General features: G+C 36.7%; 2 protein-coding genes across 2 annotated transcripts; both read left to right on the top strand.

The window, feature by feature from the left end:
• Positions 1–690: 690 nt before the first annotated feature.
• Positions 691–5,899, top strand: LOC117322122 (peptidyl-prolyl cis-trans isomerase pin1-like). Its single transcript, XM_033876883.1, has 3 exons — positions 691–790; positions 1,564–1,755; positions 4,591–5,899. The coding sequence occupies exons 1-3, from the start codon at positions 739–741 to the stop codon at positions 4,809–4,811; spliced, it is 465 nt and encodes a 154-aa protein (XP_033732774.1). The 5' UTR covers positions 691–738; the 3' UTR covers positions 4,812–5,899.
• A 14,897-nt stretch (positions 5,900–20,796) lies between these two features.
• LOC117322121 (NMDA receptor synaptonuclear signaling and neuronal migration factor-like) lies at positions 20,797–47,182 on the top strand. The gene is made up of 10 exons (XM_033876882.1): positions 20,797–21,574; positions 36,809–37,056; positions 39,200–39,318; positions 39,752–39,832; positions 40,359–40,392; positions 42,557–42,627; positions 43,570–43,655; positions 45,570–45,672; positions 46,000–46,075; positions 46,965–47,182. The coding sequence occupies exons 1-10, from the start codon at positions 21,234–21,236 to the stop codon at positions 47,144–47,146; spliced, it is 1,341 nt and encodes a 446-aa protein (XP_033732773.1). The 5' UTR covers positions 20,797–21,233; the 3' UTR covers positions 47,147–47,182.
• The last annotated feature ends 13,766 nt before the right edge of the window (positions 47,183–60,948 follow it).

Raw genomic sequence — 60,948 nt, 5'->3', positions numbered from 1 at the left:
GTACCATTATTAGGCATAACTTAATTAATCTGAATTGTTTTTAAATGGCACCAACTAAAAAACAATTCTTAACAATCAAGAATCACTCTGCATTTAACATTTTAAGTAGTTTGAAATCTTCCTATATCTCTATATTTCCTTTTTACTGTTTATTCACGGCAAGATTTTGGATTATGCCGCATGATGTCTGTTAGACTGAGCTAAAGCCGTCCATTATCGCAATTATCAAATAACAAAAAGTTACAAATAAAAGATAATTATGGTGGCTCGTTAGGGCCAATTATCAAATCTCGCATTCTCGCACTCTCGACCTTAGGTCGCCGTCGCAATTTCGCTCCCTCGCCGTCGCGTTTTCGCATTCTCGCGTTTTCGACCTAAGGTCGAGATTGCGAGAATGCAAGATTTGATACTTGGTCCTACCGAGCCACCATAAATAATGCATCAATCTAATTAAGATTATATGTAAATTATCCACTCCGTAAACTCCGTTCATTTTTATGTAGATCGATAGATAATTGGTAAATGAAAATATACTTTATGCATTTTCTTAACTTATAGGTACTAAAATCATACTTTGTTCTTTCATTAATGCACTTTTTGACTTTGAATTCGTGATATGTCCGATTGTTTTAATTAATCAATTAATTAATTGATGGAATCCGGATTTTAGGTCAGTCGCACGAATACTAGTGTATTCCACTGTTAAGCCTTCATTTGACTTGGACTATTTCAAAATTCATGATGGCGGATTTGCCGGCAGGATGGGAGATGAAGATGAGTCGCAGTTCAGGTAAGTTTCCGGGTATATATACTAAATTTATCAGTGTTACTGTTCATATACACATTTATATCACAATTTTAATAACTTGTTGGTATATGACTAATAGTCAGAAGCTTCATTTTCAAATTCGTCTTGGCTTGAAACACGCACATGTTCTAACATCATTCCGACCACACGGGTAAGACTTGCCCCTGTATAAATATATGGGTATTTCTGGCTATTTTTCAATATAGTATATGCCCCCGTGTTTCGACTCTATAAAACGAACAGCCTAACGGGTACGGGAGCACAGTCAGATCTGGCTAAAAAGTCACATCTGACCACACGGTGACACGCATATATATTTATATTGTTGGTTGTAACACAGGCGTTTGAAGTTCTGACTGTAAACTGAGATATAATACCATATAAAAAATAAGGGCCCTATTTACTATAAAAAAAATACTCTTATTTTTTATATGGCATTATATATCTCAGTTTACAGTCAGAACTTCAAACGCCTGTGGTTGTAATTATATTCATATTGTTGGTTGTATATAGATCTTATTTAAGGATATATATTTATATTGTTGTGCATGTTTATAATATTAGGTTGTGCATTTATTGTTGGTGGTGTATCATAAAAGGTTCATTTATATTTATATTATTGATGCTGTATAAGATTTGGATTTATATTGTTGGTTGTTATTAATATATGTATTTTATTGTATATGTGTTTATATTGTTGATGGTGTGTAATATAAGGATATGTGTTTATATTGCTGGTTGTGTTTAATATTTAGGCCAGGAATATTACCTGAACGTATACACAAAAGAAAGTCAATGGGACAGACCCACTAAACCTGCACAGAGAGTTATGAACACAGTACAGGCATCCCATTTACTGGTTAAACATCGTGATTCACGACGACCTGCATCCTGGCGTTCAGAAAACATCACACTCACAAAGGAGGAAGCTCTCAAGATTCTAACGGGTAATTACAACTTGCTGCTGTAGATTTGCATGGTTATCAGGTTAAATTTTAATGTTGGCATAGTGATAACAACAAATACAAATGTTTTTGATGGCTACATGTACAGTGGAACTTCGTTAACTCGATGTCGACGGGACCACGAAAAAACTTCGAGTTATCCGAGTGTTCGAATTAAGCGAGTTATCATTTTTGGTGAAAAGTTTGGTCAATATTTGTCAACATTATATATAATCATTATAACTCCGCTCTGTCGCTCATCTGTTTAGTGTGAAGACTGGTCAATACATGTAATTTATGTAATGTTTCGTTCTGTCACTTGTAATTTGGTGTAGTTTTGCCGATATACAGTCACGATAAAGTTTCTTTCACTTAGTCACTTCAATAACGATCTGACGTGCAAGTCATGTTTGCAAAAGGAATAACGATAAAACGGAATTCGACAAAATAACAAGTTATTCATGTCAAATCAAATAACCGTTTAAGTTTAACACAGATTGCATGTAAAACGTAACAGAACCATTACCTTTAATTGGACATATAAAATACTGTTTGATCTGCCTACTTACGTTTTATTGATAACCACGCCATTTCCATGTGTAATAGCACCGGATGTTGGGCTACGCATGTGCGTATAAAACATTACTGTTACTGAGTTGGCATGTTATCCGATTTAATAGACAGCGCTGACCGTTACAGTCGTACTCTGAAGACATCGGCAGTAATAACGCTATTGTTTCAACAGTTTAAAGAGCTGGTGACTGTTTCATTTCTACACCTGTAAAAACATCAGCCGAGTAGATCTACCGGTGTGTCAGAGATTAGTTTCGCTTGAGCGAGCGGGTATATGAGTTGTTGACTATCGTGTGTACAAATATCGGCGACCGCCTTAGGAAATTACCTGATGTAAGTAAAGCAGTACTTTTTATCACCGAGAGTTGTTGTTATAAGATTCAACCGACAATTTCTTAAATGAATTTATGAAACACTTATGATAGCATGTAGGTTTGTAGTGCTGATATATTCAGTATTACAAACAGAATTTAGCTGTTAAAAATGTTGGCGTTTACCACCAATCGTTGTTGGACACGAAAATTATACTTCGAGTTATTCGATCATTTCAAATAGTATTTTTATTGTTGGGACCAAATTTTCACTTCGTATTATCCGAGTTTTTCGAGTTTTCAGAGTTTTCTTTACTAAGATAAAGATAGAATTCGGCCGGGACCGTCGAGGTACTTCGAGTTAAACGGGGTATTCAAGTTTTCCGAGTTCGAGTTAACGAAGTTCCACTGTATGTGTTTTGAAGGAAATTATATCTGCTTGCTAGCTATATATAGTTGCACATTTGTATTTTATCTCAATATCATGAAATGAATTCTTATGTTTATCCTTTATCATACTGAAATTGCAATTACTCAGTGTTTAGTGTCTTTCTAACATAAATAAACCGCAATAAATCCTTTTTACCTTCCTCTTTTATGTCCCTGCCATGAATTGCATTCAGCATCTAGTGTTGCCTATGTCTGACACATTCCATCGCATCGCGTCGCATCCCAATGCAATGTAATATAACTAGCTAATCTCAGAAACTCCTGATGTGATCCTCATAATCACCAAACTCAAACTGTGTTTCAGGGTGTCAAGTGGGGAGGGGGGGGGGGGGGGGGGGGGCATTTATGTCTTACAGACATTTTCTAGCCCCTCCTTTTTTAGCCCACCATCATCAGATGGTGGGCTATTCAAATCGCCCTGCGTCCGTGGTCTGTCCGTAAACAATTCTTGTTATCGCTATTTCTCAGAAAGTACTGAAGGGATCTTTATCAAATTTCATATATAGGTTCCCCTTGGTTCCTAGTAATGCATATTGCATTTTGAGACCAATCAGAAAACAACATGGCCGACAGGCAGCCATCTTGGATTTTGACAATTGAAGTTTGTTATCGCTATTTCTCAGAAAGCACTGGAGGGATCTTTCTCAAATTTCATATGCAGGTTCCTCTTGGTGCCTAGTTATGCATATTGCATTTTGAGCCCAATCGGAAAAAAAAATGGCCGACAGGCAGCCATCTTGGATTTTGACAATTGAAGTTTGTTATCGCTATTTCTCAGAAATTAATGAAGGGATCTTTCTCAAATTTCATATATAGGTTCCCCTTGATTCCTAGTTATGCATATTGCATTTTGAGACCAATCAGTAAACAACACGGCCGACAGGCAGCCATCTTGGATTTTGACAATTGAAGTTTGTTATCGCTATTTATCAGAAAGCACTGGAGGGATCTTTCTCAAATTTCATATGCAGGTTCCTCTTGGTGCCTAGTTATGCATATTGCATTTTGAGACCAATCGGAAAACAACATGGCCGACAGGCAGCCATCTTGGATTTTGACAATTGAAGTTTGTTATCGCTATTTCTCAGAAAGCGCTGAAGGGATCTTTCTCAAATTTCATATGCAGGTTCACCTTGGTCCCTGGTATTGCATTTTGGGACCAATCCGAAAACAACATGGCCGACAGACGGCCATTATTGCTAAATCTTAAATTTTATATATAGGTTTCCCTTGTTTGAAAAGTACTGGAGGGCTGTTTCTGAGGAAGGGAAAAGTAGAGAAAAGATCAATCTGACATGAAACCTATAAAGATCATTCAATGGTGGGCGCCAAGATCCCTCTAGGATCTCTTGTTTTATAAGCCGAGATATATACTGTAGACTTTTTAATTGCTAATTAATAATCACTACTGTAATCAAGAAGTGGATTTTGTCAAAGAGAATAGTTGCTGTTCAAAATGTTCTCTGACCGCTATATAAAACATTTTCTCTTTTTCATGACATAGAATACAGGAATCAGATAGAAAGAGGGGAAAAGACCTTTGAGGAATTAGCAAGTCAATTTAGTGACTGTAGCTCTGCTAAGCGAGGAGGTGACCTTGGACCCTTTGAACGTGGTCAGATGCAGAAACCATTTGAGGATGCTACATTTGCCATGAAGGTTGGAGAACTAAGTAATCCTGTATGGACAGATTCAGGTGTACACATCATCCTTCGGACAGCATAGTGTTTTGCAGTTCGACAACATTCATGATTGACATTGTTTAGGTATTCATTTACTTTGATGTCACAATATAAGTCAGGTCCAGCTTTAATAGATGTAACAGCCAATGTACCTGTATAAATTCAGTGATTTCTATGTCAACGTTTAAGTGTTCTCTAAGGCTGGTATAACGTTAATGATTTAAATATCATATCCAAATGCATGTAGGGTCCTGGTTGTTGATTAATAAAACATTTATATACATGTTTTCATTAAAGTGTTCACAATGTAAACACTGAGGACTTTCAATTTGGCTTTGAGAGTGTGTTTTTGGCTCCCAAAAATGAGATTTGACTCTTGGTGTTGAACTTTTATTTTTCTGGGATAAAGCGATTTGACTTTTATAATTACTAAATGTCAAAGGCCAATTTAAAGTGATACTGTTAACTACCTACTTTAAAAGATCTGCATGTGGAAATGAATTTGTAAAGTTATTTGCTAATCTTTTTAAAAATACACCCTTTAAACCAGCTTTATAATAATTTGTACAATTTTACATATTCTCACTATTAAATTGTTTCTTACATACAAAGGGCTCCAATATACAGGGTTTCAAGAATTTAATTCTTATATTTAAATTAATCAATTATAACAAATGATCATTAACATTGCTTTGTGAAAATTCATCAAATATTTACAAATAATCCTTAACATTACTCTATTAAAAAGTTACATTAATCAATTAAAATGATGTTACTCTGTGTTACAATACTTTAATACTTTGTATATAAATAATGTAACCACCCTCAGTATAATCAGTATTTGTTGTGAAGAGTTACTTCCCTTATGCCTTCTGGACACATATTTTGCAGAGTATTGATTTCCTGACAAAAGTAAGGTTGACACCTATTAAGTTACTAGGTTGATCAGTTCCTTGGTCATACTTCAATCATATTGTTGACACACGTGCTGTGTTTTGATTAAATAGTGCTAGATATAAAGTCTTCTGCTAGGTTGGTATGGAATATATTGTAGTGCTGCTCGACTTCTGTTTCCTTAAATAAGGAAATTCAGGTTTATATTGAATATTAATAAAATATTCATATAATGTACCTACAAAGTCGTTTGTTTTTTATATCGGGTAAGTTGACTTCGCGTTTCAGATTTTGCCTTCAGCAACTGTGTGATGCATGAAAAGATGATAAATTTGGTATTTGCAATATGAGTTCATCAATTGATAACGTGCATAATATATTTTTTTAATTTGGTTGCCATGGTAACAGGCCTATTTGAGGTGATTTGATAGAATTATAGAAGACAGTGAGAGGGAAATATGGTGGGGGAGCAATGCAGTTTAGAAAGATGTGATTGGATACCTCAGAAAGATCAAGCACAAGGGTAAACTCCATGAAAATATTCCCTTCATCATTATCGGAAAATTCTTTCTCAATTAGAACTAGAATAGTATGGAACCTTTTGCCTGAACACATGGTAACCGCAAACACACTTATTTAACAGCTTCAGCAAGTCTGGATGACAACTGTAATGGACAGGAAATACAGTACAACAAACTAAAGAGGCAGTTGGTGTAACAACCGGAATTGACCAGAAATATATAATTAGGATAATAACATGTACGTGCCCAGTGAAGAGGATCCTTGGAATGAACTTGCGCTGGAAAATATTGGATATTATGTAGTAAGCATGCAGATCACTATGCATAAGTTTTTGTGTAATGACCTATGACTCATCCGTTCTTAGATGAATTATTATACAATCTTCAAGTGATGTAACCTAGCAATATGTCTATAATTTGAAACATCAGTACATGCCAGTACCATTACTATGGAAACATAATGGATGTTTCTGATTGGTGAAAATTGATATTTGTACATAAGGGATGGTGATTATATTAATGATAATGGTATTCAATTTTGAATTTTCAACCCGTTGATGTGTTTATATTCTACGTTATACAAGAAGGAATGATGAGTTTAACTTACCGTTTTATAGCTATCCCCGCCTCAAGATTGAAACCCCTAGCCACAATTAGCATTACTCTCACCTGTGGGTTTTAACTGGGTGAGATGTGTCGTGAATCCACACCGACACTGAATGTTTGGGTGTTTCTGTTTCAGAACCAAGCGTAACTTTGTTTTAGCAGTTTTCATCAAAACCACTCTAAATTTCAACCAATGAGAAGACTTTGTGTTGTTGGGCCGCGGAGACCAAGTGATTAAGGTGTCCCAACACTTTATTGCTAGCCCTCCACCTCAGGGTTGCGATTTCGATGCCTGGTACTGACGTAGGTTGGTTTTTCTCCGGGTACTCCAGCTTTCCCCAACCGCCAAATCCATGCATGTCTTTAAATGAGCCTAGCTTTTAATAGGGCGTTAAACATAAATAAGTTAAACTGTGTTTTTGCCAAGGAAATGAAACCCATTAAGTTGAATTTGCTGTCCTTTAATACCCCTTTTTCATTGAAATCAGACAATATCTAAATTTGGACCAATCAGAGACCAGGAAATGGCGACCATTTCGGTAAAATGTGAAAATGAGGTTAACAGAGGGACCAGTGTCCCATGATGTACCTACATATCAAATTTCATTAAAATCAGACAATTAATTTGGACCAACGGGGGCTGGGAAATGACTACCCAGGTATATACTGAACATACCAAATTTCATTGCAATCGGACAATATCTGAATTTGGACAAATATCCTTGAAAAAAAGGGATTAACTCGTTCAGATAGGAACATCCAGGATTTGATGGGAATTTACTCACCCCCATGTTAATCTTGGAGGAAATTGTTAATAAATCACACTTGCGCGAGGAAAATCCCATTTTTGTATTAATTCCCCAGTAGAACATAATGATACAAATGAGAGAAGGAAAATTGTTTGTTTGTTTGACAAAGCCATTTCATTTAAATGATATTTCGTGATTTCCCTGTAGTTCAAAGTCAGTATCAGTGTCTTTGTCAGTGGTCCATGTCGAGAAAATTAGGAGATTGTCTATAATATTTCATTTTTATTTGAAAATTCTTCTTCAGTAGTGTTGGGTATCACTATTGAGTTCATGATCGATCATCATCATATCCATAATTGATCAATCATGAATAGAACTTTGGGGAAATATCTGGAAAAGCATTAATACATTATATTCAATTTAAAATCAGGAACAGGTGAGGGAGTTATCTCCCTTTTTCTATCACAGATGAAAATAAGGTAATTAGCAAGTTTTAAATTGTTTTATGTGAATTTTAACAATAATTGATGTAAAGGAAGCTTAACTATTCGGTATTCATAATAATTAATTTTTCTTTGTTTTCATGGTAAATACTCAAATGTGATTGGTCGAAAAATTCTTTTCATTCTTCTATGAAAGAAATTCCGAGAATGGCACGAAAAATGTGATGTCACAATACGACAATTGACGTTGCGTATTGATTTGAGAAAAAGAATCCCATTTAAAACCAGTAAAATTGTACATAAAACATGTTTTAAATTAGAAAATCATTTTCAAAAATTAATTATAAGCGTTGATGTCAATTTTTTTTTAGTTTCATCGGAGTATGAAACAAATTTTGTTTGCAAACTTCTGTAAGAATCCGCTACGCGGATTCATACAGTTTGCAAACAAAATTTGTTTCATACCCCGACGAAACTAAAAAAAAATGACATCAATGCTTAAATGAAAGAAAAATAAATAATGGCGCGAAAAATGTGACGTTATAATACGACAATTGACGTTGCGTATTGATTTGAGAAAAAGAATCCCATATAAAATCAGTAAAATTGTACATAAAACATGTTTTAAGTTAGAAAATCATTTTCAAAAATTAATTATAAGCATTGATGTCAATTATTTTTTAGTCTCATCGGGGTATGAAACAAATTTTGTTTGCAAACTTCTGTAAGAATCCGCGGATTCATACAGTTTGCAAACAAAATTTGTTTCATACCCGGATGAAACCAAAAAAAAAATGACATCAATGCTTAAATAAATCTTGTTTTTATTTTTAAATAACTTTTGTCAACCTTTTATCAGGTAGCAGTTTCTGAAAATTAAGTGGCAATTATCTCTTACTCTTACATATATTTGCGTTTTTAGCTTGGTTTATCACCCTAGCTGTGAATAGCCAGAGTCAGTTTGAGGCAGGGTCTCCTTGTAGTAGTTAGTGACTACCTCTGAACAACATGCAGGAGGCCTGTCTGTCCACATGCCATCGTGGAATTTGAGCAATAATTTAACAAAATGAAGCTTACCAAGCAAAATAAATAATGCTTTCTTTTCAAATAAATGTTTTAAACTTCTTATAAGGTAGCAGTGTAGACCACTTTGCCTGGTTTCTGAAAAATAAGTAGCATCTCCTAGTCTGAGGCTGGGTCTCCTTGTAGTAGTTGGTGACTACCTCACTGAACAATATACAAGAGGTCCGTCGCATGCCATCCAGAGCAATAATGGTAAAGTGGTCTTGCCCATCTCTGTATGCCGATCCGGTCCATGTGTTCAATCGTGCTAAACGGAAGGAAACGCCCGGTCTTGCGTCATCAAAACAGTCGGTCTATTTATAGGAAAATACCTCAGTCGAGTGGAAAAATACATACTGAGAAGGTCGAAAAAAATAGACCATTTTCAAAACAATTTTGTGATCATTCTGTTAAAGGTATCGAAAAACTAAACAGACCGTTTTCTGCACTTATCATTTATCTATTCATATGTGCATTATAGATATATGGAATTTTGAGGGCGATTTAAATAGAACCTCTTAGTCAAAATGACGATTTTGGTGTGTTTGACACATATACAAAAAAAAAAAAAATATATATAGGGTTTATCAAATGCTGAGAATTTTCACTGTCGATTCATTACGGCTTTCAGTGTTAAACATACCTTCAATTTTTTTGTCTAACAGACTCACGTTGTTTCTGTTCCGCGGCTCATTTACATATATATAGATTGGAGCACCGCATTAGAGATTCACCGTAATCAGTGGTTAGTTTACCGGTTTTAATCGCAATAATGACGAGCTATAGTATTGATTCTCACATTATATTATCGTTAGGGTATATATTCTATCATTCAACATATTGTGGTAATTTTGTCTTGATTTATATGTTACGAAAACATATTGAGGCTTTAAAAACTTCCAGAAGATTTGGTTACCCTTTTGGCGATGAAAGAGGTCAAAGTCAATGCTATGAGGACAATTTATAGCATTATATCGTAGTAACAGCCCTCAGGGACGTCTGAAACTGTCTCGAACTCTTTAACATATTTGACCCCTGTGACAGTTGATAATAGGCCAAGGTCATTACTACGAGGGAACTTTATTGTATATCTACCTCAGGTATCCACTGCCAAAAACCTGGACTCAGTTGATTATAGTTTTATAGAAGAAGTTAAAAGTTGATCAACGGATATGTCTCATGCATACATTTATTCAAACTGGCACGGCACATACTATATATATGATCGTCATAAATAAACCTATACCGTTCGATACGGCATGTAACAATACGAATTTTTACATCCGAAGCACAATAATCCGTGAAAAAATCGCGGAATTCCTACTTCACAGCACCATTTTGCAAACTACTCCCTCGGCCTGTGAAGACTGCCGACGATTCCCGATTGTCAAAAAAGGACGAGTCAGATAGACGAGGGCTACCTTCAGAAAACAGACTCTTCACCAGGTAACCAAGATTCGTCGGCAAATAAAATCATTCATAATCTCGATAACATAGCTAAATTCAAAGATAAAGACGTTAAAGCACCAAAAAATAGAATGCTTTGTAGATTTTGCAATTAAATGTTATGCCTTTGTTGCAGGAAGGCAGCTTGCTGTTATGCAATACTGGCGAAGTTTTCATTAATTTGAAACTAATAGAACCTTTCATAACATAGGGGAATTCTTAGTAAAATACATGTATCTTATTAAAGGCAATTACAGAGAAGATCAACACGCAAACGAAATTCTGATTCAAAATATGGACCTGGATGGATTCCCTGGACAATGAACAAGGAGAATAAGTCCAGTCATCAGGAAGGGTAAACGTCTTCAGCTTCATCAACGACAACCGCAATGTCAAAGTCATATCCTCAAAAAACAAGATTTGGAGTGGTTATAACAGAACCATTATGCATATTAGGAATATCGAGAGAAAAAAAGGCAAATTGCAATGATATCACGAGGTTCATAAAATGACCCCATGGTCCTCACACACCTGCATCAATCCAAACCCAGTGTTTTTGTCTTACCGCCAGTAGTCGACATATGCCAAGAAAATCATGATAATGGGGAAAATTTATTGAGATCGAATGAGCTAGGATATGTGAATAGTATATTCCTTGACTTGACTTTTACATAAGAAAGCATTACAGATTTGTACGGAAGGTTCCTTCACTAAGACCCTTTTCCTTAAGCTCTGCAATGTTTCCTATTGTGACTTTTAAGATATTTCCGTAAATGGACGTTGATGGAACCGGGGCCAGGTTGGAGAATCAGAAACGTTGTATCTAGAAATGGAAAATTAACGATTTGGAAATTGATATTATCCCGCTTAGCATGCAACTTAGTTGTAAGCTGTTGCTACTGGTTACGTTGTAAGTAAATAAGGCATCTGGATGCTTTATACGAGAATGCAGTGTCCTTGATTTCAAATTCTATAGCATGCACGCTAAGCACGTGCATGCGCTTGTTATTCCGGATTAAGGTGGAACCTTGATAATAGCGGTTCCTAGTGATTTAATATTGTCATACAAAGAAAATAAACAGTAAAAAGTTTCCTAATGTAATATTAAAACAGTTGGTTAATCAAGATTCCTTTGAAATATTAAACGTATAAGCTATGGATACAGTTTGGAGAAGAAACCCATACCCCCAGCACGCCGTATCGTCCGCGCTCTCTGATTTACTGGCTCTCTTACTCCTGGAACAGAGGAAATCTCAGATATTACGGAGCAATTAAAGACTCGTTGTGTGCTGTTTTAATTAGCCGGGCACGCGACATAATCAATTATGGTCATGGGGTCAAACAACATCTCGTGAATATACGCTGTCAAAAACTAGAAAAAATGTTATGACCACGCGGCCAATATTCACATAACATACCATAAAACCGATCCCAGTTTCCATACATTAAAAGTAAGAGGAAATCAATCAAGCTTATTTACCTAACATGTGCACTGAGGCGAATATGTAAGCTGCAAGAGAGAATAATGTCTGTACAACTACAGCGAAGTACCAAAATCATTGTATTAACTCACTTTTCTGATCTTAATAATGGCTTCCTGTCCGAATTCCATGGATATATCCAAGGGAAGAAATGGTAAGTCTAAAATGGGGAAAAATGAATTCTAGATACATGTCAAATAGTGAAAATTATACCAATTCTTGTGATTTTGTTTCCAAAGAAGCATCATAATGTACATTTTTTTTATTCGAGTGGAGGTGTGAAACAAATCCGTATTTCTTTAGAGATGATGCAGGAAATGTTGAAAATAGTCGGGAAACATGAAACGTTATAAAAGAGTGAGAACAAAAAGTGGACGTCCATTATTTTATCCTTTAAATAATTTATATGCAGAGCTTGAACTGGATTCGTTACTCAACATTACTTTTCGTATTTTCGTATTCGTCATTACATATGTATATACATACTTACATTGCGATAAAAAGTGCTCATTCGGTTAAATAGACGTGTCACTTTATCTCAACAAAAAAATCCTGATAAATTGGGTAAAATTTTATTATTCTCTGGGGATGTCGTCAAGGTGAAGTGGTTTATATTTAATCATACTGTCTAGGGATATCGTCAAGGTAAAGAGGTTTAGATTTCATCATACTGTCTGGTGATGTCGTCAAGGTAAAGTGGTTTATATTTAATCACACTGTCTGTTGATGTCAAGGTAAAGTGGTTTAGATTTAATCATACTGTCTGGGGATGTCGTCAAGGTAAAGTGGTTTATATTTAATCATACTGTCTGGTGATGCCGTCAAGGTAAAGTGGTTTAGATTTAATCATACTGTCAGGGGATGTCGTCAAGGTAAAGTGGTTTATATTTAATCACACTGTCTGTTGATGTCAAGGTAAAGTGGTTTATATTTAATCATATTGTCTGGGATGTCGTCAAGGTAAAGTGGTTTAGATTTAATCATACTGTCTGGGGATGTCGTCAAGGTGAAGTGGTTTAGATTTAATCATATTGTCTGGGGATGTCGTCAAGGTAAAGTGGTTTATATTTAATCATACTGTCTTGGGATGTCGTCGTAGTAAAGATGTTTCAAATTGAACATACTTTCTCAGGATGCCCTGGTGGTTAAATGTTAAACATACTTTCTATGGATGCTGTCGTGGTAAATCGGTTAGATTTAAGATTATAAGGTATCCTATGCCAAATCGTGAGTTCAAGGTCCGGACAAGACAGCTATTAAAAGCTGTCCTCCTATGTCATTTTATTGTTGCCAATGTACCCTATCCAATATCATACACTAGTATTCGGGATACGAAAGTTAAAGCCGAAGACGACCTGTCGTAGTTAAGTGACCAATTGTTACAATGTAAGTGATAATACTAAATTGTATAAAACGACATGCGTGTAAAATAGTGTGTTATGCTAGAATTGAAGATTTACACTTTGTGTATTGCATTACATAGTACAGTGCCTATGTTTACCACCTGTCCAGCGATGATAAATTAGAATAAGTCCCTATACAGTCATAATGGACTTCACAAAGATATTACGTAGTACCTGTTAATCAGTTCCATTCAAAGTACATAAAAATGTGCGATTCGGCTACCAGGGGTCTTAAATTAGTTTTCCCGTTGATAGATTTGCCTTCTTTGATAGAATAAATGAAATTAATCAGCGTGGGAATATTCCGCGATCGTTGGCTGGACAGTCTGGTGCCCTGCGATAACCCTGGGCGGACACCAGGTCCATCATACAGTGTTGTAAAGGAATACATTGACCCTGGTATTATTGATGATGCACATTTTCCTTCAAATAATAATCGATAATCATTATCACAAACCGACCTGAAATGATATCAGGAAAGTTCTGATTGGAATGAGCATGACTTACCATGATGGTGTGTCGAAATAAATGTAGGTAGGGAGGCCAGGATTTCTCAACCAATCTGTGTACAGTTTGGAAAATTTATATCGCTTATTAGGTAAGTATGATTCCGTCGTGTCTTTGGTGTTCCTTATCACCTTAAAGATTAATATTACACAATGTATTTCAAATAACATATACGCATTGATTAAAAAATTAACAACTCTCAGATCACGTTTTTTGGCTATTTTGTAGTGCGGTTACAGTAGAAGCAAATCAGTAATTGTTTTGATAATATAATCATTATTACAGGAAAGAGATATCTATGTTATACTTTCTATGATTGATATTATAAAGGCTTAAAATTCTATTACTGACACATACATTTTTTGGTCGCTTCCAACATTGATTGGTCAACATTTTAAGTCCTTAGCATTACTGCCGAGTCTTAGAAGTACGAAACACCTGTATGATGCAGTTTAACTCATTTTGACTCTCCTGTATCCTATTATCATTTGTTTCAAAACATGCCAATATTTTGTGTGTCTGTTGTTCAATCCTTTGAGATTGCTGGTGTAGACGTTGCTCTGGTGTAGACGTTGCTGGTGTAGACGTTGCTGGTGTAGACGTTGCTGGTTAGACGTTGCTGGTGGACTTTAGTCCGCGATGTTTGTTTGTTTGTTTGAATAGTGACAAGGTGGAGAACACACGCACGTGCTTTACGTCCTTTTGAAATCCAACATTAAAAATTATGAAATTAATTGAAAGATGTATGTTTTGCACCTCTCCATGCATATGTTAATATCTATTTTGTCGGTCGCCTACCATTATCACTGTAGGTCCTAAGCGTCACTGAATTCTCACAAATTCTCTGTTACTAGAGATGCTCTTTCAACAAAAGCTCTTTCTTAATACAAGTGATATCTCTAGTAGGTCAGTCTATATAACACCATGTAGTAACACCTATTGTGGCATTAGAACTTGCCACTTGCTACTACAAGGTGATTCTTCCTATACTGACCCTGTCTGTTCAAGGAGCGATTAACCCAGCAAACATAAATGTATGAACTTGTAATTGGCTCTAATAGGATCTTGGAATAATTTCAATTGGTATTGTATTCTATTTATTAAACTAGACGACATTCCTAAAGCTCTCTTGATATGATCCATGTGTTTTGACAGATAAAGAAGATGTTTTTTCGTCCGCTAATTCATCACATTTCGAAAATGTCAACACTGCCATTATATCCGCATGATTCATCTGTATACACACATATTAGCCTAGATGGCTTTTTCTGGTAAAAGCAAGCATTGATCATTTGTACAGAATTTGATAAAAATTGCCCACTTGTAAGTTGTATTGATAGGCAATATACCCATAATACGTATTTGGACAATTTAATAATCTTGACGTAGCAGAAAAATGTAACAGATTTAGGTCAACACTTGCGCCACGCTGTATAAAAAAAATGTGAAATTGTGAAACATGATCAATTCTGAAGTTGGAGCCAATGAGCAACTTTTATTTCAATTCAAAACTTGGCGAAACATAATTTCGGGATTTCTAAGAATAAAATATTCCTAGATCAATTAAATCGATCGCCTGACCTCGGGAAAAGCACTTGGACCATGTTAATCTTTCTTGCTGACAAAGCCGTCATCATGATGTTGGCAGCGACTTGGTACTCATCCAATGGATTCCTGGTGGTCACTGACAGGAAATAGCTTCATGGGTTATCCGCAGTCAATTACGGGGACAAAACAAGTAATGATCTGGTCTCGGCCATTAATGGCGTTAAAATCTCACGAGAGGATGAACAGCATAAACGAAATGGACACTAACTTGACACGAAAACCGTTCTAAAATCTACACTGTACCCAATACACTAACCATGACGTTTTTATAAAGGCGGGTTAATTAGACCAAAAGTATAGATCTCCATACAGGATATTAATTCTTTATGTTAATCGATTTAATGAAGACAGACCCTATCCGATGAATCTTCCAGATGTTTTCAACGAGACTACCTGGTTCGTGATTAAAACCTCCAATTGATTGACCATTGTTATGCTCTCACCATCAACAGCTCGTTGGTTCAGTACGCATACTTTTACTCCCAACAGTCCATAAACTGCTTTCCTCGACCTCCCAAGGGCCAGTTGATCACCAAGGCTTGCTATTTGCAGACACCCTGTAGTGTATCCTGTCGATATTATCTCCATCAATTTCTCTTCATTTATTGACAGCAAGTTTTCAAGACACAACCATCACCCTAACAAAGAAAAGACCAGACCAGCCCTTCTGTTACCGACATTGAAGACGCCGAAAAGGTACGTACTAAAATCTTAGAACACCTCGTGCTTTATAATACGACTTTGAATGTCAGCAAAGGTAAGTTAATATGTTTAATCAAACTGTTCTCAGCTTAATTTAGATTTTTACCTTACGGAATGTGTAGAAATTTTTGTAATAAGAATCGTTATAATAATATAATTTGAATGATTTTTATGTTTTTATTACAACTTCTTGGAAATATGTGGTACAGTAGATATCTAAAACATGAATTGATCATCTACGTATATAGATACCCGTATGTACATGGTCGTGCCTGCATGATGATTGATCACAATGTACTTGGTACATCAACAGAGCTATACGTACATACTAGTAAAGAAAATATTAGTTTAATAGATAAACGCATAAAGCTCTCTGAAAGGGATGGCGCTTGGTTTTAACTGGTCGATTTAAAGATTTATGTATCAAGCTCTCTGAGAGGACTGGCGCATTGTTTTAACCGGTCGATTTATTTGTATTGATATAACATTTATGTAAGTCGCACGCGCAATCAACAAACACTAGTACTTCCTGTATTGGAATAAGTCTAATGACAGGACACTGACATCGAGGAAATAAACATTTGTCAAACATTGATTCATATCCTGTGGTTACACCATAACTGAAAGTCGACAGCATTCACGATAATCTAAAAAACATGCCGAATTTTTGTTTCAACGTTTTCAAATCGTACTACGGTTAATATATTTACTATATTGGAATTGTAAGTGTGTTACATACGTGTCGTTAAATTATCTTTAGCAATATTGGGAATAGATTGTAGCAAATATCTGGGCGTGGTAGTAAAATGTAGTAATGTGTTATATAATCGGACTGATAACCAGTTAACTCGTCCTTGTAATAATGTTTCTCATTTTCATTAGTGTAATACACTCTGGGGCATTTTTCATTGGCTGTACCAGTCATAAATCCATTGTGACGTCATAATGTTTTCAATGTCGTCGGATTGAAAATTGCACAGCAAAATGTCGGTCTCCGTTTGATTTTGTTCTCTAAATATTTAGTTTACTGAATTATGTAAAAAGAAGATTTCTTTATTCATTTTCTTATAAGGTTAATTTGAAACGAGTCTTTGAAGTTGCTATTCTATGGATACGAAGCTGGTTGTAAGACGATGTATAATGGTGAGGTCAAAATACTAGTTTGATATAAGGCTGGTTAATAGATATGATGTGTTGTTAGTGAGCAGCACGTCCTGATAGGGCTGTAGTTCTTATTTTTCAGCTAAGTACTAATAGATATTTCACACAATGTTATGTTTAGTGAAATCACGATAATTGTTGTGTGATAGTGACCCAGTCACATGAAAGTGATCTACTTTATTTTTGTATGGAGTTGATGTGAATATTGACAGTCAAGTCTTTGGTCTATACGTGTTTAAAGAGTGATATTGATATATCAATTAAAACAGCAATATATTTTAGTCTTACAGTAAGAATGGTATTAACCTTGCGTGTTTTCATTTGTCATTTTGTTATTCTATTGATGTTGTGATTGGGAATGTATCTATGACTTACTAATGATGAGCAATACAGTGCTCTGAGTATGACACAACATTGTGTCAAATACTATGTTAAACGCCAATCTTCCATGTTTCTTACAGGTAGTGTAAGATTATAGGTTTAATTTTGTGAAACAGAAGCTGTTTTTTTTCGAACTAAATCTTGCCGAAAATTAGTGATTGATTTAAACTGAAGCTATAAGTAAACTATACCTTACTAAACCTTACTAATTAGTCACTTATAGGAGATAAGTAATACGACACATATGTCACTAATGTATGATTATACACCAAATGTTACCTGGAGTCATTAAGGACAGTATTGAGTTTTACTCGGTCTTCGTACTGTATCCTCCTTGTTATGTCTCTGTAGAGAACAACGGTGTACGAGTATATTGTATCGTCTGAAATCTATACATATTCCTCCCTATATTTGTCTCGACAGCAATCTCGAAAGTCTCGAAAGGGGGTACTTACAATTAAATAGTTTTTTTTTCTTATTTAGTTAATCAATCATTCTCACAATGACTGACTGTCTTGTCGATTCTTTTCTGCATCTCAAATATCGTAACATACAATAATCACTAAGTATGAAAAACCCACACAGCTACTTTTGTAAGGGGATATATAGAATCACCCAGGATATGGCAACAAAGGAGAAGGAAATGTGCGAGTTTAGATAATTCAGCATGAGTTAGTTTGCCGAAATTTGTCTACTCTGATTTCATATTCGACTTTTTTGAGTGAACACACTTCAAAAAGTCGGCAAACGAAAACCTGGGCTTAATAATGATGACCTTTAAATATCTGGACACGTTCCTCAGGCTATAGAAGTCCATGATACCTACAGAATGCGTCTGACATCTGATCTACATCACCGAAAAAGGACCAGGTTCAATTGAAAAAACCGCCAAGAGGAAGGAATCCTAATTTATCCCTGAATTAAAAGACAAACCTATAGCTATGGAGCTAGGAATATCATCACTGGAATACCGTAGAACTTTTCAAAACACTGGAGAGATATCGACAGGGCAATGGTGCTTAGAAGTGAATACGTGATAACTCATGGGCACAACAGAAAAATCTTAAAAAGGGCAACATGAGGGGTTGAAATATATTTCCCCTGTGTAAGGGTTGTGGACATTGGAACAATTTGCTTTCTTATGTTATTAATTGAGTTAAACATTTATTTGAACCCATTTAAAATAAATCAGATTAAAAAAGGAAATAGGTTGCTTCTCAGATATATATGATAATGACACACAGTCTCAGTGACATTAACATACCGTTTTTCACATGATAAGCACACTGTGGGCTCAACAAATCTTAAAAGCGGAATGCCTGTGAATTTATATGGAAATGTTTCTAAGTGATATTAGTAGTAGGAAATTATACTTTTTTTGAAATGGTCTATATTGATTACCCTAAAAGTCTCAATGAATTAAGGAACCTTTATGAACTTTGATTAAGCGTGCCAATCCTCTTCCCTAGAAAAATAGTGAAGGCGAGCTGATAGGTAGAAAACGATGTTTTCATGGTAAATACATTTAATATACATGTTTGTTGGATTTTTGAATATCAAGAACTCTTTTACTTGCCTTTGTTTAATCATTACCAATGTTACTTACCACAAAGCATGTAAAATGCTGTTTAAGTTAGTCACTAGCTGTTAATTATCTCCCTTTATAGCCGGTACAAACCGAGGAGAGAAGATAATATATATCCTACACATATATTGATTTCTCATGTAAAAATCCAGTCTCAACACCCTATACTAACCATGGGGTATTACTTAATTCAGATGGAATTTACTAACATTTTTCTTGAATTGATGTATTGTTATATTCACTAAATAAAGTCAAGCTCAAGCTCTTTCCGAAAAAAAAAACAAAAAAAAAACAAACTATAAACAAACATAGGAGAATTCTTTCATTATCAATATTTTGAATATATATAGATAGTTTGATTTTTTTTTTGTATTTAAAGGATATATTCATAATCTGTCATCTATCCTAAATGCGGATGGGATGGGCCAGGTTGTACGTATTATTTTAACAGTGATGCCACATTCATGTAAGAAAAGTATTTAACAAAATTGATTAAAGCCCACACATGACAAAGATAGGGGTAATCGTACGCCGCCATTAGAGAGCAGTTATTTACCACTGTCTATACTAATTGTAGATGTCATCCATTCAGTTTCTGGTCAATACGGTCCCTAGTACTTCTGTAGGCAGTGCCTGTAAAAAGGTTGGTAATGATGATCATGTAAAAGCCTTTCCTACCCTGTAATGGCGTATGGATATTAAAATTATGTGTGTATTTTGGCGACTTTGGTGACGTGTGACGTTTGGTTGATAGAAAGAGTTAGTGGAATGTTTTAAAAAATGGCATTACATACCATATATATAAAAGAGTATGCAAATATACAGTTTCTTTGCCTTGAATATTTTATTGTTTAATTAGAATCAAATAAATATCCTTTGGTTGTAACATTAAAGCCTACCAAGTATATCCTAATGACTTAAGACAAAAGTCTTTGGACGATATAAGGTAAAGAAGAAAATGCATTGATAACAGCGAGTACTTTACTTGAGTAGATAAAGCAGCACATATAGTGACAACGGGATGTAAACATATATATACCTGGTGTTGATTAGGAATGGGACATCAATAATGCATGGAGCAGCCTGTTCTGGTATTAATGGACCAACATACAGATTCTACCCGGGCCTTCCCTATGATCTCTCTACAGACCATAACACACCTCCTTCATCGCTATCGATCACCGCCGTTCAAGCTCACAATTACCTTTATTTATTAATTAGTCCTATCAACAACACTGACAGGCTAATTATGTTTAAGCCTAACATCCAAAAATCTACCATTATTTTTCCACGCTAATATTTGACATGTAAATACCAATGAAACCATAACGACAGAACTTGATGCTGGAGGTTCCCGTACTCTTCCTGTACCCTTGGAAACCAAACAGAGGGTGTCAAAACATACACACCAAGTTTGTGTGTGGACGTTTCCACCCAGAAACTTCGCGTGCGTGATCGGCAGCATCAGTCGAAGAAAGGCTGAGTGTGTATGAGAAAAATGTTTTAATTAACATTCACGTATGATTCTGACTCTTGGCATCATCGGTGATGTAATGCAGACGTGTTATACAGACATCCAGCCTCCGGCGGTTCCAGGTCGGCTATGTACCCGGCGAGCAGTAGCCACGGATCGCACGGAAAGATGACACGTCTATTGTCTACCAATAGAGAATAACAGATGATGTGTGATCGTAAGATATATGTATAGATGGATACCATAGTAATTCTACTTAAGGATGCTGGAGTTATGGACGGTAGTCGAAAGTGACTAGAATAAACCGTGACATTTTATTGGCAACCTCATAAAAGATGATCTTTGGCAACGTCACAAATACCCAGTCTTTTTTAGAGCCTTTTAATGGATGTTATATACAGTATAGTACCTACTGAGGTCATCAAGTACAACAAAGGGAAACATGTCATCAAATATTTCTAAAATCAAGATCGCTGAAGTGTTTGACAAACCTAAGCATTTCTTGCTGAAGAGTGAAGTCCACTCTGACCCCGAAGATTTTGTTGATTCGGATTCAGATAACGATGACGTCGATATACGTTTTTACGTTAGAAGGAACGAAACGATTAAAGATACATTTGACGAGCCATTCTTAGAACAACCGGATCCCGATTTCATGATGCCGTCCTGTGTCCGGGAAATCTTGCGATCAGAAGGTTTGTCGAGCCAGGTCATCGACAAGGCTATCTGGGTAGGAGAGAAGCGTCATCGCCTTGCCATGCATCTTACTGTGCAACAGGAAAAGTAGGTCAAATATACGCCAATCTTCCATGTTTATTACAGGTGGTAGATATCAATAGTACATGTATAGTGGTAAGCATTAACAAGAAATTGAACAAAGCATCATACTATATATATCGTTTATAAAAGATAGTATACTGAATCATATTCCATAGCACAATACAGCAGAATATGCTTGAAAGATATTGCATTTTTTAAGTAAAATTTATTATCTGTTTTCTATATAATTCATATTTTTGTATATGTATGATTGCATGAAATATAACTTTAATTAGAAAGATATTCTGTGCTATTAAATACGGATCATATCTATAACGGGATACTGAAATGCTGAATGTTTTCCATTATGAGTAATAGATGTTATATTGAGGGATGGGATCCTCCATGTGCCACAAATGTAAATGAAGCTCACATTCATGTCTATAAAAGTGTTAATCAGAGGACAAACGGTGGTATACAAGTGTTAATCAGAGGACAAACGGTGGTATACAAGTGTTAATCAGAGGACAAAGGGTCGTATAGAAGTGTTAATCAGAGGACAAAGGGTCGTATAGAAGTGTTAATCAGAGGACAAAGGGTCGTATAGAAATGTTAATCAGAGGACAAAGGGTCGTATAGAAGTGTTAATCAGAGGACAAAGGGTCGTATACAAGTGTTAATCAGAGGACAAAGGGTCGTATACAAGTGTTAATCAGAGGACAAAGGGTGGTATAGAAGTGTTAATCAGAGGACAAAGGGTCGTATAGAAATGTTTATCAGAGGACAAAGGGTGGTATAAAAGTGTTAATCAGAGGACAAAGGGTCGTATAGAAGTGTTAATCAGAGGACAAACGGTGGTATATAGTTGTTAATTAGAGGACAAAGGGTTGTATATAATTGTTAATCAGAGGACAAAGGGTCGTATAGAAGTGTTAATCAGAGGACAAAGGGTCGTATAGAAGTGTTAATCAGAGGACAAAGGGTCGTATGGAAGTGTTAATCAGAGGACAAAGGGTCGTATAGAAGTGTTAATCAGAGGACAAAGGGTCGTATAGAAATGTTAATCAGAGGACAAACGGTCGTATAGAAATTTTTATCAGAGGACAAAGGGTCGTATAGAAGTGTTAATCAGAGGACAAAGGGTCGTATAGAAGTGTTAATCAGAGGACAAAGGGTCGTATAGAAATGTTTATCAGAGGACAAACGGTCGTATACAAGTGTTAATCAGAGGACAAAGGGTCGTATAGAAGTGTTAATCAGAGGACAAAGGGTCGTATAGAAGTGTTCATCAGAGGACAAAGGATCGGATATAAGTGTTAATCAGAGGACAAAGGGTCGTATAGAAGACCGACACATGACACTTTTCAAATATGAGTTTGATTATAAATAAAGTATATGCCGAGTTTTGAATATAAAACAGCAATTTTCTTACAGGAATCGTCAGTGATTAGATGGCCAAAATAAACCAAAATATTATCAAATAGCTTACTATAGATGAGTGTTCTAAAATACGTGTGATATCATAATAGTATGATTATAAATCATTTATTTTAATTTAAGTGTAAGACATATATCTGTGATATGTTTCGTTTGGTCCATTATTGCTTTTACGTCCTTTCAACAGCTATGGTCATTTCATGACGGTCACCCCTGTGTGGTGGTTTATAAAGACAACAGCTATTGTTCTTGTCACTGGTCGGCTTAATACCTCCTTCCTTAGCATTTATTCTTTAAAGACGTTTTTACTACTGCAGACGCACTTATTTCAACGGTGATATCATTTTCGTATTTTTCGCATGGGAAGCTTTGAGTTGAATTATGATTGCGCCAATTACATTTCCTATATACAATTGTTTTATCATTTATAGAATTACCCTTATTCATCCTTGCGCTAATTCATTATTGCGCTATTAGACAATGCGCTAAGAAAACAACATAAGTGCGCCGAAATAAGCTCGTTTACAGTATCTGGTAGGGCTGTTTTCACTGTTGTTTTAACAAGATATTTCTAAATCGATTATCGAACCCTTTCTACCATGATGATTTAACATACCGGTATAATTAAGCCATGGGTGGTTTACACTGGTTATATACTATTAACACACTAGGAACGTCCGTGTATCATCCTATATTGGTTAACCTATCATTTATCTCTCATTAAAGCACCACCAGGAAGGGCTGGGAATACTCCCGATAGCGTTAAGTGAGAACAAACAAATTCATGATTGACTCTATTTAAGGCCGGGTAATTTACTCCAGCAAACTGCTATCACTCACGCCTGAATGCATAGACGTTAAAATCCTAGTTAGCTTTAAAAACTAGATACTTGCTTCAAAATAACCACATTGAAGTTAACAAGAGGACCACATCTGGGCTAAAAGACAACCACATGTCGGCTAAGACAACCACATGTCGGCTAAGACAACCACATGTAGTCTAGTTAGTCATTCACATAACGGACAATCAAATGAAGTCTAAAAGACAACCACATGTCGGTTTATAAGACAACTACATGTCGGTTTATAAGACAACCACATGCAGACTAAAAGATAACCACATGTCGGTGAATAAGAACCGCGTGTAGGATGATAAAACAATCACATGTAGACTAATTAGACAACATCATTAAGGCTAAACAGATAACCAAAATGACGGCTAATTAGACAACCATATACGTATAGGCTAGAAAACAACCACATTTAAAAACAACCACGTGTCGACTGATTAGACAACCGCATGAAGGCTAAAAAGACATCCAAAATGATAGCTAATTAGACAACCATATATAGATAAAAACGACAATCACATACGTATAGGCTAATTTGACAACGATATGTATCCATATGCAAGCTACAAAAAACAAGCACATAAAGCTATTGGTTATAGGTACAGGATAGAGTTTAGTTATTGAAAGTATGTTTCTCTCATGAATCCATCAATTCTACTTTCGGCGTTGTTAAGCCCATCATGCTGAGTATTTAATGATATATATATATATATGTTTAATTGCTGTAAGGAACGTTCTGATGTTCGTTCCCAGGCAGGTGCGTGACTGGGTCCATCTCATGGATAAATGATATGAGTTAGCTTTCAGATTTGGACGATTCTGAATGATCTTTCATCTCTAAGAAGTGCTTCCATTATCTTTGTATAATTCATCAGTTCCTATATATTTATAACACTAACCAGCGAAGCCATTCACAGGCACGGTCCATTTTCATTTGGTCAACATCATTGTTATAATTATGACATATAATTTCTGAAATTGCTTCACTCCAAACTATTGTCGATGTTGTATATCCGATCAATACTAGCCGAACTAATGCTTGATTACTACATTAGAAAGATATAAAATATTAATCAGTTATACTATTTTCTATTGGCTGATATTCGACCCATACCCTATTATTAAACCAAGGCATTCATCAATGGGAATCGACACACACACACACATGGTGTCAAATCAGTCGATATATATGCAGTCCCCAGACATATAATTTACTGGCATTTGCAGTGAAATGAAGTGAAGATGTGGATTTATCATGAGTTCAGCTACTGCGGTACCAAACGACACCTTGTGTGGATTTCCGCTCAGTACAATAAACAATGGTTACAGGATATATACCAGTCATTCCTGTATATAAGGGGACTGAGACAAACAATGGGTACATGATATATATCTGTCATTCCTGTATACAAAGGGGACTGAGACAAACAATGGTTACCTGATATATACCAGTCATTCCTGTATACAAAGGGGACTGAGACAAACAATGGGTACAGGATATATACCAGTCATTCCTGTATACAAAGGGGACTTAGACAAACAATGGTTACAGGATATATACCTGTCATTCCTGTATATAAGGGGACTGAGACAAACAATGGGTACAGGATATATATCTGTCATTCCTGTATATAAAGGGAACTGAGACAAACAATGGTTACATGATATATACCAGTCATTCCTGTATACAAAGGGGACTGAGACAAACAATGGGTACAGGATATATACCAGTCATTCCTGTATACAAAGGGGACTGAGACAAACAATGGTTACAGGATATATACCTGTCATTCCTGTATACAAAGGGGACTGAGACAAACAATGGGTACAGGATATATACCTGTCATTCCTCTATACAAAGGGGACTGAGGCAAACAATGGTTACAGGATATATACCTGTCATTCCTGTAAACAAAGGGAACTAGGACAAACAATGGGTACAGGATATATACCAGTCATTCCTGTATACAAAGAGGACTGAGACAAACAATGGGTACAGGATATATACCTGTCATTCCTGTATACAAAGGGGACTGGGACAAACAATGGGTACAGGATATATACCTGTCATTCCTGTATACAAAGGGGACTGAGACAAACAATGGGTACAGGATATATACCAGTCATTCCTGTATACAAAGGGGACTTAGACAAACAATGGTTACAGGATATATACCTGTCATTCCTGTATATAAAGGGGACTGAGACAAACAATGGTTACAGGATATATACCTGTCATTCCTGTATATAAAGGGGACTGAGACAAACAATGGGTACAGGATATATATCTGTCATTCCTGTATATAAAGGGAACTGAGACAAACAATGGTTACATGATATATACCAGTCATTCCTGTATACAAAGGGGACTGAGACAAACAATGGGTACAGGATATATACCAGTCATTCCTGTATACAAAGGGGACTGAGACAAACAATGGTTACAGGATATATACCTGTCATTCCTGTATACAAAGGGGACCGAGACAAACAATGGGTACAGGATATATACCTGTCATTCCTGTATACAAAGGGGACTGAGACAAACAATGGTTACAGGATATATACCTGTCATTCCTGTATACAAAGGGGACTGAGACAAACAATGGGTACAGGATATATACCTGTCATTCCTGTATACAAAGGGGACTGAGACAAATAATGGTTACAGGATATATACCTGTCATTCCTGTATACATAGGGGACTGAGACAAACAATGGGTACAGGATATATACCTGTCATTCCTGTATACAAAGGTGACTGAGACAAACAATGGGTACATGTAATATACCAGTCATTCATGTTTATAAAGGATACTGGCAAACAATGGGGTCATATATACCAGTCACCGTTCATAAGCAGACGGAAATTGATCGATCCAACATGTTTATCTCAATAATTGTTTCTGTTTGCTTATAACACCCGATAATACCATGCTAACATTTATTTATCACACAAACATTGGTATTTATGTTTCCCATATGTTTGCTGCCGTTTCTCTTGATAGATTTGACTATATGGCTATCAGAAAATGACTTATATTGTTCTGAACACGATGTTCTTGAGGAAAAACAGCATATATCGTTAAACTAAACAATGTCGTAATTTAACAGTACTCCCACGTGAGGAATTTATTTCACAAATAAAACGAAATTATTGTTTCAATATTGATTACATCTAGCGACGCCACAAAGGGACGTGATAATAAAATAGAGGCGAGAAATAAGCAACAAATATCAATACCAATAGGAAACAGTCCGATATCACACAGCATAATTTACAGGATCATTTACAAATACGTGCTGCAACAGGGTCATAAAAGAACAATCCATATGTTTGATTGGGAATTTAATCAACACTACAAGCATTTAACCATAGATGCTTGGTCATTCACTAAATAGAGTGGTCATTCACTAAATACAAGGACAAGGTACAAGGTACCCTTGATAAACCTATGGCGCTGAGCACCCACTGACCACAAGGACACAAAAACTGGTAGTTTTTATACACCTAGGTCAGTGAGACAACCATTGACCACAAGGACACACAAACTGGTAGTTTTTATACACCTAGGTCAGTGAGACAACCATTGACCACAAGGACACACAAACTGGTAGTTTTTATACACCTAGGTCAGTGAGACAACCACTGACCACAAGGACACACAAACTGGTAGTTTTTATACACCTAGGTCAGTGAGACAACCATTGACCACAAGGACACACAAACTGGTAGTTTTTATACACCTAGGTCAGTGAGACAACCACTGACCACAAGAACACACAAACTGGTAGTTTTTATACACCTAGGTCAGTGAGACAACCACTGACCACAAGAACACATACCGTTTGTTTTACTATGCCTATGGTACTAGAACAAGCACTGAAAATGTGGACACATGCCTTTTATATATATATACATTTGTACCTAGGAGACATAGGAAACAGACACTCGATTCTTTAACATACACTGGTACATGGTATATTTTGATTTATAGAATTGCGCAAAAACGCATAAGATATCAACACATTTCAATACATTTTCAGAGTAAGATAGAATAGAGTCAAACACAAATCAATAAAATCATACACCTGTTTCGTCCTTATAGGACTTATCAGTGATAACCATGATATAAAATATTGATAACCGAATAGATAGGACGAAATGTAAAAAAACAACAACTTGATAATGAGATGTAAAAAAACAGCTTGATAATGATATGCAAAAGACTTCAAACCCCGGGGTTCAGTCAGCAGTGTCTTCCATCTGACATCTAAAACGGATTGTACAAAGGCCCGCAAGATATCAGCACCTTTCAATACAAATTATACATGAATGTATATTGTTACATTTCCTAATTTCTGAACTTCCTGGATTCTCATACCTTTTGACTTTTGACTTTTTTTCTTCAATTTCTTCCAGGATTCGCACACTTTTGACTTTTTCTGAGCTTTCTTTCTGGATTTCCATATCTTTTGATAGATTCTGAACATTCTTTTTGATTCCACACACCTTTGACCTTTGATCATTGATCAGTGGTAAAGGACGAAATAGTCATGTGATGTACAGTTATATTCCAATAGCTACTGGCACTTGTAAGAGCTGTAAAGAAACCGTTTATAACATCATGTAAGTTCCATTTAGGTATATGATTTCAAAACACTGTAATAATGGAAAACAAATCATTAATTAAAACCCTTAATGCTTAAATCCCTCCAAAATAACAATTAGGGGACAGAAGTGGTCCCTTCCTCCTATTAATATGGCTTACTAGAATAGAATTTTCTGCCATGTCGGCCATTCCCTGATCTTCGTGTAGATTTGATACTAATTTCCCAGATTGCCAAACATATGATAACCGTCTGCCACAAGATAACTGATATAAAAATAATAATAATGGAATACGGAGAACTGAATACACCCAGGGAGTCTCATTGGTTGTACGGAGCGTGAGTGTCCGTAAACAATGAAAACACAATAGACGATTAGGCCTGTACGGAAGTTGTGTGCTCTCCCATAAGGATTGTATTTTATTGAGCGTTCTTATCAACAGAGTTCATGTCGGTGTCACATACTCTTCAAACGTGGACTGGCATGAAATAACATAGTATCACTTTATATATCGCATGAAAAACCAATAATTATCGACAAAACTGCGAGAATATTTTACACTTAATTGACCATTGCAGTAGCATAAACTAACACATCATAGGACGTACCGATAGACAAAAAGAGCGATTATATTGCCATTATGAAGAGAGTAGTGTGGAGATTGTAGAACAGGCTGATCCTGGCCTGCAGGAACAAATTGACTTAATGATACGGATCGATCGAGTTCTTATAGTACAACATAGGGACACCGGGGACACACTCGTGTTGTAAGGACACGTTTGTAAGGACATCAGCATTATATCTCTGTAGCGAGAACAGCAGGAAAACACGGGAAACTGACACCTACAGCAGGTATAGTAAGTTGGCTGACTAGTATTGCTGATGAATGTTGGGATTTTAAGTACCATACTCTATAAGCAAACTATGTAGATGTTACCATATTGTTTGCATAACTAGTGTTAGATGATAGACTTCTTCTGATATAGTATCATCGACTTTTGGTGAGGTGATTGCAGTATTCCAAGCTGTTGAATTTAACAATATGAATCGTGATTTATTAGTAAGCCTGCGTTTTCTTGATTTGGTCAATACGATTTATGTATTTTAAGGAGTTACTAGCCAGGCATGTCAAATACCGTCAGTTAATGTGAATTTAATGCTAATTCTTTGATATTTAAGATAAAATGCTGGAATATCGTCATTTGAATGCATGTTTTAGCTATATGACAAACTTGGACCATTACGTAAATGACAGTTGTATAGATTCGGATTCTATACACGACTTTCTAATATGATTATGGGATGTTAAACTAATCCAATTATGGACATTGCCTTTGTCGCAAATTTTGGAATAGTATAACTGGATTATTGATATTGTATTGTGGGAATTAAATTACTGAAGTTATCACGTAGCAAAATGAGCTGGTATTGTGACATACAAAAATGTAGTAGGTTCATGCAACGATCAACAGAATACTAACGAAAACGGATGCTTGGGAAATATAGGATATTGTGACGGCTTTACCTGCACAGGTAAGGGAACTTGATGTGGCCTAGTCCTACTATGACACGGGGTGTCGTTGTCTGATTAAATTTATGCATAATTATGTATGTATGATATGCATTCTTCTAGGGCTTACCAAATTTTAATGCTATTGTTCTGCATTGATGTTGGTATTTACAAAACATAGTTGCGAATGCTTGAAATGTTCCTATTTAAGGGGCAGTCTTATATAGATATATCTAAATAATATATATTACGCCCGATAATATTTTCAAATAGTGATTTTTACAGTTGTAGTAGCCAAATCGAATTAGTTATCACAGAAAGAACAAGTAGCTACATTAAATTTTCTATTCCAATGGTTACATAATTTGTGACTAGCCATTCGACGGAATACACGCTGTGATTCAGTTGTTTGACCAAACATCTCAATCTACAAAGTTATCAACTGTGACACGTTGTAATATCTAGGCCTGAATATTCTTACTGAAACAGTGTTCACTTTATACCACTCGCGCCACAACCGGCACGGAATGATGCTGATGCAGCACATAACAGAGACAATTACACGCATCGTCAAGGAACCATTGTCATTCACAGTTCCGTAATGAACTTAACTGAATACACATAGAGATCTGGAGGCGTCAAATGCATCTCGTATTTCAAATGTAATCTGTTCGCTTAGCGGTCGAAAATTCAGGAATTATCGGCAAGGCAACACTTAACTTAGTTATGTTTTGCTTGCATGCTGCATACTTGTTGATCATGTCAACATGTTCCGATAGTGTTGAAGAAACCCTATGCATATTAACTTTGTTGTGTTCTCACTTGCATTGCTGACGTCATGTCCGGTCGTCACATTACGTTGTCGACACCTCCCACACACATGTTTGGTGATTGAGCACCTGAAGTAAGTCTAATCTAGCAGACACTTCTAATGAAATCAGGTTTGTCGCCACGTTACAAGAATAACACCTGTTATGGGTTGTCATCGTTGACGTCAATAAGACTTGCTTGCTCCTACGTATGTATGCATCATCAATGCTGAAGAAACAAACGTTGTAGTGACTGAATCCTTTTCATTCCGTTTTGATCAATACTGCAGTTATAATTATCTTCAATCGCTTCATACAGAGAAGAATCTGAAATAAAATTGAAGATTGCTTAATCCATATTGTAATGATAAAGAATCTGAGACAATATACACGATATTTAAAAAATAATACTAAAGTGAGGCAAAAGTTATGAAGCAAAATGAGGACAAAATGAAACAAGAGTAGGACTGGAACAATGTATTGTATTGAGATCCTATACTTTTGATATACTAAAAAATCGCCATGACTAACCAACTTTGGTTATCATTTTTTATATGTGAAAATTTAATGCAACTATATATCTATACGCCAAAAGATAAAGTGGCCACAGTCAAATCAGAACTTGATTTGCATATTATCATTATAAGAACAACATTCCGAATTACAGTTCTATATCTGTATCTGTATCCGTGTTAAGTAAATGAGCGGAAATGAAATTATGGCGAAATGACGGCAAATGGTATAGCAGAACAAAATACTTCTTTAGGAAGGGGGGCACGTTTATTTCGATTTGACGCGAAGCTAGTCGCGTTTCTAACGACTTGACTAAGGATTTTTCCTTCCGTTATGTTGTTCGAATAGTGTAATACCAATCAACAATATGTCCCAGATTCGGTACTAGCAGAAACCCGTCTGATTCTTTTACATCTCATAATTATAACAACGACTCAAAGCTGTTGATTTGAATAGAAATAATTCATTTAATAACAGCGATAATTTAAAGTCACGTCCAATAATCTCCTAGTGTTGTTAAAATTCTTTACAGCTACGCTTTAGTTTATTCCTGGCAATGACGCAAAGTATCTGTTCTAGACACTGCAGGTAGCGAAACTATTCCCAACTCAGCAATACCACGAGTAAAGATGGCCACCATAGCCGCTGATTAATTCAGACAATACGGGTACCAGCTGTGGTTGTATTGGACAAACTGCCTTTGTGGGGATGTTACATCTGAAATAGTTATCACCAAAGGAAATGAAACGAAAGCAGCTAGTGTAGTTTGCTGACGTTTGTAACAGTTTCTGTTCATTTTAGATCCTAAATATAATAATGTTAGAAATTCTCAGATAAAAACAACTTATTTGCAAATATTGCAGGTTAGCAGATAAAGATATCCTGATTTTGTGCGCTTACTTGGGATGGTTCACATGGTTATGAACTGCTCTTGCAATCCATTCCCTATAGCTGGCTCTCAATATTTTTCGGTAACATATTCTCTTGTTTTCCGGTTTATTTAGTTTTTCATATCAAATATGCAGCTAACATTGATTTTAATGTTTCCTGTGCTGTTAATTACTTTGAAATTAAGTCATTTTAGAGAATTAAAACACATACTAGGACACTGTCAGGTTGTGACAATCCTCGATTCAGTAGTTTTTATGCGCCGCCTGAGACTCTGAGATTCCACCGGGATGTCAGTTACTTAATTAAATACGTGTACATCGCGCGACGTCAGGCGGGGAAGGCTGATCGCGAGGCGGATAAGGACGAAAGTGTGGTGATACATCTAATATCTAACACAATTTAATTACGTTTACCGGTTTCATGCTAAAGCCTGCTTCTGAAGTGATTTATCAAAATTGTTCCTCAAGCTTCACGTTGACTGCTTCAAATCTATTTGTTGAAAGCTTCTTCACAGTCGATAAATTAAATAGATCACTGTAGGCGCTCAAAGCATAGTTTTCGACATCAATTCGTCATGTTATGTCCGTTGAACATCTATTTAGCTTGAATTATTTCCTCCGTTCCAAGTCCTTCTTTAACGAATAGTTTGTCACTTAAAAGATATTTTAGGCAAGCTATCACTTAAAAAAGCAATTATGTATGATGGTTGTGGAATTAGTTCATGATATTTAATTTCTAAACCGGAATATACCTCGACTTGTAGGATTATAAATCAGTTGAAGTGACGCGTGCGCTGTGAACAACGCATTCATTACTTTTGTGAATGTATGAGTTCTATGATCACATATATAGAACTGGAAAATACATGAAGGTGATAGTGATTCAGGTAAACCTAGTTTAACCTTTTACCCAGGTGAAGTAATATTTGATTCATGCACTCTGATGTATCGGTAGACTGGCCACCAGACCCAATTTTTTTTTTTTTTAAGAATTGCCAAGCTAAATTCTAATACCAGATTATCTGCCCCTAGTTTGAAACTCTAGAATCAGACATATCCTAGGGATCAAAATCATAAAGCTCAATTTTATTTATAATTTTAATATTCTAGAGACAGGGGGCCAGTCTAATGTATCGGATAAGGGGTTCAAGAGATGACCAACGTTGATGGGTGTCTACAGGTGAATGTACGTTGACGGGGATCTAGAGATGACTGGTACGTTGACGGGGATCTAGAGATGACTGGTACGTTGACGGGGATCTAGAAATGACTGGTATGTTGACGGGGATCTAGAGATGACTGGTACGTTGACAGAGATCTAGAGATGACTGGTAAGTTGACGGGGATCTAGAGATGACTGGTACGTTGATGGGGATCTAGAGATGACTGGTACGTTGACGGGGATCTAGAGATGACTGGTACGTTGACGGGGATCTAGAGATGACTGGTACGTTGACTGAGATCTAGAGATGACTGGTACGTTGACGGGGATCTAGAGATGACTGGTACGTTGACGGAGATCTAGAGATGACTGGTACGTTGACGGGTATCTAGAGATGACTGGTATGTTGACAGAGATCTAGAGATGACTGGGACGTTGACGGGTATCTAGAGATGACTGGTACGTTGACGGAGATCTAGAGATGACTGGTACGTTGACGGGTATCTAGAGATGACTGGTACGTTGACGGGTATCTAGAGATGACTGGTACGTTGACGGAGATCTAGAGATGACTGGTACGTTGACGGGGATCTAGAGATGACTGGTACGTTGACTGAGATCTAGAGATGACTGGTACGTTGACGGGGATCTAGAGATGACTGGTACGTTGACGGAGATCTAGAGATGACTGGTACGTTGACGGAGATATAGAGATGACTGGTACGTTGACGGGGATCTAGAGATGACTGGTACGTTGACGGGGATCTAGAGATGACTGGTACGTTGACGGGTATCTAGAGATGACTGGTACGTTGACGGAGATCTAGAAATGACTGGTACGTTGACGGAGATCTAGAGATGACTGGTACGTTGACAGAGATCTAGAGATGACTGGTATGTTGACTGGGATCTAGAGATGACTGGTACGTTGACGGAGATCTAGAGATGACTGGTACGTTGACGGGGATCTAGAGATGACTGGTACGTTGACTGAGATCTAGAGATGACTGGTACGTTGACTGAGATCTAGAGATGACTGGTACGTTGACGGGGATATAGAGATGACTGGTACGTTGACGGGGATCTAGAGATGACTGGTACGTTGACGGGGATCTAGAGATGACTGGTACGTTGACGGGGATCTAGAGATGACTGGTACGTTGAGGGGGATCTAGAGATGACTGGTACGTTGACAGAGATCTAGAGATGACTGGTACGTTGACGGGGATCTAGAGATGACTGGTACGTTGACGGGGATCTAGAGATGACTGGTACGTTGACGGGGATCTAGAGATGACTGGTACGTTGACGGGGATCTAGAGATGACTGGTACGTTGACTGGGGATCTAGAGATGACTGGTACGTTGACTGGGGATCTAGAGATGACTGGTACGTTGACGGGGATCTAGAGATGACTGGTACGTTGACTGGGATCTAGAGATGACTGGTACGTTGACGGGGATCTAGAGATGACTGGTACGTTGACGGGGATCTAGAGATGACTGGTACGTTGACGGGGATCTAGAGATGACTGGTACGTTGACGGGGATCTAGAGATGACTGGTACGTTGACGGAGGATCTAGAGATGACTGGTACGTTGATGGGGATCTAGAGATGACTGGTACGTTGACTGGGATCTAGAGATGACTGGTACGTTGACTGAGATCTAGAGATGACTGGTACGTTGACGGGGGTCTAGAGATGACTGGTATGTTGACGGAGATCTAGAGATGACTGGTACGTTGACGGAGATCTAGAGATGACTGGTACGTTGATGGGGATCTAGAGATGACTGGGACGTTGATGGGGATCTAGAGATGACTGGTACGTTGACGGGGATCTAGAGATGACTGGTACGTTGACGGGGATCTAGAGATGGCTGGTACGTTGACGGGGATCTAGAGATGACTGGTACGTTGATGGGGATCTAGAAATGACTGGGACGCTGATGGGGATCTAGAGATGACTGGTACGTTGACGGGTATCTAGAGATGACTGGTATGTTGACGGGGATCTAGAGATGACTGGTACGTTGACGGGGATCTAGAGATGACTGGTACGTGATAGTGATTTAGAGATGGCTAGTATGTTGACGGGGATCTAGAGATGACTGGGACGTTGATGGAGATCTAGAGATGACTGGGACGTTGATGGGGATCTAGAGATGACTGGTACGTGATAGTGATTTAGAGATGGCTAGTATGTTGACGGGGATCTAGAGATGACTGGGACGTTGATGGAGATCTAGAGATGACTGGGACGTTGATGGGGATCTAGAGATGACTGGTACGTTGACGGGGATCTAGAGATGACTGGGACGTTGACGGGGATCTAGAGATGACTGGTACGTTGACGGGGATCTAGAGATGACTGGTACGTTGACGGGGATCTAGAGATGACTGGTACGTTGACGGAGATCTAGAGATGACTGGTACGTTGATGGGGATCTAGAGATGACTGGTACGTTGACGGGGATCTAGAGATGACTGGTACGTTGATGGGGATCTAGAGATGACTGGTACGTTGACGGGGATCTAGAAATGACTGGTACGTTGACGGGGATCTAGAGATGACTGATACGTTGACGGGGATCTAGAGATGACTGGTACGTTGACGGGGATCTAGAGATGACTGGTACGTTGACGGGGATCTAGATATGACTGGTACGTTGACGGGTATCTAGAGATGACTGGTACGTTGACGGGGATATGGAGATGGACTGGTACGTTGAGGGGGATCTGGAGATGGCTGGTACGTTGACTGGGGTCTAGAGATCGCCGCGTTGTTGACAGGGACTGTTGAGGAGATAGTGTATCGATCTCTGCTAGCAATTAATGATGATTACAAGCCCTGGGTCATTTATCTCTATACACAAAACTCCAGAGTTTGTTTTATTTGTTTGGAATATAAACAAGTATGACATTATTCAATTACGCCCGTCCGTATGTACGGTATCGGTTTCGTGGTGATCGACGAAATCCCTCGAGTTTCGTATGAACATCCACTCCTATGTACAGGAATTGATGTAAATGTGACGGCTTTACGATTTCTATTCTCATGGGACATACACACATAATGTCCAGTTTTCGCCACACAAAAGGCAACAATGATATTTCAGAATAGTGCTCTAATTCTCGCCGCGGGATATACATTGCCAATAGTTGGATATTGCTTGATATATCCGTTAGCATTTGTATTATTCAGCAGCTAGTCTTGCTGAAATCCAACGTTCAATAGCCACTGACCGAAGATTTTGTAGACAGGGAATACAAGCCAATGAATCGCATTGTTTTCTATTGATATATATTCCAGCTATATCGAGTGTTTGTGAGTATTCATGTATTCGGAGCACAGAGGAACACAACACCGGGTAGTATAGAAATATGCATCTTTTGATAAGTATTTAGCTATTTTTTCTGAAAATATAATCTTATGTATTTAAGATGGATTGTATAGGATATTTATCATTTCAGAAAATGCCAGAGGGCGAATGATGGACGGAAGAACGGAAAGAAATCAGTAAACTCCCTACAACTACCGCGCCTAGACGCATGTGATGGCTCACATCTCCTGAGCTCGTCGGATCTTTCCCTCATTTGCCAGGACTGTCGGGACGTCTCGGCGCGTCAACGGAGACGGCACGAACGAGCACGTCCCTGGCAAGACGTTTCCCCCTGCCGAACAGAGATGTCGGACGCCGAAAGCTCCTCCAAATCGAAAGGTAAAGGTTTTTTGTTTAGCTGTTGTCTCTTTAAAGCAGAAAATATGACAAGATGTTACTGTGATTATTTTGTCTTTTTGTGTATTTTGTCGTTTGCATTACTCATAAGAAGTTCTCCATAAGCTTGCTTATTAGGATTCTTTCGTTTTTTGTTTTATTTTTGTTTCCAGGTGTGAAAATATAGTTCATTGTGTCAAATGTGAATGGAATGAAATGATTTTTTATTTCAAGTGAATTTTCAGATGTTTAATCTACCGTGCAGAATGTTTTTTTTTAGGAATTTCGGTACATTTATTACCGTCATGTACTTTTCACTAAACATTCAATATGTCAATCATGCAGGATAGAGAATCTCCAGTAATTCTAATAATATAAACATCAGGAAATGTTTTTTGAAACAACCTTCGTAGACTTTTATTACTTGACAAAAACATACGATCCATTCAGTAGCCTTGTGTTCATTATAGGGCTCGGCTGAATAGGTATGGTACCATACACATTGTATATGATGGATGGCGGCCGTCGCTAGGATATATGCACCTCAAGCGTAAACGGCGATTACTTCTCTTTTAAACTACGTAATGGATGTAAAATCTGAATTGTTCCATCATATATTTACATATTCAATTCATACAAGTACATTTGAAAGACGAATGCAGCATCACAGTTCCGCGATGTCAGGGCCCATTGGGCAAATTTCCGAAAATGAATCAAGCGAACCACTTTGGTTCTGCTGGTACGGCGCGTTTGATAACGAGCTCAAATGGCATGAATCCGATAAAGAAAACGCACGGACAGTCTAAATTAACATGTTTTGGAATATGACGCAAGGACATGTTTACTCATACTTCTGTCAATGGCACACATGTCATATACTGGAAACGTTTGTGAAGTATGTGAATCTCACATAGATGTTCTGCCCTGCTGGTAGGACGTGAGAATTGCAACTCCATGATCAAAATTGGCGACCTTTTGGATCTTACTGATTTTGGGATTCTATTTTTTTTTTCTTCAAAAAAATCGTCTTCTGACTGTCTTCCTTAAGTCGAGCGTTCGTCCCTTATGATGAAGGCTTTGGGCTCTGTTCACTGTCCACGACATACAAGAATTCTAAAATGGTAGTTGCTGCTCCTTCTTAACGCTCAGCATTTTAGAAATGGGGCGACTGGTTCGCCCGTTGTCAGTATATTGTGACCGGGTGGTGTATCCTGCTTCGGCAGTATGGTTCAGTGAGGTTGCACTATAAAGTTGGCATCAGTTCCGCACGAAGACAAACATAAACATACAACAGCCTCTCAAAAACACACAAACAATGACCACATCCACGCATCTCGCACATGGGGGGAGGCTGTTGTTATAAATGATCAAAGCTGCTGATAGGACATGACGTTTAACAGTGCAAATAAATCATGACATCATTTCGATTAATTGTGTCATTAAAATGTAGACTTGTACTCTTTCGGCAAACCTAGTCTTACAAATTAATCAGTATACCTTGTCAGGGATCTCCGTGTCCTCTTTTTGTCTTTGTTTAACCGACTTGGAGTTAAAATGACAATTTTCTTCACCCGTCGGCATCCGAGCAAAATACAGTTTTTGAGTCAATCGTGTCTGCTCAAAGTTGATACAGAGATCGTATCCTCAAATTTAAAATTTAAAGTTATAATCGCGGCTATCCATAGTTTTTTTTTTTTCCAATGAAACTGTACAGGATGGAATATTCAATTGGCTATACTTACATAAAGTAAAATGTTATTTGGCATTGTCTTCCCTTAGACAGGTTACGTTGGTTTCTACTGATGGAAGTTCTTGAGAAAAAAACCCAACCTGGGCGTAAATCTTATCAATTTAGAGGAAGTTAATCTCAAAGGGCATCCCGTTGTCCATTTGCACACATATTCAATAGCTAGCACTACTTTGACTTGGTGACATCCTTCAGCAAGAAATTATGACAGTTCTAGTAAATGATAAGTAGAAAAAAAACCTTTTACTTACCGACAGATGAAATGTTAGCCCCTGTGAAAAGATATTAACTGTCCAAACGGTAGAATACAGTGGAAAATTGTTTAAACATTCATAAGTATTTGTTTTGTAATGATACTTTCCATATGACATAGTCTTTATTTGGTATTTGCTATTACAGAACTGAAGTTTGAGAAGGTGACTTTCTGTCTAACGGAGGCGGAGACGACGCAATGGATGTCCGCCCAGCAAATAGAGCGCAGTTTGGTTGGCAGCGCGTTCGAACCCCCTCGTCTGGTGGTGAGCAATATGTTCTATCATTTAATGAAATTCATTTTTACTGAATGAAGATAAAAATTTTATTTGAATGCAAACTGAAGGAAGAATACTTGTATAAATAATTCAAATTTGTATGAATTGTCATCATAAACAGTATTTGTTATATCATAAATTAGTATTTTGTATACATTTTACATCGCATGTTTGCATCTTGTGTAACCAAATGAGTCTAGAACATTTAGATACATATTCTATCGTAGGGGATCCCATGTTGAAATAATATTTGTTATCTGTTTGTACTTGGTTGGTATTATATTGCATTATCTAAGTATAATATTTTATGAGTATATCCAATTATATGTTTTACTCTCAAAAAACAAACAAAATAAAAAGGTACTCACAACACAACTTAATAAAAAAAACCATGAAATGCGTTTGTGTGTGTTTATTTCAGCTTGTATCATCAAAGATGTCAAAATGCCAATACCTACCGAAGGTGCTCTTAGAGGATAAAACTATTCTACATATTATATATGTAAGTACATAAAAATGTATAACTTACTTATCATACGTAAAAATAATGCTAATATATATCATACATATACATTCATGTATACATCAGAATAGAAATAATTGCACCTAAGATATATTCTGCATATTATTTATATTGGTATCTATATCACCTGTACCATCAATGAATTCCCAAAAATTGTTTGTCGTATTGCTTCAGTCTACGCGAGCTTAATGCCAAGATAAACGCTAATGTTGTCTACATATGTAGACTTTTAAAACGTTAATCAATACACACTTGCAGTATATGAACAAATTAAGTTAAAAATTAGCTTACTAATATCTGATCATAAAAACAGAAGTAAGTAATAAATTTAAAGCGGAGGTCCGGCTACCTCTAAATCACTAATCACGTGGTACAGGTGATTTAACGCCATAGGGCTTCTATTACTTCTGGGATTTTTTTTTTGTTGATTGGCCTTTTTTCATGCAGTCGCAAAGGAAAAAAAACTATGAAATTCTTAAACGATTTAATTTTTGTAATATTTCAGGATTTTGACACGTGGTCTTTTTGTGATATCATAAGTAAGTATAAATTGTGTTTACATGTATACTTTTCAAACTCTACCTCCACTGTCTTTACAAAGATGTCGAATTGTTACAGATACATGGGCATGACACAGATCTGTAGATATAAATACAAGTTAATATATATCTGTGGTACAGGCTAGATTTTAATACAAGCAGAGTCGTTATAAAGGACATCGTGTTTTGAATAATTGTATTTACCCTGGCTGTATATAATAGGGACCAACCAACCAATTGTTTTCCCATAGACCTTAGTGTTAACGTTTTGGAGTATTTCATTCAAATTCTTGAATTCAATATGACAATTATGGTTTATAACAAAAGTTTAGGGTCTCATATAACACATAATCAAAAAATAGAGAAAAAAAAAAAATTGGGTCCTTCAGCTCAAATTTTGGAAAAAAATTCAATCGGACTTTTTATATCAACATTTCTTATGGATAGTTAGTTACCTATCATGCTCCATATCTATTTTCTTACTTCATAACATACTGGCCAATCAGTGGCTGCCAGACATTTTATCCTTGGCTCAACTTTCTGTACACAGGGGATGTTTCAAAAATCTATTTTTTCAATTGGTTGGAACAATGATTGGTTGTTCCCTAATAAGGTATTGTTGGTAAGTTCATTACTTTGTAAGATTTTACGGCAAATATGTGGTTCAGATAGTTTTCCCTTCCGGATGTTCTAGTGTCACTTTATAATTGGTGTGTGTGCATTTTTTTGTGCATAGTTCATAATCAATAAGCGAATATTCCTCATTTTTCTTCTTCTTCGACTTGATGTTTTATCCTGTACCTACAGTATAATAGGGTTCGCGATAACAACAACAACAATACATGTAACAACAACAACAAAAAAACAAACCCAAAAAAAACCAAAAAAAAAACAACAACAAACAAACAAACAAATAAAACAACAAGCAAACAAACAATAACAGTTAAGTTTGCCACATTAGTAAGTGTAGGGACCTAGTTTCACGGTATTTCACTTCCTCAGTAGTAACATACCGTGCTTCATGATAATAGACGATGCACTACAACCCGTCCTTAATGAACAGGAAGTAATAGATACATCATGTCATCTGCTAAACTAAATATCCTGTTTTCTGCATCGATGAATTGAAGAGCACGACTCATTCGGCAATCACGTTGACCCAATTTCTATGATATTTCATTAATCAGATTGAGATCAATTTACTTTATTTTGTGATAGGGCGTTTGATGGTTAACAAAGTCCTATATTGACGGACATATATCAGAGGGTGCCACAAGTGGGGAGGCAAGGCTTCCCCCTCCCCACACTTCCGATTGCCCTTGTTTTGGTCCTAACATATCGTGTGTTTCGGCAGGCGATCAACTGGACTATCTAGTTGTCCTCAGTGGCTATGAGTATGAAATGGAAATGTTAATCGATATGTGCTGTGTACAGAGAACAAATTATGCGGTGTATTTTTCTCACATGTCGATAAAACATTAATGCTTGACAAAGGTCAGCAATGCTATCTATTGCTATTTACGTTTGTTCAAACTAGCATTTTACTTGGTGTGAAAATATTGCGTAGGAGGTGCCGAATACAATGGTTGTGTTGTTGTCTTTCATTTGGGAGGGATTACATTTTGGTTTTGCTAAAGTTGCATCGGCAACATACTATCAAATATAGCTGTATTAATTTTGTGAATTTCATTATTACTGAAATGTCTACGATATACAGATGAGTGAAGCTAACAGCATTATTCTGGAAGCTTATATTCTAAACCGACAGATATTTCTTTTTAGCAGATGTATTATAAGCTCAAAATTATTAATTAACCTCTTTTAGAAATACTAAAATATTCCTGTTACAAACACGCAACTTGTTTCCTTAAATAATCCACTTGAAAATTCATTTAATAAGAATAAGAAATCCGTGGTTAACTCCGCATTTTCTGATATTGACTTCCGTGTACACACGACAAAACTTTCTACAAAGCGTCCACCTACGCACCACCGTCTAATCTCAGACACGTAAATTCTATTTCCCCTTTTACTCCACAATTACCAGTTCCTCGAGTGTTCCGTTACCCACAAGGGGTGTTTTCCGACAGTCGATGTTCATTCCGTCTCACAATTATGTGATTAGAAAGCAATTTGCAGTGTAGAATTGACCATCTATTTGCAGATGCAGTGGAGAAGAAGCTGTCCAGCGTAAAGCCCGGATGTAAAGCTAAATCGATACTTATACTATGTCAGGTAGGACATTATTTGTACAAAATATCGTTATTAAATATATACTTGACATATATATGTGATTAAACGCAAAATATTAATTAGCTTGATAATCTAATTGATAATCTATTTTTGTCATAATCTGCTACGATTAAGTCTTAAAGAACTGCAATTGCAGCTGTGGTGATTCTCTTAATTTTAGCTGATGTCATATACGGATTTGTATAATTGTTCATGATAAATTCATCTTGAATATATTCATGAAAGAATATTTGCAGAAAATTGTCCATGATACATGGACTATTTTCATATTTTAAAATAATTAATAATGATTATATCTTTAAACACAATTAGGTCGTTTTCACATTGTCTTGTGTAATGAAACATAAATACACTTATTTTTTTCAAAACAGTTCTGATATAAGTTATACAACTTTTATCAATCACTCTTGTGTGATATATACTTGAATCTCTTTGGTTGGCTTTGCTCTGCAATATCAGAGCCACTCCCCGACATAACAGTATACATCTTCTATCTAAGTGTAAAAGAAATGGGTCGGTGTGACACCGGATACCCAGGTTCGCTTCCTGTAGGGACATTCAACAGCAAGTTGTTTCCCCCTGTTCTTTAACATAAATAAATAAATGGATGAAAATCGTTTTACTGAAAAAAAAAAAATATATATATGTATACACAAACAATGTATATAGAATAAAGTTAAAATGTCCATGTGACGGTAAATAATAACAGAATAAAAAGTTAAACAGATCTACTGTCTCCCTAGTACTTTCGCGGCTACTGAAGAGCGGCACGATGTAGCCGCGAATTCCCGAAAGTACTAGGCCTAGCTAGGGAGACAGCAGATCTGTGTTGGTTTTTTTTTTATTCTATATACATGTTTATAAAGTGTGTGTTTTGATTCTGCCGACTTGTATAAGTATTGTTTAATGTATTGTTGTTTTCAGGGTGGTCCAGGATACCTGTATATACTCCGTAAATTCGTCATTACACCGCAAAAACTGAAGAAAGAATCCTACAAAGGCGTTAGGGAGTGAGTATAATTACTTACATAACCTACACATAAGTAGTAGGTATTGTAATTACAATGTTATAAACAATACCGGTAAAAAAAACAATGCTATGTCAGTGTTTTAGAAAGTATTCACGTGATGACGTAGGGACTAAAGACAATGTAAATCGTGCGAATACCTTTGTCCCGGGTGCTTCGCATCCTCCAATTGCGATACACGTGTCGTGAGGCTATAACAATTTTTATATCGTCTATTAAAATGTCAATGTAGATAATTCTATGGACTTATATATAATGCGAATTTCTATGATGACACTCGAATATAATTTCGAAATTTTGAAATATTATAATAAGTTAATCATTACCGATAGAGCTGCCCTTTTAACGGTGATATTATGACGCCATAAATGAAACGTTCTGAATGGCATATACAATCCATTAAAATACATTATTTTTGGTATTCTGCAACATTTTCTTCATGTTGGTAAAGTAAATATGAAAGAAGTTATATAACACAACCAATATGATATTTTCGATAACTACACTGTCACCTTCATTATAATAACGACCAATGTGAAGCGTACTAGCACTGACATATGTAGTATCCGAGACGGTAAAAAATTCGATCTACTCTGAAGGATGTTTCGTCTTTATCATGATCACCAAGTTCGAAAATAGTGTGACGGGATGGTAAATATAAAACAGAGTCAAACAAGTGTACGAGATGATATAGTGTACTGTAGTCGAATCGGCTACGCTTTGTTTAACACTTGGCCATAGATGTGCGAGAGTCGGTGGCCCCCTCGTCCATGTTTAGTACTGGACCGCTGCGGCGTATCCAGATGGCCTCCCTGATCAGCCACCTGGACACGTTGTTTTCCCTGTCGACAATTGGAATTCCTCAGGTCAAGTATGTGGTTTTGCTGCACAGAATGGTCTGTAATGGTCTGTAATGGTAATGGTCTGTAATGGTGTGTAATGGTGTGTAATGGTAATGGTCTGTAATGGTCTGTAATGGTAATGGTCTGTAATGGTCTGTAAGTGCCGATTTGTTGAGCTTGGACTGAGATTGTTTCCTTTCTAATCTAGTGAATTTTTTGCTTCTTGGGATTCCACGTCTTTCTCGTTTTCAATAAGTCCGACCTCAAATCTTCTGTCCGTTTCTCCGATGTAATGCGTCGCAGTTCTTGCATCCGATTTTGTATATACACGCGGCGACGTTCTCTTTAAGTGTTTTATCCTTTGGGTGGACTAGGATATTTCGGAGAGTCGTGTGAGGTATCATGGCTGTAGTAATCCCATGACCGCGATAAATTCTCTGGATGATTTCTGACACGCCTTTGATGTATGGACTAATTACCCCCCCTTTTGTTTTGTTCTTGTCTTTGGTGTTCTGCCTCCTGGTCTTGTCTTTGCTTTCCTTACGCTCGTTGTTAACTGTCTGGGCTGCCCAGTAGGGGTGTCCACATCTTTTGGCAGCGCTATAGATGCGAGTTTACTCTTGTTTCTTGTCTTGGTCTTCTGTGAAAATCGTTTTCACATCTGTTTAGCAGAGTTCGTTCTACCCCAGTTTCTTCTGTTAGGGTTGATGCGATCGGAAGTTGAGATATTGGTCCGTGTGAGTCTTTTCCCTATAGACCAATACGTTGATAGTACCGTCATCTTTCTTAACCAGGGGAGTATCAGGAAACGGCATAGTGCTATCTTCACGTTGGTCATTAGTCTGATGAAGGTGATAGTGTATTCATCGAAACGTCACCACTCTCTTAAATATCATATTGGTTGTAACTTCTATCATATACATTTTAGGTAGTTTATATAATTGGTTATGTATGCTATGAAATGTCTTTGATTCAATATATCATTATCAATTTTCACCTGTTTAAGGGGAGGCAATCATTTGTGAGAAGTATGCTTTACTATCTTTGAACACAGGTTTTGGAAGGACTTGAGCAGTATGGTTAGCAAACTGAACCCAGAGGAGTCCAAACTACACATCTGTGGCTGTGACTTGGCGACAGGTCCCCAGGGATACGAGGTGACACCTACTTAACATTGCTGTCTTACTTTTGATTATTATCACAGGGACTTCGCATAAATTCTCAACTCGCTGTCTATATATAAATAATACATATATGATCTTAGGTCGGGAATTTTTGCCAAGTCCCTGTGATTGAAACTATGATTAGAAAAGTTTGTAATTGTATTTGTATAATCTATGGGTTAGAATTCTGTTCTTTCAATTTGACATCATAATTTCAATATGTTTCACACAGATGTGTACTAAAGCAAGCTAAAATAGAGCCTTGGGTATTAAGGCTATGTATGTTTTATGGTTTTCATCAGATATCATTTTTATTTACAGGTGATGAATATACTCCAGCGATTAATACACCACAACATGGTCTACATAGAAAACGCCGTCAGCGGAACACAGGAAGGTAATGGTGTTTAAGATCCGTCAGTTCGCTTTTAATGTTGACCATAAAAGAAGAAGAAGAAAAAAAAACAAAAAAAACTAAAAAAAAACCCAACCCAACAAACAAAAAGCAAAAAAAAAAAAAAAAAAAAAATGTTTTTTATTACATATTTCATTTTTTTTACCATTTATAAATAGTATGTTTACATTTAAAATTTTACCAGTAAAATATAGATAAGACTGGATTGTGATTTTAGTGTTATGTCAATTTTTCCGCTGTCTTTACAACAAAAGTACCAATGTAATAAATGCCTCCGTGAGATACAAAATCATCGATAATTAGTTTGCTATGTCACTCAGGAACGTGCAAAAAACCTTCTCATATATGTTCGAAGTAATAGCGACAGTATAGATAAGTAAATTGTCGAATTTTCTAGGCATTCCACTCCTTTATCAAAATACAAGTAAAATTGCAAACGATCACATACAGACATAGAGGACAAAACTTTTACACTTATTTAGAAGACAAACAACGAACAATGTTGTGTGTTAATAATCCGTTCGGATAATAATAGTTCGTCGAACGTCCAGCTGGATATCAACAGATAGCCTGATGGAAGGTTTAACAAGTAACAGCTAAAGTTAAAACAATGTGATTATAGCACGTGTTACGTTTTTGTATGTATATTAATAGATCGTTGATCTGTAAAGCATGAGCGCTTTCATTATATCTTCAGAAACTTTACATTGTTAGGCTTACGTGTTTGTCGCCATATTAACAAAGAATGACGTCATCAATAATTCATTAATTATTTATATTTTAACAACTGGATAAAAAAACTTTGGAAAGTCCCTTACGCGTGCACATATTCTACGCATCAATATTTAAATATACAAATTTTAACTTTCAGACCATGATCTAGTTACGCTGTACTTTAATAAGAGACGGTACGATCTATGGCGGTCAAAACAAGACGACAGTGACGATGAAATTGACTTCGACGTGTTGGACGATAAGGGCGATGAAACAGAAAGTGTGATGAGAACATGGTCATCATTGGCCGCAGACGCGAACGACTCAGATCAAGGCTGACATAATGTACTGTTACAATAAATTATATATGTATTATATGACGTTCTAGTGTTTTGTTGTGCACGTATTGATAACGATGTACATGTAGTCTGTTGTTTCTTCATGTAAGAAACATGTTTAAACAAGACATATTTAAAAAAAAAAATATAAACGGCATAGTTTTAATGCTGGTGGTTATAATGTAAAACTGCTGGTGAAATAAATTAACGAACTAATCAATAGATGCGCAGTTTCTGCACGGATAACAAAATAATATCAGTTTGAATCATTTTTTGTGATAATAAGATTGCATTCGAATTAGAAATATGATTTTATTAATGTGTCATTTGAATAGATACATCCACTTATTCAGCTTGCATACAATCTTAATTTTGTTTCGTCTTTAACTGTATATCTGCATTTTGCATTTACCGCTAGATTGACCAATCACATACGTCATCTGGACCAGTAACGCCACCTGTCGCGTCATATCCGGGGTCAAAAGAAAATTATACGGCTATGCCGAAAAATATATAATACAACTTCGTGAAAATTCAATTGAGACCTAGATCTAGTTGAAATAGAAATTTCATTATACATGTACGACTATACGGTGGAAACTGACGAGTCCTTCAAACGAAGGAAAAATATGAACAGTGTCTGTACCTCCACTCTCAATCCTTTACAATTAAGGGGAGGTAAGGCCTGGAAACAAGGCATCATCATTTTACTTGTACGAAAGCATTTTTGGAATGATGAGAAGGGAAGCAACTCGAATCAAAATACATTTTGCTCATCAGAGTTATTCTTCTTTGTATCTTGAAGTAGTACGATCTTCCCTATTCAATACATTATTCTCAATATCAATGCCATATTCTCCTTTTCAATACCATCTGAGATATATCAATATAAAATTTCAAATGTAAAAATCCAAGATGGCTGCTTGTCGGCCATTTGATTTTCAGATCTCACTCGAAATTGAAAAGGTAAAACTACGGACAAAGAGGAATCTGTATGAATATACTTTTATGCTTCTCAAGAAAAAGCGATACAAACTTTCAAATGTAAAAAAATTCAAGATGATCTCAGCCAATTGTTTTCCGGTCAATCTCATAATTGAATTACAAAGGGGAATATAAATATAAAGTCTGAGAAACATCCTTCCAGCACTTCTCAGGATATATAAATGACACATTTCAACTGTCAAAATCAAGATGGCCATCTGTTGACCATTTTATTTGACTGATTACTAGAAATTGGGTGGACAAAACTTAAGACCGAGGGGGGCCTACACATCAAATCTAAGAATTATCTTTCCGGTACTTTTGAAGCAATAGAGACAACAAACGTCAACTGTCAACATCCAAGATGGTCACATGTCGAATATTTGTTTTCCTGATCAGACTCAAAATTAAATGTGTGCAACACGGGAACATTGGGAGTCTACACTTCAAGTTTAAGAAATATTCTGCGAGTACTTCTCAAGAAATAGTGATAACAAACTTCAACTGTCAAGATCCAGATGCCTGCCAGTCGATTATTTTGCTTTCCTGAATTCAAAATTGAATGGGAACAAGGTTCTGTTTACCAAGGTGTTCCAGAAAGACAGGCCTCCTCGGCTCGCAACAACCGTCATCTTTATTTAGTTTTGACCCAGTTTATACTTAGATTGGAAATCCTAGCGATATACCGGAACCACCAGGCATATTACCAAGTATCAAACTCTTCTAACTTTATATCTAAAGAGGGCAGTTTGACCCTATGAGATCATGACGTACTCAATCCCAAGGTTTCTGGCAACCTTCGTATCTTCAGATTTAATATACACAACTATGCAGCAGTGTTAACACAAGCTAAAATACCTCTAGAACTCAACGTGCAATATCGATATTGATAACAATCCCCGACACCACAGTGTAAATATGAGATATGGCCCCCAACACCACAATGTAAATATGAGATATGGCCCCCAACACCACAATGTAAATATGAGATCTGGTCCCCAACACTCCAGTGTAAATATGAGATATGGTCCCCAACACCACAGTGTAAATATGAGATATGATCCCCAACACCACAGTGTAAATATGAGATATGGTCCCCAACACTACAGTGTAAATATAAGATATGGTCCCCAACACCACAGTGTAAATATGAGATATGGTCCCCAACACTACAGTGTAAATATGAGATATGGTCCCCAACACTACAGTGTAAATATGAGATATGGCCCCCAACACCACAGTGTAAATATGAGATATGGTCCCCAACACCACAATGTAAATATGAGATATGGTCCCCAACACCACAGTGTAAATATGAGATATGATCCCCAACACTACAGTGTAAATATGAGATATGATCCCCAACACCACAGTGTAAATATGAGATATGATCCCCAACACCACAGTGTAAATATGAGATATGGTCCACAACACCACAGTGTAAATATGAGATATGGTCCCCAACACTACAGTGTAAATATGAGATATGGTCCCCAACACCACAGTGTAAATATGAGATATGATCCCCAACACCACAGTGTAAATATGAGATATGGTCCACAACACCACAGTGTAAATATGAGATATGGTCCCCAACACCACAGTGTAAATATGAGATATGGTCCACAACACCACAGTGTAAATATGAGATATGGTCCCCAACACCACAGTGTAAATATGAGATATGGTCCCCAACACCACAGTGTAAATATGAGATATGGTCCCCAACACCACAGTGTAAATATGAGATATGGTCCCCAACACCACAGTGTAAATATGAGATCTGGTCCACAACACCACAGTGTAAATATGAGATATGGTCCCCAACACCACAATGTAAATATGAGATATGGCCCCCAACACTACAGTGTAAATATGAGATATGGTCCCCAACACCACAGTGTAAATATGAGATATGGTCCCCAACACCACAATGTAAATATGAGATATGGTCCCCAACACCACAGTGTAAATTTGAAATATGGTCCCCAACACCACAGTGTACATATGAGATATTGTCCTCAACACCACAGTGTACATATGAGATATGGTCCTGAACACCACGGTGTTCATATGAGATATGGTCCCCAACACTCCAGTGTAAATATGAGATATAGTCCCCAACACCACAGTGTAAATATGAGATCTGGTCACCAACACCACAATGCAATTATTAAACATTTTCCAAATGATTAACTGATTTTTTTTTTTAGCATGCAATGTCTATGAATTATATCAAATACTGTTTAAACTAAAAAAGAAAAAGAAATTTAAAACATTGTACGCAGCAACAATTTGAAAAATATGGAATATGATATCATCGCAGTACGATAAACAATGATTGTTCAAGTTCATTACCATCCATTGTTTGTCTGACAATGCGTCATTATTTTTTCCTATCGTTACGTCACAGTTTTCAAAGACATCCGACAATATCTCGATTTTCAGTAATGACTTATATAATCATGCGATTATGCGACATATGTAAGGAAAAGTAACAATTATTTAACACCAACATGTTATCAGAATGAAACGACAACTTATAACGAGGCTGTAGATGAATGTCTCTTTTAATTAGTTAATAATCTTCACGCTTGTTCAATTAATGAAAAAAAATATGGGTTAGAAATTGCTCCGACTAGTACACGATTATCAATTAAAGATTTTTATTCAAAATTAATTGTCTGCTACGAGCACGAGTGAAAGTGTGGATATTATTGAATTGAATTTTAATTATTATTTTAAACCATACCATAGCCAGCTGTTCTGTATTGCTGGTGACACTTGGCAATGATCATGCCACTATCTGGAAGTACAACAAGATGTATAATTATAACAATGGAAAAATCCATGTAAAAAGTTGTCGATGTATTTTTTTGGTGAAAGAATCAAGAAATACTTCATTTAAGATTAAATAAATGAATCATGGCAATGATAATAGCTTTTTAAACGCGAGAATTGTAGTTGCTAGCTACGTGAAATTGTTCGTATATTTTTTTCATGATATTACTGTTTTCTTTGTCGTAAAACTCTTTGATATTTTCTGTATTATTTCTAAATTCTCTAGATTTCTGCTTGATTTCTTGAATACTTTCCATTTAAAGTACCGCGTGACGAATTTAATGACTACATTGTCAAAACGGAAGCAAAAATTACAAAGAAAAGGAATTGTCAGACCACAATCGGGAACCGTCGGCACTTTCCGTAAACGAGACAGTATTTTCTCGTTTACGGAAAGTGCCGACGGTTCCCGATTGATCTGACCGAAATGTTCAAAAGGAAACATCTTAAACAAGTAGTTTGGTTTGGTTTTATTTGTTTAACGTCCTATTAACAGCTAAGGTCATTTAAGGTCCGGCCTATCACAAGGAGACTTAACACGAACATACCGCAGCCTTCCAAATCACACATACGCACTCACCACACGCATGCATGTCGCACGCACGTCCCACTACTAATATGCTGAGCGCTAAGCAGGAGCAGCAACTACCATTTTTAAATACTCTGGTATGTCTCGGCTAGGGGACAGAGCCCAAAGCCTTCCTTACAGCGGCGAACGCTCAACTAAAGGCCAAAAGTGAGGTATTGTCAAGGGAGACATTAGGAAGAAGAAAATTGTTCAGGAAGAAGAGAAAAGATAAGATTCCAATCCAATCCAATTTAGTCGCCTCTTACGATCATGCAATGGGGACAGCAGGTACAATTCTTACGCCCTTCCTGCAGGGCAGCAAGTAGACAAACATATTTCTATAATATGGCCATATAGTGACTTCAGAAGTGGAAAGAGTCTGTTTCCTCATCGAAGCCTTAGAAGCCGAAAATAAATTTGGATTTATAGAGAAACATTTGATAAATTATGAATTACGTGATCTATTTAATACAAATATCTATTTACAGCAAAAGGATACTAATTAATATATCTATTACGCTTAATTATGAGGTTGATACGTTTAACATTTGAGGCGTATTTCTCAAGAGTTATCTGTAATTAAATACAGGTATTGTATTGAGCTCATTAATATCCGGATAATCCCACTCCTGTTTACTGTTTAGTAGCGGTGATGACGTAATAATCGTTTCCTCTCCGATAAAGAAAACACAAAATTCTTTGCTCCCTTCCCCTTGGGATATTGATTCATCTGCTTTATCGAATCTGTAGTTTAACATTGTATGAATTATGCACGGTAGACATTAGATATTAAGCAAATTTATCTCTGAAAGCAAATATTGTCTATAAATTCTTTAAAATGGTCATTTTAGTGGAATTTAAAATAATAAACTCAAATTCAATATTACTTTCGGTACACTATAAAAATCTTTACTTTTAAAAACATAATGGAAACCCCTCAACGCTATATTTGATACCATTTGCATTTTATTATCGTATTTTATAGTTATGGTATATAATATGTTACAAAGTGTATGTTTCGATTCCAACATATTATCCAAAAATCTAATCATGCGCACTTGAATAAATAGCCTTAACTCCGTTTTAGATATTGATTATGATTCTTGAAAAAAAAATAAAAAAATAATCCACTTATATTTCACTTATATATCGCCTATTATTGATATGTTCAAAAGTCTCCAGACACTGTGCTTTCTTACTATTTTTTAAACGTTTAGAAAGTCGGATGGAAGAATACAATGAAATTACTCTATATATCGTTAATGAAATGATGTATTCACAATCCCGTTTAGATTTTTTAGATAAAATATAAAGTCTGCCTTGTACGTATATTTATTGAGGACTTAATTAAAGTTGTTAATGATTGATCAAGACATCTAATTCCTCATTTATCCAGGAATAATATCACCCATGAGTCATAACTCTCGAGCGGAACCGACATGAAATATAGAGTTGATAGTTTCATTTGATAAATAATGAAGTATTATGTCAACAGCAGATTAAATAATAATTATATGCTAGACTTTCGGTTGAGACTTATTGTATTAAACCTATAAACCGAGATATCTTAATTATATATTCATTAAAACATGCATGTAATCCAAACCGACAAGATAATATCAATATGAAAACAAAACCTTCAAAAACAAACTTTGAACAGAATTTAAATGTATATGGAAACTAGATACACTGCAATGTACAAAGCGTACAAGACCAGGTGTTTCGGAAAAGTAAGCGTTTTCCCGCTTCATCGGCGGCACCCACCATACAAATCTAGGTAAGGTAATGCCATGTTCTCAAATTGAGAACTAGGGTGATGACTATACTAGGCATACAAACGAGCTTGGGGCACGTTCGACTTCATATCGCACGAGGAAATAAAACGTTTCCAACAAGATCATGATATCGGCCAAAAAAGTCTCGTTAAAAATCCCAAACATCTGAATAACAATAAAGAATACAGATACAGTAGCTTAAAACAAGGGTTATATTATAAATGTATGGTAAATTGTTTCTATCGATATGAGGATCGATGGGATTGAAAATAGCCAGTATCGACAGAGACCATAAGAATGTTTTAAAGGTATAATCCCGTGCAAATTATATACATCTTATATCATAGTATTCACCACAAAGTCATCAATATCGCATCTTTGATAAAATGATGCCATAGAACATGCGCACGAGAGTGCGGAATGTATAACACTAGACCGGAAGTAGACCAGCCAGCTTCTGATACAAAACTGAAAATGTGATACCCATGTTTAGTTATATTTCAAAGCCGTGCTGTTTGCAACTGTGATATCGTATTGAAGAGGAGAGGTTCTTCGGAGAAACTGAAAGTGTATGAATGACTTAAAGACAAAGTTATGTACATTTTAACATTGCAGAAATACAATCGAGAAACAGAATTTTTGTCTTTAACGCCATTATAGACTTACACAGGACATCATTCGTTTGAATGAACACTAGTGACTGTTAAAGTGAGTGTTCAGCTCTTACCCAAACTTACACAATATCTAGTAAATACCATGACAACACACCACGTGGTTAAAACCTCACATTTCCTTTCAACCATATCACACGTGCTCACACCATTCTCGCCCTAATGACAGCTACAGAAACAAATTCGGATCAGACGTGTGCAGGGTACCCCGAGGTCACAATGTGAGATGACCTTTACAGCCCATGTCATTATTGAGATGATGTATAGAATTACAAATAATTAAACGTCATTATTAGCAGGTGGTATTTCGTTTGTTCAATAATTCTTAAAGCGACACGACTCTTATCGAAAGTAAGTTAATCTTTTAATTCTAATCAAAATCTTCTGTTAATGTTTTGTCTATTTTGATGAAATTTTCTAAACTTCAAAATTTAGTGTGAAAATCCGTGTGCGTTAGTATCAAATATATTCACTCAAAAGATTTTACATTCGAATTTAAACGGAAAAAACAAAGTATAAATTTGGACTTTTCGAATAAAAAGGTTGTACAAAATACACAACTGAAACGCATATTAAGATATGAATTTCGTAATAAATGCAGAATATGTTCATAAATAGCCAGAGCCGTACAGCTGTTCCATCCTTCAATAATTTGTCAGTAAAAAGACGTGTCTATGTTATGTCCGTGTTTTGTGTGTTGAGTAAAGATGCGTTACGCGGTTTCAAGTTTTTTACAAAATGAACATGTGTCACAAAATGTGCATTTAAACTAAACATTATTTGTAATAAGAATTTTATAATGGATTCAAAATGTCTAAAGCGTAATTGATCAATAAATATTGGTAGTATTGATGTTGGTGCGCATGTGCAGAATACATCATCCTATTTAAAACCATCAGTTGGGAATTTTTTTTTCGCCACCATAGTGTTACCACAACTGTACATGTGGATTTTAGTTTTTTGTTTCAGTTATTTTCAAATCTACTCTAATTTTTTTCTCTCAAATTGCTAATGACAAATGAAGAGTGGAATGAAAGAACTTATTTTCGATTTTCTCAACCTCATTGTCTTAATTATCACCGATGACATTTCAGCAATGGAAGCTTGAGTAAAACGCCAATTACAGGAACCAAATCATACATACACCTAGAAAGTCATGTAAAGGTGTGCATAACCGATTTATTTATTTATTTATCTTATTTTTTTTATTTGTTTATTTGTTTAAATTTTGTAAGCCACTGTTTTGCTATTTTCTATCCAGTAATGGACACTGACACTTTGGTTTCCCATTCAATTCATGTAAAATTAATCTTGTCCTCCAACATATAGAAACGTATACCAAGAGTTCGCAGTGTTATCAAGGAAGATATATCTACCGTCGGTATATTGCCCGACTAAAAAAATATTTACTAGTTTCCAACATATACTGCAATGTCAGATATAATGCCAATATCACATATATATATAACATATATAGCTAACTGGCCACCCTGACAACTACCAATATTTAACAATGGGGATGGTATTTATAGGATACTAGTAAATCATACGCTAAATGAATGATAATGTCCTTATTGTAAAATTATTGTTCATAATCGGAACTAAAAAAAGTTGCGCATAATTGTCAATTGATCTGAGTAAGTACAACACACACAGTATTATCAATCGTTTTTTGTGTGTTCAATTGCTTTGTCATGCGTTACTTTCTAAATTATTTGACACGTAATTACAAATTTCCACATAAATACGTAATTTCTGTGTCAAAAGCTAGAGAAATTACTCAAAAATCGGCTGGAACGAACACATATATACGTGCACAATTACAATTAGATATTCTATTGAGTAATCAATTCGAATTTTATATTGCCAGAATGTACAGTTCTGTGACAGATGTACTGAAGGCGTGATATTAAACTATTTGACTATTGATACAACTATCAACTAGTTTCGGCCCACACTTGTACGACACACTGGGACTGATATGCTTTGTTAAGTAGGACAAAAATGATCTAAACTTTCCATTTTACTCATATTTGTGCTATTAAGATACATATATAATTCGTTTGCATTTGTAAATACTCCTTATTTATGATAGCTCATGAGATGAATATAATTCATCTTTGTCCACCTAATCTCTACTCTTGCTATACCCTAGTTATATGTCTACTCTCTCTACCCGAGTTCTCTGTTTCTACTCTCTACCCGAGTTCTCTGTCTCTACTCTCTCTACCCGAGTTCGCTGTCTCTACTCCCTCTACCCGAGCTCTCTGTCTCTACTCTCTCTACCCGAGTTCTCTGTCTCTACTCTCTCTAATCGAGCTCTCTGCCCCTACTCTCCCTATCCGAGTTCTCTGTCTCTACTCTCTCTACCCGCGTTGTCTCTCTGTCCACTCTCCATTCGAGTTCTCTGTCTCTACTCTCTCTACCCGAGCATTCTGTCTCTTCTCTTTCTACCCTAGTTCTCTGCCTCTACTCTCTCTACCCGAGCTCTCTGCCTGTACTCTCCATATCCGAGTTCTCTGTCTCTACTCTGTCTACTCTCTCTACCCGAGTTCTCTGTCTCTCCTCTCTCTACCCGAGTTCTCTCTGTCTCTCCTCTCTCTACCCGAGTTCTCTGTCTCTACTCTCTCTACCCGAGCTCTCTGCCTGTACTCTCCATATCCGAGTTCTCTGTCTCTACTCTCTCTACTCTCTCTACCCGAGTTCTCTCTCCTCTCTCTACCCTCTCTAACCGAGTTCTCTCTCTCTCTCTCTCTCTACCCGAGCTCTCTGCCTCTACTCTCAATCCGAGTTCTCTGTCTCTATTATCTCTACTCGAGTCTCTCTCTCTACTCTCTACACGAGTCTCTCTCTCTCTACTATCTCTACTCGAGTCTCTCTACTCTCTCTATCGGAGTTCTCTCTCTCTCTCTACCAGAGTTCTCTCCCTATCTCTCTCTATCTCTCTCTCTCTCTCTCTCTCTCTATCCTCTTCTCTCCTCTCTCTCTCTCTCTCTCTCTCTCTCTCTCTCTCTCTCTCTCTCTCTCTCTACCCGAGTTCTCTGCCTCTGCTCTCCCTATCCGAGTCCTCTGTCTCTACTCTCTCTACCCGTGTTCTCTCTGTCTCTCCTCTCTCTACCCGAGTTATCTGTCTCTACTCTCTCTACCCGAGCTCTCTGCCTCTCTCTCAATCCGAGTTCTCTGTCTCTACTCTCTCTCCTCTCTCTACCCGAGTTATCTGTCTCTACTCCCTCTACCCGAGCTCTCTGCCTCTACTCTCAATCCGAGTTCTCTGTCTCTACTCTCTCTCCTCTCTCTACCCGAGTTCTCTCTCCTCTCTCTACCCTCTCTAACCGAGTTCTCTGTCTCTCTCTCTACCCGAGTTCTCTGTCTCTACCCTCTCTACTCGAGTCTCTCTACTCTCTCTATCGGAGTTCTCTCCTCTTCGTCCGTTGTCTCTCTACTCTCTCTACCGATTCTCTCTCTCCTACCGAGTCTCTTCTACTCTCGAGTTCTCATCTATCTCTCTACGAGTTCTCTTCTCCTCTTACCCGAGTTCTCTCTCTCCTCTACCGAGTTTTCTCTTCTCTATATCCCTACCCGAGTTCTCCTCTCTGTCTCTATTCTCTCTATCGAGTTCTCTCTCTACTCCTCTCCTCCGAGTTCTCTTCCTCTCTCCCTCTTACTCGGTTACTCTCTCTCTAACCGAGTTTCTCTGTCTCTACTCTCTCTATCCGAGTTTCTCTCTTCTCTACCTTCTCTGTTCCGATTCTCTACTTCTCTTCGAGTTTTCTCTACTCTCTACCGAGTTCTCTCTCTTCTTCCCGAGTCTCTGTCTCTATCTATCTCTTACTCGAGTTCTCTGTACTAGCTCTTCTACGAGTTCTCTCTACTTACTCTTCGAGTTGTCTCATACTCTCGAGTCCTCCGATACTCTCTCCTACTCTCCCTACCCGAGATCTCTCTCTCTCTTTTCTCTCTACCTGAGTTCTCTCTCTCTACTCTGTCTACTCTCTCTATCTGAGTCTCTCTCTCTACCGAGTTCTCTCTCTCTACCCGAGTTGTCTCTCTCTACTCTCTCTGTCCGAGTTGTCTCTCTCTACCCGAGTTCTCTCTCTGTCTCTACTCTCTCTACCCGAGCTCTCTGTCTCTACTCTATCTACTCTCTCTATCCGAGTTCTCTCTCCCTATCCGAGTTCTCTTTCTCTACCCGATATCTCTGTCTCTACTCTCTCTACCGAGTTCTCTCTCTCTACCCGAGTTCTCTCTCTCTCTCTACACTCTCTACTCTCCCTACCCGAGCTCTCTCTCTCTCTACTCTCTCTATCCGAGTTCTCTTTCTCTCTCTTCCCTGTTGCGATGTTCTCATTATTCCTGTTGCTACTTACCACATCTGTACACATTTTCTGTCCCAGCCCGCCGTATGGTTCTGGGAACAGTGGTTCGCGTGTAGTAGTACTGTAGTCGTTGGTGAGTGTCGAGAACTAGGTGTAGTTATGAGATTTGTTGAAAGGTGTCCGATACAAACTCTCTCCCTTGTACTGCCATACCTAAACCAATCTCCTGTACACCACCCTTCCAACAAATTTCTTTGTTAATTATTTTCAAGGAGCCAAAATTGGTCGGGAGGGAATTTTTACAATTGCCTATTCATAAACTTTGATTGTATTTGTTCTTGCAGAGATAACAGTTTACGCCTCTGCATGAAATTGGTGACAACGTTCTTCATTATATATGCATATTTGCCAACGGAACGGCAGAAACATTAGCACTCCGAGATTTAATGGTTTTTGAAAGCGAGCTCGCTTGTCACGAGTCTGAGAGTGAATTTCATTACGAAGATGGCAGCAGAAGAAACCATTACTGTGTACGACGTGGTAATCTACGAGCTGGCAAAGTTAGTTTTTCTCTCTCACATCTCCAAAGCTATTTACACAATCTGAGACCGGACACTTGGTAGTCACGCTGTACATACGGCAATTTGACACTTGGGCCTAATGCGACTGCAAGGATGTGCATTAGCGAGCAGAACGAGACAGATACCCTCAACAAATCTCAACCTATATAACACCAGCGCACAGTTGACAGTCCTGATTTCGAAACCTAGCTTACATGTATATATATATATAGCAGAGACGAGCAGATACATTGGTTCCATTGCAAGCCAACAGTTAGTGTACCGTGTATTGTTGAACCAACATGCATTGGTTGTCGTATGAGAAAGGCATAACGCGTTGCTCCAATATACATCTGATCTGACTATCCATATCATTTTATGAAATGTATGACGACTGTCCATCAATAAGTTATATAACAACACTGTAATAATAACTTTGTATTGTAGTTTTAAGATATCTTTTTTGATGGCCAAATTTATATTTATCATTAATCTCATTTTATTGTTAGATTATTTACTACCAAATAATTATTCTTTGTATCCACAATTAGATAAATCATTATGGTATATGTTAATGATTCTATGAGTTCGCAAGCAATTCCTGTCTGTATGCAAGACGCTGTCAGCAAGCCATCAATAGTTTGGTGTAGTTTTGTAATTGTCTTGAAAACTGGGAAATATTTTATAGATTTAATATGCCTGTAGGAGATGAGATGTAACTAATAAAATGACACTGGCTATATTACATTAGATCAGACTACGTCACAAGGCTAGGCTGACAATTATAGCCATGTCAGGTCATAATGTAATCAGTTTGTATTCTACATTACAAATCAATCTTGTTTTGATTTGAAGCATTGACTTTATTGGTGATCAGTCCATAATACATCCTTAATTCATGTATGTTTCTTCAAATTATCATTGAAGCCGGTAAATCATTATTTTTTTTGAGAATTTGCTTCAAATGTTATCATGAATAATATACTTGAAGTTGGCAGATAATTTTTTATCATTTGCTTGAAAAGTTATCATAAATAAAATAATTTAACTCGGTAAATATTGGTTTATCATTTGCTTCAAAAGTAATTATTAGTATATAACTGAAGTCGGAAACTTTTGTTTATCATTATATACTTCAACAACTAAAATAAGTAACATTTCTAGTTAAATGATTTTGTATGCTTTTACTCTTAACTTGTAAATTAACATATTTCTACTCGCACGTGATACAATAGTATACGTCACGCATTTGAACTCTGGACGTGATCATGAGTAAGACCGATAAAACCCATGTTGTTAACTTTACATGGATGAACAAAATAAACCCATTAAAATCAATCGTGGTCCGTCCCTCATTTCGTATTACTGAGAAAATTACAGGTAATTAGTATGTCGAATTAATTGTTTAATTAATTTTCCATATGTCAACAATTGTTTCATGTATCTTAATTAGGTGAATACCAATTGTGCTAATTATTTACCCCGTTCATATTCAATATTCGCTAGAAGCAAAACGCAACCTTATCACTTTAAATTTCGCAAATAGTTCTATTTCTGTATTTGAGGAATGTCACTGAATGAACTAGCCGTGCCATGATATTGTTTCCTAACAGTTCCGCATGACTTATCCCATAATTCACAAGCTGGTACTGGTATTAAACTTTAAGGCGTACACATTGTTACTGTGGTGTCAGATGGTGATAATGATTCACTCAAAGGTAAAGAATACAATTAAATGTTTAGTTTGAAAAAACAAAAACTTTAGCATGTTGATTTATCTGTAATTAGACATTGCCTTCATGCATTTAACAGCATATTAAATATTACGGAGAATTCAGTTGTTCACTCCATGGTTCATGATAACAAAGGCTCTAATTGAATTATCTCAACCTTAAACATCTAAGATACATATCTTTTTGCAATAAATTAGTTTTTTTATTATTTCTATCATACATGTCACTTGTTAAATGTGGCATTCCTCGCGCTAATTCTATTTACTGTTTAGATCAGATCAAGGAAGCTGGTCTCAGTAAACAATTAACTGTCGGATGAAGTAAGTATGGGCCAATGTGTTTGACTTTCGGGAGA

This window comes from Pecten maximus, chromosome 2, assembly GCF_902652985.1.
Source record: "Pecten maximus chromosome 2, xPecMax1.1, whole genome shotgun sequence".
NCBI lineage: Eukaryota > Metazoa > Mollusca > Bivalvia > Pectinida > Pectinidae > Pecten > Pecten maximus.
The sequence above is the reverse complement of the archived record's forward strand: the minus strand, read 5'-3'. Positions and strand labels throughout refer to the sequence as shown.

What these genes read in the sequence shown, in the direction of transcription:
- LOC117322121 (XM_033876882.1), top strand. Translation starts at nt 21,234, where the DNA reads ATGTCATCAAATATTTCTAAAATCAAGATCGCTGAAGTGTTTGACAAA. An exon ending in TCGAACCCCCTCGTCTGGTG is followed by an intron (nt 39,319 to 39,751) that starts GTGAGCAATATG and finishes TGTTTATTTCAG; the next exon opens with CTTGTATCATCAAAGATGTC. An exon ending in CGTCAGCGGAACACAGGAAG is followed by an intron (nt 46,076 to 46,964) that starts GTAATGGTGTTT and finishes TTTAACTTTCAG; the next exon opens with ACCATGATCTAGTTACGCTG.
- LOC117322122 (XM_033876883.1), top strand. Translation starts at nt 739, where the DNA reads ATGATGGCGGATTTGCCGGCAGGATGGGAGATGAAGATGAGTCGCAGT. An exon ending in GAAGATGAGTCGCAGTTCAG is followed by an intron (nt 791 to 1,563) that starts GTAAGTTTCCGG and finishes TTTAATATTTAG; the next exon opens with GCCAGGAATATTACCTGAAC. An exon ending in AGCTCTCAAGATTCTAACGG is followed by an intron (nt 1,756 to 4,590) that starts GTAATTACAACT and finishes TTCATGACATAG; the next exon opens with AATACAGGAATCAGATAGAA.